General features: G+C 39.3%; 5 protein-coding genes, 1 long non-coding RNA gene and 2 other non-coding genes across 16 annotated transcripts; 7 read left to right on the plus strand and 1 right to left on the minus strand.

The window, feature by feature from the left end:
• Nucleotides 1-4,107: 4,107 nt before the first annotated feature.
• Nucleotides 4,108-4,569, plus strand: LOC112183863. The gene has a single exon (XM_024322179.1). The coding sequence runs from the start codon at nt 4,108-4,110 to the stop codon at nt 4,567-4,569; it is 462 nt and encodes a 153-aa protein (XP_024177947.1).
• Nucleotides 4,570-12,585: 8,016 nt separating this feature from the next.
• LOC112191105 lies at nt 12,586-12,700 on the plus strand. Its single transcript, XR_002932826.1, has one exon. It is a non-coding gene; the product is annotated as a small nucleolar RNA snoR126 (small nucleolar RNA).
• Nucleotides 12,701-12,785: 85 nt separating this feature from the next.
• LOC112191097 lies at nt 12,786-12,887 on the plus strand. The gene has a single exon (XR_002932817.1). It is a non-coding gene; the product is annotated as a small nucleolar RNA snoR8a (small nucleolar RNA).
• A 2,398-nt stretch (nt 12,888-15,285) lies between these two features.
• On the minus strand, nt 15,286-18,509 carry LOC112187112 (growth-regulating factor 1). Of its 2 annotated transcripts, none has more exons than XM_024325763.2 (4): nt 17,891-18,509; nt 17,241-17,450; nt 16,679-17,024; nt 15,286-16,342 (listed from the first exon to the last, which is right to left on the minus strand). In XM_024325763.2, exons 1-4 carry the CDS (start codon nt 18,294-18,296, stop codon nt 15,526-15,528), a joined length of 1,779 nt encoding a protein of 592 aa, XP_024181531.1. In that variant the 5' UTR covers nt 18,297-18,509; the 3' UTR covers nt 15,286-15,525. The 2 variants fall into 2 exon arrangements, with proteins under 2 accessions (XP_024181531.1, XP_024181530.1); XM_024325762.2 differs by having other exon boundaries at nt 16,679-17,027; nt 17,891-18,508.
• An 11,041-nt stretch (nt 18,510-29,550) lies between these two features.
• LOC112187227 (thioredoxin-like protein AAED1, chloroplastic) lies at nt 29,551-32,455 on the plus strand. Its single transcript, XM_024325928.2, has 7 exons — nt 29,551-29,932; nt 30,559-30,605; nt 30,698-30,812; nt 31,589-31,633; nt 31,727-31,786; nt 31,879-31,974; nt 32,084-32,455. The coding sequence occupies exons 1-7, from the start codon at nt 29,654-29,656 to the stop codon at nt 32,201-32,203; spliced, it is 762 nt and encodes a 253-aa protein (XP_024181696.1). The 5' UTR covers nt 29,551-29,653; the 3' UTR covers nt 32,204-32,455.
• A 1,437-nt stretch (nt 32,456-33,892) lies between these two features.
• On the plus strand, nt 33,893-36,284 carry LOC112187229. Its single transcript, XR_002931022.2, has 3 exons — nt 33,893-34,117; nt 34,700-35,254; nt 35,445-36,284. It is a non-coding gene; the product is annotated as an uncharacterized LOC112187229 (long non-coding RNA).
• Nucleotides 36,285-50,333: 14,049 nt separating this feature from the next.
• On the plus strand, nt 50,334-53,469 carry LOC112187226 (thioredoxin-like protein AAED1, chloroplastic). Of its 4 annotated transcripts, none has more exons than XM_024325924.2 (7): nt 50,334-50,811; nt 51,260-51,306; nt 51,403-51,496; nt 52,644-52,688; nt 52,778-52,837; nt 52,921-53,016; nt 53,128-53,469. In XM_024325924.2, the coding sequence occupies exons 1-7, from the start codon at nt 50,503-50,505 to the stop codon at nt 53,245-53,247; spliced, it is 771 nt and encodes a 256-aa protein (XP_024181692.1). In that variant the 5' UTR covers nt 50,334-50,502; the 3' UTR covers nt 53,248-53,469. The 4 variants fall into 4 exon arrangements, with proteins under 4 accessions (XP_024181692.1, XP_040370391.1, XP_040370392.1 ...); XM_040514458.1 differs by having other exon boundaries at nt 50,338-50,811; nt 51,403-51,517; nt 52,921-53,035; XM_024325921.2 differs by having other exon boundaries at nt 50,339-50,811; nt 51,403-51,517.
• A 2,347-nt stretch (nt 53,470-55,816) lies between these two features.
• Nucleotides 55,817-57,923, plus strand: LOC112187228. 5 transcript variants are annotated; one of them, XM_040514459.1, is made up of 7 exons: nt 55,817-56,100; nt 56,619-56,665; nt 56,777-56,891; nt 57,272-57,306; nt 57,398-57,460; nt 57,543-57,646; nt 57,782-57,834. In XM_040514459.1, the coding sequence occupies exons 1-6, from the start codon at nt 55,987-55,989 to the stop codon at nt 57,607-57,609; spliced, it is 441 nt and encodes a 146-aa protein (XP_040370393.1). In that variant the 5' UTR covers nt 55,817-55,986; the 3' UTR covers nt 57,610-57,646; nt 57,782-57,834. The 5 variants fall into 5 exon arrangements, with proteins under 5 accessions (XP_040370393.1, XP_024181697.1, XP_040370395.1 ...); XM_024325929.2 differs by having other exon boundaries at nt 57,551-57,646; nt 57,782-57,827; XM_040514461.1 differs by lacking the exon at nt 57,272-57,306 and having other exon boundaries at nt 57,551-57,646; nt 57,782-57,923.
• Nucleotides 57,924-70,953: the final 13,030 nt, after the last annotated feature.

A 70,953-nucleotide genomic window follows, 5' to 3' on the forward strand; every position in this document is an offset into this window, starting at 1 on the left:
AAAGAGATTACGGAAGGTTAGAGCGAGATAGATTACAAACTGTTATTCCTCTTTACAATAAAAGTTTTGTTATTTCAAATGTTTTATTTTCGACGATTTCTCTATAGGGTACTTCATTCGCTTTACAATTGCAGTGGTATACCAGAAAGATAACTCTATTTCAAAAAATCATCATTACAAATAGGGCTAAATACAAATTACTACCTTGTAGTTTGGGTCCAAAATCAATTCAGGCCCTAAATTTCTAATTTCATCAAAAACACCCCTGCACTTTCAATTTTGATTTAATAGGTCCAATTTGTTAGTTTTCCGACAATTGAGTTATTTAACTTGTTAATGTGGCTCATATATGGCCTATGTTTTATGATGTGGTGTTGAGGTGGCCTGCATAGTCAATTTAGGAGTGAGTCCTACTATTAAAAATAGATAGTTTTTTCAACAAATAATTCAACTATAATTTGAATCCATAACAGAATATTGACGAATTGGACCTATTAGATCAAAATTGAAAGTGCAGATGTGTTTTTGATGAAATTAGAAGTCCAGGGACTGAATTGATTTTGGACCTAAACCACAGGGTATTAACCAGTATTTAGCCCTTACAAATAACACAGCTTTCCTACTATGTTGCTACCAGAATATGCAACCGGTGACACTTAGTTTCACCTTGTCACTAGGCGACTGCGACCATTTGATCAAGAAAAGATCTAGCCACCTACCCCAGAGCAAACACATTTCCGCTACTAGGAGGTTGAGACCATTTGCCAATACAAGGAACTCACCGTCTACCTAGAACAGATAAGGCACACAAGATGCATAGACCAAGACCAAGCTCAACTCGTTCTACATAATATTGGTAGCAACTTATTAACTCAACTACTAACCAGTAAACATAATAATAAATAAAAAATTTAACATAAAAAAAAAAAAAAACCCTAATAGACCTAGAGTAAAACCCTAGGCCCGAGAACCTCTAGGCCTAGAACAAGCCCCACCATTGGATTAAGGCCAAAAGGGTCCAATTCTTGAACCCAGCCTAGAACGATTGCTGCACAGCAGCCCCGCCACCACTAATGCACCCCCCTGGCCGTCGCGCAGCCCTGATGGTCGCCGGTAGAGCATCAGCAAATTACAACCCTTACTACCACCGCCCCAATCCTCGAGAGCCCAACATGGAGAGCGAACCCAGCATTGTAACTCCCACTGCTGCCCTCTACTGCGTGATCCAAAACTAGCCACACCCAATCTCCACTAGATTTGCGACGAGATCTGAGTGGATCCACCATAAACCCACGATCCAGATCCCGTGCCCAATCTAGCCACACCACCGATCACCACCATTTGCCCTGAAACTGATACTTGTGCAACCACATCTGTAAGCTGAAAATGAGGCAAAAGAAAATCCCGCAACCCCAAAATCTTATCAGCTACACCAACATCCCGTACAGCCACCCTAGACATATGCCGACGAGGCCATAGGCCTCTACAGGCATGGCGGCACAGTTAGATAAGTAGATTTTATCTCTTAAGGTTTTTCTCTATTCTCTCTTAGCGATCTTTATGCTTAAATTGCTTATACAAACTAGAATCACCAAAGTTCGAAACAAAAATCATCAACTACACAACATTTTGCATATACTAACCACAAGCTTAGATTCTCTTGTGAACCTAGAATCATAATTGTACATTTCTACATTCATTCTTGTTTTACCCTAGCTGGTGGAGAGAAAACCAATTTTTGTGGGTTCGACGACGTTTCTTAATTCTTATTATACCTCTAGCACAGTAGTACTTAGAAATGCTAACAATGACCTCATTAAGACTGTGTTTGTTTCGCGGAATCTGGGTATTTGGAAAGGAAAATCTTTCATTTTCTGTGTTTGGGATGGCCAAGGAAGGGAAAATGATTCCCAAAGGAAAGGAAAAAGATGAGGAAACTGGCGCCCCCCCCCCGCGGCCCCACCCACTTGTAAAATTATATGACTAAATTGTCCCTGCTCAAAATTATTATTTGTTAATATAACCAACAGCACTTATTTTTTGTACGATTTTTACACTATCCCCTGCAATGGAAACTAAAATGTGTATTCTGACTACATTCCTAGTCTTTCCAAATACTGGAAAGGAAAATTGCTGGGAATTGCAATTTCCCATACTTATGAAAAGAGCAAGGAATTAATTTCCTTTCCGTGAACCAAACGCGGCCTAAAGGTATTGTTTAACTTCTTTTTTTGTCCTTTAATGAATCAATTCATCTATCGTCGAACCTTTTCAATGAAACAACATAAACTAATCGTTTTGGCAATGAGAACTATATTACCTGATCAAATGAAACCTAGTAGAGCACTGCTAGGCTACGAGAGCACCGCCCTTGGGCCTGGCGTCTCTTCACCTCCCTTCATCCTCAATGGCGGGCTATTGCGGCATCATCTTTGGTGGCGTATCATTTGAGGATGGCAGTGGCCGTCTCTTACCATTCTCTGAGTTTCTCGAAGCAATCATGGTTGGCGCATTCGTGTGTCGCGACCTTGGCCTTGCCTTCCCAATCAATCTCTGGTGGGACGACTTCTCCACTTTGCCAGGATGAGTGTGTGATGAATTCTATCGATGTGGAACATGGGAGGTTGAAGGCGTTCTTCGACGGTTAGTGTCTGGATCCGATCAGTGTCGATGGGCGGTTTGGTTTCGTGGTTTTCGGCGAATGCCTCTTGAGTGGAGCTCCGTCTCTTTATTCCGGCGAGCGACGGCGGTGCTGCGGTTTGATCCGGGTGCAGTTGGCATGGAGGTGCGGCGGTGGCACGGTGGTTTTTCAGCACTTGCCCCAAGGCAAAAAGAGTGCTTGGCTGCCCAAAGGACTTCACAGGTTTTGGCGTCTGCTTTTTCTGGTAGCCATCAAACAATATCTCCCGTGGACTGGTCATTTGGGATGTGCAGTGCCGGCGGTGGGATGTGGAAATTGGGTTGGGTGGCCTGGGTGCCCAAATCAAAATGGGTCTGGGCCTGGATATGTGTTGGTTTGGTATGGGACTTGGATCTAATACCAACTTTTGGGCCCGAATTTGGGACCCAGGTAGATGGAGAACTAAGTTTTTTTTTTTTTGGATATAGGAGAACTAAGTATTTTGGGTTCTCATTATATTGGTGATGGTTTTTGACTGTCTTCCAAGCTTCCTTGGTAGCATCATGTTACTTGGTTATTTGGAGCTTCACTCTAGAGTTGCATTATGTTAGATTGCTTTAGAGTTTTCTTTCATAGCTCATTTTTATCGAAACGAGAGTCTCCCGGTGGGTCATTTTATAATGTTTCCCTCATTTACATTAATGGATTAACGCCGACCACATGAAACTACTTCCATTCTTCCTCATTTACATTAATAGATGTATGACATTGTGCTTATAAAAAAACAAAACAAAACAAAAAAGTCGTTTTGGTAATGCATAGTATATACATGAACATAACATTGATCGTAGCCGACCATGTGAAACTACTTCATCCCTTCTTCCTCAGTTTGCCTATTTTTTTCTTCTAGTTTCCTTTACAGGCACAATGTCATACATCTATGGCATCTCAAATTATTGAGGGTGGAAAGGCTGATTTCACCCCTGGCTACAATTTTTGTGTGAACGCAATGAAATTGTTAGACTATTGTATAACCCTTTTTTTTGTCTTTTCTTTTTTTGGGTCTGAATGATATTTCTTTAAAGTCGAAACGGCAAGGAGGACCCAGGAGTGTATAACCCTAGAACACAAGAACAATTTAACATTAATTCTTCATTTTCAAATGTATTGAATGATAAAATAGAAATACAAGGCTTAACCGGTGACTCTTTTGATTTCTTCATGGATTTTGCAACAGATATTCTGCTAGGCCGCCTAGGCGTAAGAGCTTGAAAAGAAAGTTATTTAGGTGATGACTCTTTTTGACAACTCCACTTGAGCGAGTCATTGTGTATAAACTCGTTAAATTGTAAATAAAATTTTCTCAAAGCATAAATAAAATATCATTAAGAATATAAAAATTTTGAGAAGCAAAAAAAAAGTCTTGTGCATCTGCTTAAATTGATAAATAAAAAAAAAAAAAAAAAAAACTAAATATATTCTCTAAAATGAACTTTGATGGGGCTCATGATGAAAAAAATGGAGTTTGCGGACTGGGGGTTGTCTTCAGAGATACTCAAGGAAATTTGAAAGGTGCAATGGCTGTCCCACAAATTGGTAACATCGCCCCAAGATCCATAGAAGCTTTGGCATTGTTGCACGGACTCAGATTTGCGCTTCATGTTGGCTTCACAAGGATTGAAGTTGAAGGAGATGACCTCTCAGTTATCAACGCTTTGCAGGAAAGCTCAGAGGATTATAGTGCTGAGGGTCATTTAATTGACGAAGTTAAGTTTTTATTTCAGTCTTTTACCAGTTGTAGTAGCCATTTTGTCAAACGAGAAGGCAACAAGGTTGCTCATCGTTTGGCAAAGGAGGCGTTGAAAATTAGTCAACCGTTTCTTTGTCTGGAGTCGGGGCCTAGTTGGCTTCATCAGTGTGTCAGTATAGATTTCCAATGCGAAGTCTAATATGGTCAATTAGTTGTAACAACTACTAGTTGGTTGTTGCACGGTTGTTCCATCATTTCATGTATGCAGTTCATTATTATCAATGAAGTTTGATTTGATCAAAAAAAAAAAAAAAAAAAAAGAAACCAAAATAAAGAGTATGTTAAAGACAGTGGTGTTCACCTGGTCAGTTACTGACCAAAGAATTTATGCTCAATAACCCTTAAATTTACATCCAAGGGTGGAAAACAAAACACCTCAACTTAAAAATAATTCTCTCTATCATTGGATTTACATCCAAGGGTGGTTAAGCATTATTTTCTTAGTCAATAACTGACCAGGTGAACATTTTCGTACTATGTTAAAAATGTTCTAAATGACTTCTTTTGGGCCACAGTTGCCATTACATCAAGGCTTTTTCTTGACTCAAGTCGTGCCATTCTATTCTCATAAGGGTGTTATAGACAATTTTAGTTTGAGGCTTTTCACACCCTTGCGGCTGATCGAAGTACTCCATAAAGTCATAAACTCTTTCTTCTACAACAAATTATTTAGGGTTAAATATTGTTTACTCCCTGAACTTTTACCTAAAAAACACTTCAGTCCATGTCCTTCTAATTTCGCATGTTTACTCCTTGTACTCTCAATTTTGGAGCAATAGGTCCATTCCGTTACTATCCATCTAAAAATTCCGTTAAGTCGCTGCAAAATGTCTATTCTGTCCTCAAGTTTTTTTTTTTTCATATCTTCTTCTTCTTCCAGCTCTCTCTTCTTCTTCACCTCCTCAATCTTCTTCACTTCTTCTTCTTACGAACCCCTCTCCTCACACCAATTTGGCAATGTTAATTGAAAATACAACAAACTACACCACAAGAACAACAATTTCTGAAAACCAATCAGCAATTGAAATCAACAATCTCATATTTGAGCTACAATTCAGTTAATCAAACACTAGAGCTATTCTACCGCACACAAATGAAAAGCTAATTCATTTCCAGAATCAAATTGAGCCAAATCACTACACAAATTAGGTCAAGCAATCATGGTGATGACTAGGTAGATACTTGAGCAAGAATTGAGGAGATGAAGCAACTTCTCCACTTGAACTAGACAACTGCAAAAAATCAAGTAATTTGAGTATTCAACTTTCTCAACAAAATCAAAAAGCATTGAACTTTTGCAGGTACTTAATGCATAGGGATGAGAGAGAGAGAGGTACGATAAAGAATTGAACTTGGACCCGAACGACGACGTTTAAGCTAAACGAAAAAGTTGAATCGAAGTCCGTGGATGAAGACGAGTTTGCTGGAGAACTTCGACTCAATCTGGCGCCGGAGGCAGTCGAAGCACATTTGGTCCGCCATTTTGAGCTGCTTCTTCAGTTCTTCAATTTCAAGATTTCAATTTTTTGGGTTTCTTGATTTTCTTTTTTTCATTGTTGGCAAACCCATTACACATCTTGCTCAGTTCATCGAAAGCCAATACAGATCAAAAACCCTAAGTCCGAATCACCACAAATTCGGGTTCAAAGTCTTCCTAAATTGAATTGCACCGCCGAGCCAATGCAAAGAGAATTGCACAACCGCACCTCCCTCATGCTTTGGGACGCGCGACCTCAACCTGAACCTGACTTGCTTCACCTCCTTCCCCGTCCCCGATCTCGATCTCTCCCTCCGCCTCGAAACCCAGATCGTCCCATCATCAACGATTGAGTCGACTCGGCATTGACCTGCTTCACCTCCTTCCCCAACCTGGATCTCTCCCTCCACCTCGAAACCCAGATCGTCTCATCTGAGAGAAGAAGGAGTGGGAGTAATCTGAAGAAGAAGCTATGAGAAATGAGGAAGATCACAAGCCGTACAATGGGTCTGGTTTGGCCTTGGAGGTGTCGGTGTCGATCTCATGGGTATTGCAGCAGAGAGAGAAAGGAGTTCATTCTCCGAGAAAAAAAAGAGATGAGCAGGAAGAAAAAAAGGGTAAAATAGACATTTTGACGCAGAAGGATTGCCCACTTCATGGACTTAACGGAAATTTTGGACGGAGAGTAACGGAATAGACCTATTGGTCCAAAATTGAGAGTAAACGTGTGAAATTAGAAGAACATGGACTGAAGTATTTTTATCCAAAAAGTTCATAGAGTAAACAGTATTTAACCCAATTATTTAATACTCATCGATCTCAATGGGCGCCGACTTTTGTCTCTAGGAAGAACATCAACTCTTGAATTCTGGAACGAAAACTCCGAGTCGCTCCTCTTCAAAAATTCAGACCCAATTTCCCCAGCATCTTTCTTCTTCTCTTTTTTATTTCTGGTAAAAAAACCGGTAAACAAACGTTTGAAAGAACTACTACCTCTACTTTTGGTGCACTGCTTGTAAGCCAAAAGAAAAGGGTCCTGCTTAAGGCCTTTCACCGTTTTGCTTGTGTTCAGAACCTTCAATGATGGAGGAGGCAGAGGGAGCTGCTTCATCTCATTATTTTGGTTCAATGCCTTTTCCGGGTTTTCTTCAGAATCACATCTACGAGATTGTGGCAAGCTTTGGGACTGAAAATTAAGGGCAGGGCATCCAATTTTTGCAGGACACTCTTGGTTTGTGACCTTTGAAAATACTCGATGATTTTCGTCCCAGGCATAGCGTGAACTCAGGGTTCTTTGTAAAGCCATGATGCTTTTGCAGAACAATGAAAAGAGAAACTTGATGATCTTACTCTGTTTCGGGGTAATGTTTTTTTATTGGGGATGGTGGCTGATTCAGAGAATGGTGAATAAGAAGACGATGTTTCGGCTTTGAAAATTTTCAAGAAGCAATGAGCAAACTACAAACCGAACTGAAGGATTTAGTCTAGGCTAGTACTTTTATAGGCTACCAAGCTGATTATTCCAGTTCAAGCAAGGTTTCTGGACCAAGTTTTCTGTATACGGTGAGTACCTAATAGCACTAGGAAACAGCTAGCGATCCTAATTGACACAAGGAAATAGTTGCATTCTCCAAGCCCTTGGTGGTGATTTGCGGATTAGGAAACAGGGATCCTAATTGACTTATTTCCTCTTTTCCAAGCTTCTACATTGCAGACCAAACAAGACTGGTAATTTTCTTCTCCACTAGAGAGAAAGATAGATTGGAGCTCCAGCTCTTATAGCCGGAATCATTTTCTGGTAAGTAACAGTTTGGCACAATTTTGAGAGTGACCGCTATCTTTTAACTAATGTCATTTTTGAAAGTGAGGATGACACACATTGCCTAAATTTGGTGTCATATCGAACATCATTTGTTAAATAAGACTCTTATTTTTTCAAAAAAACAAGAGTCTTATTTAACTCTTGTTGTTACTTGAAATATACTCAAAAGAAGATTCATGCATTGGTTTACGGAGTTTAGACTCGATATACTTTGGGATTTCCACCCTTTGGGTTTTTTTTTTTCAATACATTATCGAACATCATTTGTTAAAGAAGACTCTTGTTTTTTTTTTTAAGAGTAAAGAAGACTCTTGTTGTTACTTGAAATATACTCAAAAGAAGATTCGTGCATTGGTTTACGAAGTTTAGACTCGATATACTTTGGGATTTCCACCCTTTGGGTTTTTTTTTTTTTTTTTGAGAATACACCCTTTGGGTTTGTATACTAGGCCCGTTTGAAAATAAAATTGATCACTACTAATTAGGCAATTGATTCATCTGTTCTGGAAATCTGGAAAACAAAAGAACAAAAGTGGACAACATTAAATATGATATAGCTGTTTCTGTTTGGTGCATCTAACTTTTTAAATCATGTCCCATGAAAAGAAAAAATAAGTCTCGTGCCCCATCAAATCTTGCCTAACTAGAAGGAGATGATATCCAACACCTACAGCTCCACAATCGTAAAACCTACTAGCTACCATTCTTGAAATTAATTTTGGCCACGAATCTGAACTGATCCTGATTATGAAAAGGCGTCAAGGGGAATTTAGATGGGAAATTCAATCAGATGAAAAAGATCAAAGAAGCAATTCAATCTATTATCTTCAGACTGATCAAAACCTAAGTTTCATCGTTACAGGTAAAATCCCGCCACCACATTATCATCACAAATTAGTGGCATATAATACTAATCAAGATGACATAAGGACTCCTAATTTTCTGTAAACAAAGAAATCAACACCAACCTTCATCTTTATAAGCGAATTCTGTCTCTTGGAACAGGAGGAAGCTTTACAAAACTACCATCCTTTACCTCACATGAATTCTTGCAAGAAAACACAGAGTATTTGCTCTTCAATTTCGACCCAATTAGCCCAACAGAGCCTCTCTTGTTTTTCTGAGCAACGAACTTGTTACCTGGAGAAGAATTCACAGCACTAGTAGTACTAGTGGTTCTGGTGCACACTTTGAAAGCCAAAAGAAAGGGATCCTCCTCTGCTGCCTGCCACTTAAGTCCTTTTCCAGAAGCGCTTCTGCTCGGAACCTTCAACAAACAAGGAGGCAGAGGGATCTTTATGTCATTCTGATCCAATCCCTTAACTGGTTTCTCTCCGGAATCTTCAGAAACGTCATTAGCTAGTGGTGGTTGTGACAGTTTTGAACTAAGGGCAGGAAACCCAGTTTCTGTAGGGAAGTCTGCTTTGTTTGTGACCTTGGAGACTCCGGGCTTGGCCTCCCAAGCAAAGGGTATGTTCCCTTGTGAATGAACCTTTCTGTGACTCATGGCTTCTGGAGAGGAAATGGAAAGAAAACGAATTGGATTTGTTTCTATATTTGAGAAGAAGCTAGGGTCTAATGTTAAACAGCCCTAGGTTTTCATGTAGTCTGCACTTTTTAACTGCCAGAGTAACCTGAAAGGGCAAAGCAAGCATAACGTGAACAAGAGAGAAGAAAGATGAGTCGGTTTTTGAAACGAACTTCAAGCTTCAAGAATTCCAAGAAGCAATGAACAGATTGTGAAGCGGTTTCCAATTCCTAGTCAATAAAAAAGCGTGTGTGGTACGAAAATTAAAGGATGAAATGGGTTTGACGAATTCAATGGGGGCATTATTTGAGTTGGTGTAGTGGGGATGTAGTGCTCATAAATAATGGGTATGGCGGTTTAGGAAAACAAACAGGGTTCTTTGTTTTACCCTAAAGAAGATAAAAGGGAAACGAATAGTGTTTGCTAGTTTGATACAATGACTCATAAAGGTTTCCATAACATTACGTGTGTGGTTCTTTTGACGTCTTCCAAAAAAAATAAAGGTTTCCATAACATTACGTGTGACACCATATCAATGCCCAATATCATGAAGTCTGTTAGAGACTTAGAGCTCTAGCTATAACCCTACGTGGCTATGTATTAGGGATTGGATCAAAATTAATGTCATGATTAATACATTATGGGGAAAAGAAATTGAGTAAACGTAATCGAATGGACTAAATATAACTATATTTGGGACGAATAGGAAGATTATTGAGTTTATAAATCAAATATTTCTCAAATTCTATTATATTTCAACAGTAGTGTTCACCTGGTCAGTTGTTGACCAAAGAATTTATACTCAATACCCCTTAGATTTACATCCAAGGGTGGAAAACAAAACACCTAAACTTAATAATAATTCTCTCTGCCATTGGATTTACAACATCACATACTTAAGAAATCAGAATAATTTTTTTTATAGAAAATATAGAACTTTGAAGGAGATCGAAGAGTCCAAAACTCCGAACGCATTATGTGGCTATGTATTAGGGATTAGATCAAAATTAAATATCATGATTAATACATTATGGGGAAAAGGAATTGAGTAAACGCAATCGAACATACCCAATTAAACTACAGTTTGGGACATGTCGGAAGGTTGTAGAGCTTATAAATCAAATCTTTAAAAAATTCTACCATATTCTCCTAAGCATCACATGCTTAAGAAATCAGAATAAAAGTTCTTATGAAAAAAAAAAAAATATATATATATATATATTTATAGAACTTGGAAGGAGGTTGAAGAGCTCGAACGCATCATGTTCTGTGTATTAGGGATTGAATCAAATTAAACGTCATGATTAATACATTATGGGAAAAAGGAATTGAGTAAAGGTAACCGAATGGACCAAATCTAACTACAATTGGGACATGTTGGAAGGTTGTTGAGTCTATAAATTAAATCTTTTTTTGAGAATTCTACCATATTTCCGAAACATTATATGCTTAGGAAATTAGAATAAAAGTTTTTACGAATAAAAAAAAATAGAAGTTCGAAGAGTCTTAACAAAAGATTTAAGGGAAAAAAAATTAAATTAATAAGAACATTTGGTATGTTCCTTGACGTCATTTGTTTAACAATCTGTAATGTACGGCCGATGTAATGGAAATGTTAGGTCGTTAGGACAAGAGAGAGGATATTAGTCGAGCAAATCTATCTAATTCTCGGAAGGTGGATAATAAAGGAGAGCCAAAAATGGGCAGATTGTTAACAGAATCTCAACGTAGTAACAAGAATCCGAAAAGAGATTTTGGCATTGGGATAAGATTTTGAAGGTTTTTAGCTCTATGAACTACATTTTGCCTTGGGCTGCTGGTGAAACTGTGAAACAAGAAACATTCTGCAGCAAATTCTACCCTTTTACTTCTCTTATTAAGAAGTTAACTTTCATCTTCAGGAGTCTATCTTTATGGCAGGTAGGGTAGTTGACCATGAAACTTACGCGAGCTTAGAAATCAAACCCTTCATTGATTGGGAACCATGAAAATGATCATTCTCTACTTTTCAAGCATAATCACTATTACTGATTTGATTTTCTTTGTTGAATTTTCTTCGTGCAGATAAAATTCAGGCTTTGATGCACGACCATATACATGGTCATCAATTGGGAAAATAATTAGAAATTGAGGATTGATGGGATACCAATATCAACAATTATTGTGGAGTCATGTGTAAGAATTGGACGCTGAAAAGACAAAAGAGAAGGAATTTGGCCAGGTGAGAAAATTCTGGGTATTTTATATCGTTGTTGTATAAACATAAGGGTCTTTGTTTAAAGAAGACAACATAGAATCCATGAATTCTGTTTTTTGGACCAGATGTAAGACAGAAAAATGACCAATCTTATTAGTCAATTACAAGTAATTAGTGACAGCGAAAGAAAATTGAATATTGTTTTTGGGCCAAGCAAACTAATTGAGGAATGATGTTTTTGACTAAAAGGGATTGATTTGAGACGAGCGACCCACTCAACGTAATTAAAAAGTCGGACCATGTAAGTCGAGTACATGTCTATTTACACATCAATATCTTTTACCATGTAACCAGATATTTGAATTCATTTGTGTTCAAGTGTCTCTGCAAGGATGATTAGGTGAAAATAACCAATTTCATCAAACAACTTATTACTTTTCTGCTTTTTACAAGTATTGCTGTAAAGTGACAAATTTATATAAAGACCGGTTGAACACCAAAAAAATTGAGAAAAAATAAAATAAAATAAATGCTAATGCTACACATATCATTAGAGGCCTGTTCACCTAACAGACAATTTTTATAAGACTGTAAGAGATAAGTAAATTTGACGGCTGAAAACAAATGTACAGTTTTAAGTTGTTATAATTGCAGTTTTTAAATTTAATACATGTAGTTGAGATGTATTTATCTCTTATAATATTTTAAAACTATTCCTTATGTGACCAACACTGCATTCCACCAATCCATTTGCACCTAAAAATAACGGATTATTTTTATTTTTGAGTTGCATTGCATCCTAGTTTTGGCGACTCGATAATGAAAAACAAAGGAAAACAAATAAGCCCAAATACTATGACAAGTGTGGTGGTTTGGGCCCAAAAAAAAACAGATTAGCTTGGAATTGGGTTTAGCTCCGTTAGTAGGTGTGGGGTTAGTATCGTCATTTTGAACTGCCTATATAATTCCATGCTCGCTTTTAGGTCTTCGATATGCAGAAATCCATCCGCCTCTCTTTTCTCTCTCTAGTCCTGCCGATCTGTTTATCGGCGGCGTTTCTTTTTCTCATTCTTCTTCATGATTTCAAATTGCGTTTTTCATAAATTGGTTTTGGAAATTGTAAATATTAGAGGGCGATGATGATGAAACGTTTCTCGATTCTGAGTTTATGTTATATATATTTATATATATACATGGACTAATGCTTTTGCTGCTTGATGACTGTATTTATGCGTGTCTGAGCCCTTAGTTTACTGATTTACGTTTAGTTGGGATTAGAAATTTTCCATTTTGATGTGAATTATGTGTTTCTGGAATGACAAGGTGAACTGGGTGTGGCTGTGATTACAAAGTAAATCTGAATGCTTGATTGTATTTATGCAATCGGGTATAAGCATGACAGACCCTTTTACACCCATAGAATATGAGCCACAGATTTTTCCCAGTTCCCTTTAAATTTCTCTTGCTTACCCAGTTTCTTTTGGGTTTTAATTTCTGAATTTGGATTTGGTATTGCACTGAATCTGAGAACTTATACCAAGTTTTAAGCTGATTTTGACCTCATTTCATGTGTGTGATAGAGAGAGAGAGAATTGGTAGGGTAAGTTTTAATGTGGTATCATATTCTGAATCTCTGACATTACCAGCTCTTAGAAACAGAAACAGGGCTCCCAGCCTGGTACAATTTTGGTGGCATTGCTGCCAATGCTGAGTGGAAATGTGGAATATCACTATAGTTGTCACTGGTGTTATGATAGACCAGTTGGGAAAGTGCAGCAGTCCAACAAATATGAACATTTTATGATATATGAAAAGGCATGGGAATTTCCTACAGGAAAGGAAAAGGAGAGACAATTGATGGGAAGTACAAGGGCTTGAATTTCCAGTTTTTATCATTACTGAAGAGTGGCCAAAACAGGGACAACCAGAAAGTGAATTTTGCACAGGATCAGTGGTGGTTGGGGTACTTTCCAGTTTTGACACTGTCGAGTTCATTTTTGGGGGGATTGAAATTGACAATATATGGATCCAATGTGATTCAGAGAGCTAGCATTATAGACCAAAATGGGCTTGATTTAACAAAAAAGCGATCCAACATTTTGAAAAAGAAGTTTGTCAGAACTGAGAGAGAATGATAATGAATATTTTTTTTTTTAAAAGAAAAAAAAGATTCGCGGTTTATTATCTAATTCACAAGTTGAATATTGATTTTAAGTCCCAAAAAATTTTCTGCAAGCCTGAATCCAACATTCCAACCAGATCAAAGTTGGCACATTAAACGAAAAAAAGGCCCAACAGTTAACAGTGTGAGCAGATTCATCAGAACATACCAACTCAAACTAAAGCAACTGACCAAAACTAGATCGAGGATAATATATCTCTGTTAGAATGCAGATGCTCTTAGTGAATACATTCAAGTAAAAAATTGGACATGCCAACTTTAGCCTCTTTTCATAAAAGTATTTGGTAGCGAGTTTTTACAACACAAATTCATCAAAGAAAATGTTTACAATCACTTTGTACATAGTGCATCTTTTACATATTAATTAATATATTAAGTAGACAAAATCGCCATAAAAATATACTGACCTCATGCACTAATAGGCTTGGTTGGTCTGATTTCGAGTTAAGCCACTAACTATAGAGAACTAATTCGCTATCATAGAGAATTCATATACCTTTAACGTGAATAGAGTATTCAATGCATCGATGTACACTTGTATCAACAGAAATGGATTGTTAGATAACATTAAAGAAATTTTTTTTTTTTTTTTTTTAAATGTTGCTTATAAATATATACGATTGAGGTGTGCAGCCTGGTGAATAAAAGAATTTTCCTTTAGTTCCTTTACATATATTCCCCCAAATTCCCAACTTGCCCTTGGTGACATTGTCTAACCTACCTCTTTTCTGAAAAGAAAATAAAAAATGATATAACGTAACCATATGGCTGATAGACAATTTTGATGATGATGAAATGGTAGAACCGTAGGAAAAAGCCTATAAAAATGTGGTCCCTCAAGGTCACGTTATTACCGTTGACACCACTAAAAGAACTAGCAGGTGATTCTACTCAATCTCCCCTACAATCTCAAATCCCACTTGCGTCTATAGGGGGGGTCCATTCTAGCCCTGGTCCCTTCTCCACATAAATTTAGATGAATCCCATGCCTTTTGGACTATGCTGGGGGGGGCCCAAGTAGGCCCACTACCAACTCCCCACACTGGGCCCATACCCAAAGTTTCACTCCAGCATAAACAATAGTGTTGCTTGTTGGGCAGACAGCCCACAAGTGTGCCTCTTGTCTGAAATTCAGGGAACTCTTCAACCTAGTTAGGTTTTCTGAATATGACGATCATGTAAACCCTGCAAAGTTGAAACCATCCAAACTAGAGGAGCTTGAAGAGGGTCTATCAATGGGAGGGAGGGCCCTATTGATAGAAGGTCAATTTGCCCTCAATGATCAATATGTGTTTTGGAAGTTTCACCTTCATGATTGATCTGCTCTGTCCCCACTGGTTTAGGGTCTGGACGGAGTCACAAGAATGTACATTATATTTTCCACAATTCTGCAGAAAGATGCACCCTCTTCCTACCCAATAATGCATTTTGTGCCAGTTTCCATGATCTGTTTGGACATAGATGGAAACCGAAAACAGTATTAGCACACAGCATTTAAGTTGGACTGAACTACAAAACCCGGATAATGTCCGGTCTAATACAGTATAGTATGGCGCAGTCGATCCGGTTCACGTTTGATATAAATGATGGAACCAGTTCACGTTTGATATAAATGATGGAAGAGAGATGAACTAAGATATTAACACAGCACAAATTAATTTAAATTGATAATGAACTTTGGATAACAAGAATTCCACACCAGCCAAACTGGCCAATACCCTATGCAAATTGGGATAAACCCATATGTCTGTAGTTTGTAACCAAGAAGAAAAGAAAAGAAAAGATGAGAAACAAGAAAAAGAGAGAAATAAACAAGATCACAGATAATTCACTCCTAGTCGCTCTCTGATCTCCTACACAGTTTGTAGTCTTCAACGCCTTTGTTTTTTTTACAGGGAGGGAACTGAGGAGCTTGCTAAAGTTGAACCGAGTACATCATCATATAGGCTTGCCCCATCCCGACTCTTCTTGTTATCAGCTCTTGGGCTGCTCCCTGAGCTACTGTTTGAAAGTGAACAGAATGTTGACTTTTGCAGGACACCGGTTGGGGAAGACTCTAACTGGCTGCTGCCATCCCAGCCTTCGTTCAAGAGGTTAATAGGTGATGTGTTCGACGATGATGAGTTCTTGGAGTTCACACAGCTACTGGTGTTGGTCAGGACTTCCCCTAAGGGACCCCCCATCGAACTTCTCCAAGAGATAGGTACCCAATTTGTTTGCTGATCTGTTGGTTCGCTTTGGTCATTGCTCACCCCCAAATTTTGTGTTGGCTCGAACTCACGAGAGAGCCTCAGCGGTGAGAGTCCAAGCTTGTCTTGTGTGGGTGAGGATGACGATGAGGAGAAGTCCGACGCCATAGGGATTGCCATTGAGAGCTGAGTCCAGTCTGATTTTAAATCCTCAGGCCAAGTAACAACTGATTGACTGGACTGGTCCTTGGGCCAATCATCGATGAACTGGTGAAGCAGATTTTGGTCTTGTGTTTCCTGATCAGTGAAATCAAGGAAAGAACCACCAAAATCTTTGGGAATGTAAGAGCTCCTATGTGAAGGGTTGAGAAGTGAATCAGTAGAAACAAGACCAAACTCTGATAGCGACGATTCTTCCATAGGGAAATCTCGTTTCGGGATGTTAAAACTCGAAGCATTAGATTCTGGCTTGATGCTAGAAGCAGACATCACAGAGAGACCCTGTGGATCTTGCATTCTGCAACACAATTTGCTGTTGATTAGAAAAAGCCTAAGAAAGGGTATAAAGTAAAGTAGAACAATGAAATAGAAATATTAACATAAGAAATATGCACAAACTTTATCATCACATATAGTTTCAACGATATAGGTCCAAAACTCCAAATTCAAGTATATAAACTAGTAAGACTAGTCACTCTCATGCATCAGTGTAAAAATGGAATTATGGGGTCTACAACAAAAGTAAAGGAAAAAGGTATTGTGCATAACTATTTTAAATCAAAGTCATATTATAAAGCCTAAAAGGCCTAATGAGAACTAAAACAGATTAAGCTTTAGTCCACATAATTTTCACCTGTTGGCAAAGGCATCAACAGAAGAATTGGCGGCGGCAGTATCAGCAGGAGGAGGCTCCAAGCTTTTGAACTGCGGCTGGGATGCACCACTGACCGACGTTGGCATTGATGAGGTTACTGGAGGCGCCACTTCCTTTGAATTTGCTCTCCTAGAGGCACCATGGCCTGTCTGGCCTTCCACAGGCTTTCTTGAACGATGGCGGCCCCTGTTAATGTGCCTCTCGCAGTACTTCTGGTCTGCTACAGCATCTCTTGAGCACCGCCACTTCTTCCCATCCGTTCGACGACACCTCCCAGGTTCAGGATCAGCATTGCCGGAATATCCCAGATGGAAAGACCCCCAACCTACTGTACGAATAACAATGCCACAACATTGAAGAAAAAGACAAATTAGACAAGTGAGGAAATAAGAACAACATGATTTCTGATTCAGAAAAACTATAACAGCATAAAATAGGAAATTCCATGATCTGAGAAGTAAAGCATCAAATGTACAATATTTAATTTCAAATTTCAAACACAGATTCATTTCTAATCAAGATATGATTATGCATAGCTTACATGAGTTGGGAGAGGGACCAGACAAGCCATAAGGGTAGAGGGCCTTCTTGAGAGGAATGAGCAAATTGGATGGCACAGGCGCATTTGCATTCAGGTACTTGTAGATCAAGGCCTGGTGCTCTAGCTCAATCCACTGTGAAGGAGTAAATGGTCCTTTAGCCGCTGCATAAAGCCCATGCATGTTTGCATTCAAGCTTCCAGACCCATAACCTACAACAACCACTTTGCTTAAGCATTTCTGGAAATAAACACATCATATCAATGTTTTAAAAAATTGACCCAATCACGTCTTATCTGGTACTCCCATTATTGTCCCCATCTGTTTCCATCAATCTTTGAGCTGTTGAAGACAGATTTTACCGAAAAAGAAAAAAAAACACCCAAGAGCAGAAAATGGGTAGTTGTTTTCTTTATTTCTTGACAAGACCTCTAATCTCCTCTAAATGCCTCTTTGAAAAGACTAACCAGTCACCAAACACATCACTAAAACCAATCTATTACCCAAAATGGGCCTAAAGATCTCTGCTTTACATGTACATTCCCCCAAACCCATCTCATTAAATCATTATCAACATTGACCAACCACCCAAAAAGGCCAAAACACACTCAAAACTCAAAGAAAAAAAAAGAGAGAAATAATTAATCAGTACCTGCATTTCTAGCGTAGGGAGAAGAGGGAGTAGGCATGCGCTGGTAGTATGCAAAATCTGAGCTTGCTCCTCCATCTTTGCTCAGAAAAGTGACCTCTGATTTATTGGAGGCAAAGCTCAGCATTTGCTCTTGTCTGGGAGGAGCCAGAGAACTAGATCTCATCAGGAGCTGAGGAGGAGGCCCCTGAGGCAATGGCATTGTCCTGGGAGACGACATGTCGTCGGGTTTGGAGACCCTCCAGTCATCCTCAACAGGCCATGATCTCTGTTGCTTGAAAGACAACCCAGATCCATGACCCGGTTTGGTCTCGGGTCCTGAGACATGAGAATGAGCTGTTGCTCCTTCTCCGGGTTCAGGACCCATCAGGCAATCCATGTCCATACCACCCACCACCCCAAAATCCATTTTGGACACCAATCTAGAACAGGGTCTCTGAGAAGCAGCATGATGAGTTCATTAGCAGCAAAGAAGAAGAAGAAGTTTCAAATGGTTTGGGGAGAGAGAGAATGAAGAAGCGCATCTTGGGTGGGTTTGTAATACTAGTTTTGGGTTTTGGGAGCTGAATATTTTGAAGGTGTGGTCTTTGAGAAGTTAAAAATAAATAATTGGAGAGAGAGAGAGAGAGAGAGAATGAAAGAGACAGTCTTTTTGGTCTGAGAGAGAGAGAGTTTGGAAACAGAAGCTTAAGCTTAGGCTTAAGATTAAGATGGTTGGGACTTTGGAAGTACCAAAAGACACACTAAGCTCTACTGTACTATTACTGCTTCTGAGAGACAATGCTTGCTTGATAGAACAGGTTTATCCAGTATTTATAGGAGGAAAATCCTTGTTTTTGAGCTACATAGAAAATCAAAATCTGCTAAATTTAAGAAAACTTTATCTGGAATTTAGAAGCAGTGGATTTTGTATTTATTAGCTAGTTTTAAGGGGATGCTCAGCAGGAATAAATTTACTAAAACCACCCCGTTTTGAGTTTTGGAATGCCAACTCAAATTTAAATAGGATTTGTCCTCCCTGAATTGTAACATCTTTCACATTTTGTTCTGTAAAAAAATTTAAAATAGTTGGATAGGAATAGTCTAATGATGTACAATTTGTAATGAGATATTCAGTAAGACAGTGACCTAGTAAATAATGCTTAGAAGAAATGAAGTGCAAATTAAATGGGTGATAAAATTTGGGAATGTATAACTATATATGAGACAAGAATCAACATGGTACTTCATGTTTGCAATTAAAGTTGATTGATACTTCTCCATCGCACTGTTCATGTGTATATGTTAGTAATAGAAAGATGACCTCCTTTCTGTGTGTTTGTTTTTGGGCAACAGTCGCATTTTCCAAAGTCCAATAGCATGTCACCTATAACAAACTTATGTAGCCATCAAATTAAAATATGAGTTGCAGTTCATTTATTCACCAACTCTCAAACATGGAGTAAAATATGGACAATGTATCTATATTGGAAAACATTTACATATGTTAGTTTACTTTCACTAAACATAGCGAATATGGTTTAAAACATAGTTGTACGCAAGTTTCACTAAAATTGTTATCTTTTGTTTTACAAATCTACTTAACCCTATTATTAAGCACCATTACACTTAAAAAAAAAACAGAGAAAAAAAAATATTGACCTAAATGGAAAAAAATTATTTGGCGCATGGCCGGCCAAACCCGGTTGTGATTTTTATTGTGAAATTTGGCTATCAAACACTGTGCCTAACCACATTGTGATAAATGATACACGATTCTACCTGAAAAGTTTGTTATACCATATAAAGATATATTAAATTTACAATTAAGCAAAATCGTGGTAGGTATGTTAGAATTTCACCTATGTATGCAATGTTCAATGCATCTACACGTGGTGTTTTGTTGTTATGAACTTGTAAACATGATTTTAATTATTTTAATTATCAATTATGCTTGTCAAATATTGAATGTTTACCATAATATGATGACCGATACACGTTCATACCTAAAGTGTTTTACCATATAAAGATATATTTAATAGAATGGTTAGATAAGATTATGTGGTAAGTATGTTAGATTTCAACATGCGCATACATATATCTCTGAACGATAATATAAATAAGAGTGTTGCTCCACTTGGTAGCCTGTTATTGTTTAATCGTCCTCAATATGTTTTTGTTGCTAATTGAGGTTATCCGGCCAACATCCTATCTTACCAAATTGTGGCAATTGGTACGCATATCTACCGATGTTTAATTATCGTTTCATGTGAGCATACTATAGGCTTAGATCAGTCATTGTATTTTACAACATTGTGGCAAGCAAATCGACACATGTTTACGTTTAAATACTTTGGTGTACCATTTAAAGAAATTCCCACCCAAATAGCTAAGTAAGATTACAATACTTATAGTTCAACAAATGCACATAAATATGACTGCATACTTAAAACAATGACGTCATATTAGGTTAAAGTTGAATATAATTAAAAATCTGTCACTATAAATAGACACCATTACGCATTCAACTCTACATATTGAATAGACAAAACTATAGTCAGTAGGTACTAATTTCATGTACTAATTACTATGAGTAAAAGAACAAGCTCTTGTTCAAAATAAAATGGAAAGAGTTTTGATTGAAAGTTTAAGTTGGGAAGAAAGAGGAAAATGTTATCTTGTGATTCGCATTACCTAAAAATCAACTGTAACCAAAAAGTTTCTCTTCATTATCATGCAAATCTTAAGTTCTTAACTGAAATGACAAATCAGTTCTAAGTATTTGTAAAAGTAGCTTTCTTCCATTTCACTATTCAATGTTGCAAGAACAAATCTCTATGATAGGGACTCACTCTCTCTCCAAATCTCTCTCTTTATTACAAAATCTCAATCATGAATACCTAAATATCACAACATTCTTTTTTTTTTCTCCTTCTTCTTTTTTTCACTTTAGTTAAAAACCCTTTTCCATCTTTTTTTTTTTCACATCTATTTTTACTGTGAGTTTTTGTATGGAGAAATACTAGTTGTTAAATATTTCAAACTGAAAATTCTAGAAGGGCATTCATGTCACTTCAAAATAATTGTTGGAACCCATGTATGACGTCGTGCTTCCCGTCGTTTTGTGCAACGCATCCGATCGAGGGCATTATGGGGTATTCACAAAATAGTCCGCTAGCGGTTTAACACTTCACGTTGGGAACTATCTGCCACGGAGGGTGGCGTGTGGCCGCACGTAGAAGACATGTTTACCACGTGACCTCTCAACCAAATCCTAATCCTTCTTCAAACTCATCCCCTTTGCCATCTTTTTAATGTCTATCCTAACTTGTTGAGTTCATTGCGGCTTTTTCTCAAGAAGTAATTACATGTGCTTCCAAAAACCCATGGCACTCACTTGGCTAGTTTGTTTTGTTGTAACAATTGTTAACTCGGATCGTTGTCCATATATATGTGAATGACTACAAGTTGTTTAAGTAAAATGAGTTTAATAGTGTGAACTTGACAAGTAACTTCCGACTTACTGATTAATACATGTGAATAGCTATAAACTATTTCAACGAGCGTTTAAGGCTAATCAACAAATCCCAACTCATTAACGGCATTTACACCTACCTTCAAATTAAATGATTATTTTTTTAAGTACGAAGCTCACCAAGTAATATATATGAACTATAAACTATTAAGTTAAATAAGATTGAATAACTACTCATCCACATCTTTGTGAACGTACACTATGATCAACAACCCTCTTACAATATTTAGATATCCTTTAACCTTAATCTTAAATGGCTATATCCCACGATAGTGAGCTATTCATGGATATAAGTTTGAATCCCGAGTTCGGTTTTTGGTCATATTCTCTTGTCCAAGTCAAGCCCCTTTGGAGTTTGGAGTTTCTATCCAAATGCAAGAAAATGCTTCGAGGTAGGAAACTGCATGCAATTCATGAGGTCATCCTCACTAACTCGTAAGACACTGTTATGTTTGCGTTATACCCACTCACTGGAAACGAAGCCAAACCGAAACCCCGCAAATGCCCAAAGCATGCCCTGGTTTTGGCATCTACTTCATTAGCGTTTGTATTAGCTAGCTAGTGATTTTCACTATGAACTCACCAAAAGACAAATAGCCTTTGCGAGTTTCATGCCCGATAAAACAAACCAAATTAAAGCTACGTTATTTCTTGCTTCTGGCATTTCAGTTTTGGAGTACAGATGGTGTGCATGCAACATAATAGAACCAAACTTCGTGGTTAGCATCTTCAATGCGAAATTAACAAATCGAAACCCGGATTAATTAGACACGTACAGACAATGGAAACGTCTAGCTAGATCGGTTTTATATTAAAGCCAAGTAGGTGAAATAATTCAATTTGGGAGGCTCAGCTAAGCATATAGAGGGATGTAGGGGACTTGTATAAAGTGATTACTTAGATGAATAGATAGACAGATACATGTAGCATTAATGTAGCTATACGTTTAGGGATATATCTATGTTTTGGTTTCCAAGTCCATAGTCAATTTGTCCTAAAGCTGTTCTGTAGATTAGTAGGTGTTTGATGGATCATAATTTCAAGCATGTGGCCTAGCTAGGTCTAAACAATGGGTTTTCTCTACGTAATTGCATAATTGAGTGGTCCTGCAATCCTAATATGAATTTTACTAGAATATGGTTGATCTGCCATTACTAAATTGAATCATATGCACAGTGCTAGATTTAGAATTAACTCAAGGAGGCTAGCTAGCTAGTCTTCCTCCTAATTATCAAGGGCTCAAGGCACAAGGAATGTGTTCACTAATAGAAATGTTAGGGTTTTGACTTGGACTGGGTCTCAAACTCTCAATGCCCTATTTATGAATAGTAAGGTTGAAAATGTCTCCTTTTTAAATTTTCCGACTAGTGGACGATATTAACAATGTAGAAAAAGAGTGTTTGGTTTTTCTTATAATACATTATTTTGAGTTCTATCTAATTTTTATCCTTCTTTTATAAAAGCCACTCAGTTTTCTCTCCAAGACAAACAAGAAGATATTTTAGGAAAAGAGGATTGAACTTGGAACTCATCTAAAATTGTAGATAAGACTAAAAATATTTAGTTATTGCTTGTTAACCGTGGTGTCATGAACTTCACTGAATATAATCAATCAGGATTCTTAAATCAAATGATTAACCAACCAAAATTTAAAATAGAAATTATTTTATAGATGGATATTATTACTAATATAGTAATACATGCCTACTTAAAGATCACATATAAGTAAAGAAATTACCTTACATTTTCTATTTTCGCTTCCTTTTATCTTTATTTTATAGTGTGGTTCTATAATCGAAACCATCCATCTTTTAGGTCTTCCTTCAAAGCATTATCACTGCAACAACAAGAAAAAGAACAAAAACATCAACCAAATAAAAAAGAGGTAGTTATCTAACTATCATTAAATCAATTAAGTACCGTTTGGTTCAGTGGCGTAAGTCTCTCTTTTGTAGAAGATCCTGAGATCAACTCATGAACAATTAGTTGTTGTGTTTTCTCAATTGTTATGTGTTAATAATAAATAAATAAATAAAGTATCATCAAATCAATATAAAAAACACTATAATTGATTTTGTTTAACATCTATTTCTTAACCCAAAAATGAACTATTTCGATCAGCAAAGACCATATTACCATATATAAAGGGAAAAATAAGATGTTATAAAGGGAAAAATAGCTCACATATATATATATATATATATTCAAACATAAAATTTAATTTGCATTATTTGAAGAAACAAAAATTAAATTTTTTTCTTTGAAGAAACAAAAATTAACTTTTATATTCATTAATAATCAATGCATTATTTGATCTAATTTGCAGTTGAAATTGGAGTTCAAATTACGTTTACCTCTAAACTCAAACTAAAAGTGAGTATATTAATGCAACCGAGAAATAAGAAAAGTTTGAGAAAGAGTCATAACTCTGGGAATCAAAGAGGCAGAGACACCGAAAAGAAAAGAAATATAAAGAGATGCTGGTATGAGAATCGGAGAGAAATGAAGAAAGAGATGGGTTTTTATAATTTAAGCGCTTTAAAAGTGATTTTGGAGACACCGAAAGGATATTTCAAAGAGATGCTGGTATGAGAGTCGGAGAGAAACGAAGAAAGAGAGGGTTTTTATAAAGTTAAGCACTTTAAAAGTGATTTTGGAGACACCGAAAGAACAATAAATATTTCAACGAGATGCTGGTATGAGAGTCATAACTTTGCGAATGAAAGAGGGAGAGACACCGAAAGAAAAAGAAATATTTCAAAGACATGCTGTTATGAGAGTCGGAAAGAAATGAAGAAAGAGGGGGTTTTATAAAGTTAAGTGCTCTAGAAGTGATTTTAGAATTTTACTTTCTATAAAATGTAAAATTTTTGGTTTTGTTTATCCTCTTAATGCATAAAAAATAGTTTTAGACAACCCAAAGTTAAAAAAAAAAAAAAAAAAAAAAAAAAAACCTAGCAGATTTTCTCTCATCCTAGTTTTCCTCCCCCAAAACCCTAGCACGACAACTTTGCCGCTTTCCCATACCAGATTAGATCTATTACCTTTCTTCCTCATCCATGGCTACCATTGATGCTGTCACTGCTAGCTTTGCTGCCTCCTTGGCTCTTGCTGAGGGTGGTAAAGCACCGGACATTGGAAAGATGGGTGGAGGCCCTGTGCGCAAATCCTCCCAATCTTTTCTCCTTGGAAAACCTCTTACTCGCAAACCTGTAGACTCTGTTGCCTTCAAATCTCACTTCCTCCAAACATGGATGGTGGAAAGGGACTTTAGAGTCCAGGAAAGGGAGGATAATCTTTTCTTGTTCTCTTTTGAATCAATCCAAGACCGGAATAAGGTTCTTAAAGGAGGAGTTTAGTGTTTTGATCGGGCTCCGGTCTGCCTGAAGGAGTATGATGGAGTCCTACCTATTGCTAAGGTTTCGATGAAACATGTTCGTATCTGGGTTAGGGTTTCGGGCATTCCGCCGCTGTATGAGGAACCTGATAATTTTACTCTCATTGGGAACCTTCTGGGAGGTTTTATGAATTATGACAAGAAAGAATTCCAGAAAGGAATTATTCGCATATTCTTTTTGCATGATATCTCCAAACCATTCTCCTTGAACGCAGGATTTTCTTGGCGACAGGAAATGAGCCTTTGTTGAAATTTCAATTTGAACAAGCTTGATTACTCATTCTGGGGCCAAGTGTGAGGACCATAATGCGGCAATCTCTACTCCTAGGGTATTGCACTTCGGCGGCCCCTGTACTACTGATGGTTCTTTCTCCTTCTCGGCCCAAGCTAGTCGTGAGTTACCTGTCTCTTCTCTTGCTTTAATAAAGAAAAAGAAGCATGTCATTAGAAGAAAGGAAGGATCAGTTTCTGGGTTAGATTCTTCTGCTGGTACTGTGCAAACTATGGCAGAGGAGGAGATATTACAGCCAAAGACGAATATGAATGAGGTGGTGGTCTTGGGATCGGCCTCCATGGAGGGTGTTCTGAAATCCATTCCTCCTACTAAAGATGTGCAGGTGGAACCTAAGGTTTACATGAAGAGAAGCAGGAATGGAGGCTGTACCCCTTCCCCGAAGAAGTTTAAAACTATCCTGAGGGGTAAGCTTCTTACTCTTCAAGTAGATGCTTTGGGTTTGGTGGAAACTGACAAAGAGAGTGAGCAAGGCATCCTGAAGAAGAAGGTTGGCAGGCCTCTGGGGAGCAAGAATAAGAATCCTCGTCCTCAGAAGATGGTGGGTAGGACCCCTCTGCGTCTTACTTACCCTTATATTGAAACTGGTCAAGAGAGTAGCCCTATAGAGAAGGGCAAAGGTAATCTCTAAGCTTCCTCGTCCTCGGAAGATGGTGGGTAGGACCCATCTGCGTCTTACTTACCCTTCTATTGAAACTGGTCAAGAGAGTAGCCCTATAGAGAAGGGCAAAGGTAATATCTAAGCTTCCTTTATTCGGTACCTAGCAGTTGAAGCTTCAAGTCTGTTGCTATTTAAGTTTAGTTGCTCTAATTGTTTACCAATTGAGGTCTTAGGCGATTAGAGTTACTCTAGCAAGGATTTAGGTAGTGTTGGATTTGCCTTCATTGGCTAGGTTAAAAGTGTGCTTATTTTGTTCAACAGTGAGGGTTACCTGTCATGTGTTTGGTAGCTTAGACCATGTAGTTCTTTTGGTATGAGACAACATATGATGTACGTGTCTTCTGGCCATGGATAAATGAATGAAATTATCCCTTTCTCTAAAAAAAAAAAAATAGTTTTAGACAAAATTTATAAGGGCTCATGTCCTCGAGGTTCTTGTGTTCCTTTGCTCCTAACCGTTTAAACAATAATCATTTTATAAACACCGTTTTAAATATTAGTTTTTTTATATATTATTTACCTTATCTTGAATGAGAAATGATTGCTACTTTGAAGACAATAATAATGTCCTCCCCCTCAATTTATTAATGAGAGAGAAAAAAAGAAATATAAGCAAGGATGGGTTATGATATTTTGTTGCTCCTAAGAGATCAAAGCCAAGAAATTTTGGGGTTGTGTGGCTTTATACAAGCCAAACGCGTGCAGAGGGAAAGTCTCACATCAAAAAGAAGACACAATAATATAAAGAATATAAGTAGTTGAACTAATACTCCCAACAGTTCTAAGGTCTTTACTCTTTTGAGATAAAACTTCTTCCTCATTTGCCACTGAGTGGCTAAAGTGGAGACAATGTTGGTACTATGTCTAGTTTAAGACAGAGCGACACATATTTTGTTGCTCAACAATTGCTATCATAGTCGAAGGTTCGATCGAGATAGATCATTTAAGGTGGAGTGAGGGGGACGGTCAAAGTGACAACTCAAATGTGCAACGAGTGTTGTCAGCTTGAATAAAATTCATGTCAAGGTAAAGTTAGGTTGTGCACTCAAAGAACATCCTGACCGAAGTGACTTGATAGATGAAGTAGTGACTCGAAGCATGTATGAAAATTACTAGCAAGGTGGAGTCGGGTTGGAAATTCAAGGAAATCTTGATCGAAAAGTGGATCGAGCACGCACTCAAGTAAAATTCTGATCGAATGTGGAGTTGCAAGAGAGCATTATATGACTCAAGAGAATGATGGTTGCTGAGAGAACTTGTTTCTCACCAAGATTGGACTTATGTGGCTTGATACAAGCCAATGATGTATAGAGGAAACAACTCGCATTAGAAATGAGACACAATGATATAAAGAATATAAGTGGTTGGATTACTCGTAATAGTATTGAGACATTTTGATATAAATCCCTTAACATTTGCATCTGAGTAGCTTAAGTGGGTACAAACAATGTCAATATTTCCTTTTTCTGAACAATATCAGTATTTATCATCTGGCGGCAACATAGTAGGAAAGCTGTGCTAAAGCTGGCAATTATGCTACGTTGTAATCGTGTTACATATCGAGTTATCTTTCCGTTATGTCACTGCTATTTCAAAGCAAATAGAGCAGCCAATAGAGCGCTCTTTGCTAGTTGGTGCTTGTTAGAATACAAGTATTGTGTCGAGATTCCTGATATGATTTCGGGACATACTCTAGTTGCTTATTGTATTCAGGGGTTTAGGCTCAATGTCCCCCCTTGTATTCAACAGTTTCATTTTAATCAAGGCTTGAGGGCAGCTGCACCAGCCCTTCTTTCAAAAAAAAAAAAAAAAAGAACAATATCAGTATTTCCTTTTTTGATCAGATAAACAACTCAAATGCTACAACTAGTCTTTCATGAGTCAAACTCATAACCTCTTACTTACAAAGGGAAGACTATGCGACTAGACCAAATGATATTGGAGAATATCAGTATTTCCTAAGCATATGACAAAGTGATATTTCTAGATGACTTTTTATTTTAATTTTTAACCGTATAACTCTTACATATAAAGAACGAGGAAAATACTTTCTTTCTTTTTTTGTTGAGTAAAACCCACCAATAGGGTCAAAACTTTTCTTCACCGGACAAAATGATACTCAACTTTCAAAAGTGATCAAAATGATACCTAAATTTTTAAAAGTGATCAAAATGATACCTAAATTTTTAAAAACAAATCAACTTGATACCCAACTTTCAAAAGTGATCAAAATGATACCTAAAGTTTTAAAAACAAATCAATTTGATACCTCAGTTTAATTTTTTGTAACTTTTTGTTAAAATTGATCACGTGTGGTGCAGTATTTTATGAGGTTATAATAATATTTTACACAAAAAACTATTTTTCAATTATTTTTTATTTTACTTTGTTAATTCTCTTCTTCTTCTTCTATCTCTGCCTCTCTCTCTCTTCCCATTTTTCTTTGTTTCTTTAGAAGTTGGGAAACATCCGGACTTTATTTGTTTTTACGATTGATGGTAGAATTGAAATTGAATGGAAGATATATTTTTTTAATTCTATAGAAGAAGAAGATTGGGTTATAGATGATTGATGGCCCTCTGACCACAAATCACTTCAATTTTTGTGCTTGATTTTGCATTTGATTTAACAAAGAAGTTAAAAAAAAAGGGCTAAATACTGACTACTACGTAGTTTGGGTCCAAAATCAATTCAATCTCTAAACTTCTAATTTCATCAAGAACACCCCTGCACTTTCAATTTTGAACTAATAGGTTCAATTTGTTAGTCTTCAGACAATTGAGTCATTTAACTTATTGACGTGGCTCATATATGGCCTATGTTTTATGATGTGGTGTTGAGGTGGCCTGCATAGTCAATTTTGGAGTGAGTCCTACTATTAGAAATCTATTAAATAAATAGTTTTTCAACAAGTAATCCAACTATAACTTGAACTCATAACAGAATATTAATGAATTGGACCTATTAGATCAAAATTGAAAATACAGGGGTGTTTTTATTGAAATTAGAAGTCCAGAGACTGAATTGATTTTGGACTTAAACCACAGAGTAGTAACTAGTATTTAGCCCTAAAAAATAAACTGAGGTATCAAATTAATTTGTTTTTAAAACTTTAGGTATCATTTTGATCACTTTTGAAAGTTGGGTATCAAGTTGATTTGTTTTTAAAAATTTAGGTATCATTTTGATCACTTTTAAAAATTTAGGTATCATTTTGATCACTTTTGAAAGTTGGGTATCATTTTGTCCGGTGAAGAAAAGTTTTGACCCTAGTGGTGGGTTTTACTCTTTTTTGTTACAAAAATGCTCTTAACTATTTTAATAAAATAGAGTCAGTGAGTCGTGGTTTGTTGGTTAGCTTGCAAAAAAATCATGAATTCAATTCTCGCTGTCAATTGTAATGAGTGACATTTAGGGTGGGGGTTTAAAAAATACTAGAAATTGCCAACACACCATTTCAAATGGTGTGTGAGTTATGAATTACGGCCGAAATTATGTGCATATATTTGTAGTGGGTGATGGATTTTGAAGGAGAAGCAAAAAAGTAAAATAACACACATATTACTGTTCAGTATTGAAAGTTGAATGGCATAGTCGTAATAAAACAACAAAACCAATATGAACGTTACTGTTTAGTATAGGTAATATATATATAAAAAAAAAAACGAAATTGAAAACATTTAGTTAGTTTTAAAATATAGTTTTATGAAGATGATGAGCAATCGCTTTTAGCTACGAAGACATGCTTTTTGTAGCGAAGTCGCTCTAAAGCAAACATAAAAATCTCTTGATCTTATAATTAACCAGAAAATCTTCCCGCCACACAAAAAAGCGGTTGCACCTTGGTAGTTGATACTCTCCAGTTGTCAAATCTCTCAGCTTCTTCTAAGGGTCTCAAAGCCATGGCCCTAATCTCCACACAAACCCTAACCCTGAAATCCCCTCTTAACCTTTCTCTTCCTTCTCATCCATCTTCCCAATCTTTCTCACTCTCACCATCCACTCCTCACTCCTCACCACCAACAGCACGGTTTAGTGCTAGACGACTTGGCCTTTCCAGAGCCACCACATCCTCTGCTTTGGATTTCAGCCCCAGCATCGGTGAGGTCCTCGGTGAAGTTGGTATCTTCACCGCTGCTGGTGATCCCGTCCGGTTCAACGATCTATTGGATCAAAACGAGGTCTATCACTGTAAAATTCTACGATTTACTTTTTTTTTTCTTCTATAAATTTATGGTTAATTTCCATTCTCTGCAATTTTGATTCTTGTGGAGTAAACTTGTTGCCAGTAATCATCAACTTTGTGTTAGAAAGCTCAAAGCTCTAGGCTTTAATTTTATTAATTGTTTCATTTTGCTCTAACTTAATGAAATTACCAGATGCATTTTAAATTTGAGGGAGAATGAAACTGAACAATCCTCAATTTGTTAAAAATTGATAATTTCTTAAGCTTGAGGTAACGAAGTGAAGAAAAGAGTCGGAAGGGGTAATCTATAACCACCATCTGTCAATTTCCATAGATCAGTTTTAGTTTATGGTCTTCAGTTATATAGAGATTATCAGGATTCTGATTTTGATAAGGGGGCATAGATTTCATATGTATGTCGGGTATGAATGATCATATACTATGATATTATTATGGAGAACCTTTGCATTTCTATTTAGCAAAGAAAGATAATGGAAGTTGTATGATTTGATAAGCAGTGCAGTTCTGATGGTATAAACTATAATGTGTGCCATAGTAATGAGAAATTGTATATTTGCTTGACTTGATCGGTGCATTTTTTGTGAAATGGTTTTGTTAAAGGGGATAGTTGTTGTTGCGCTATTGAGGCACTTTGGATGCGTTTGCTGGTAAAGTATCTCCTTAGCTAGTAACGTTGGATGAGTTTTGTATGAGTTTGTGGAGATTGTTACGATTAGTTTCTTCTTGTGCTTTCTTTTAGTTGGGAACTTGCTTCAGCTCTAAAAGAATCAAAAGCTAGATTTGACTCAGCTGGTGTGAAACTAATCGCGGTCGGTGTTGGCACTCCTGATAAAGCTCGCATCCTTGCAGAACGGGTATTTTTACTTTCCTTTTCGTATAATATTTCTGAAGTTGCATTTCTAAAGTATATTCCTATAATCTTTTAGGTGCATATATCTATATAGAATTTGGTTGTGGAGGGTAGGAGACTTAGCATGACAGTCTAGTACAACGATGATGACCCCATGCATTGTTTCCTCGACAATCTTGGTCACAATGTATGCAATCACATATGGCCAGGCACTGTCATGTCATATGACTTGTTTATCTGAGAAATAGTTCTGTTGATGAGATTGAATTGATCACTTTACTTTTCTTCATCTGTTTCAAAGGCTCAAAATATTAGTCTTTGGACAGAGAATAATTTTGTGAAGTCTCATTTCAAACATCCGAAATAAGCTGTCATTTGACATGATAATGGTTGATGCTACTTGGTTATATGCTTTCTAACTGCAGGAAGACATTTCCAGTTACTAATAGCAAAGTTGCCGGACAAGTCTTTTTAAGTACTAGGTACTATGAGTCCCATGGGCCATTCAAGTACTGGGGTTTGACTTGAGTATCTAATGACATTTCCTTTCTGAGAAATTTGGGCTGGATTTTAGCAAAATATGGGATCATGCTGTTCTTTCTCTTTTAAATAAAGTAGGTCGAAGACTTCATAACCTTTGAATTATAGAAATCTTGTAAAATACTTTTCAATGTCCAAAGTTGTTTTTGCAATTTCCTAGTTATATATTTGTATCCTAATACCATGGACTTATTGATTTCTGGAGCTCTTATTCTATTCCCTGTGATGTTGTCAATCCAGTTACCATTTCCCATGGATTCCCTTTATGCCGATCCTGATCGTAAGGTACTAATATGTGCTACCTATTTGTATCCAATTCATGAGTATTCTATTCTGGTGAGTGGTGATTGCAACTCTAACTTCACATTTCTATGACAGGCATATGATGTTTTGGGCTTATACTTTGGATTGGGTCGAACATTCTTCAATCCAGCTAGTGTAAACTCTTATCCTGCTCTCTGCTTCATCTTAGAATTTCTATTTCTATTAATGGTGTTTTCATGCCTCTTTGTGAAATTTTGATATGACAGGCAAAGGTGTTCTCAAGAATTGAGGCCCTGCAGAAAGCTTTAAAGAACTATACGATTAAAGCCACTCCAGATGATATAAATAGTGTGTTACAACAGGTTTGATCGTTCATATCTCTCCAGTATTTGAGGAGTTGGATTAGATGTACATACATCCTGGTCATGGATTTAGCTAAAATTCAACTTTTCTGAAATAATCTCTTGTCAGGGTGGGATGTTCGTCTTCAAAGGGAAGCAGTTATTGTATGCTCGGAAAGACGAAGGGACAGGTGATCATGCCCCATTAGATGATATCTTTGATGTTTGTTGCAAAGTTCCTGTCTCTTGAAACTGTATCATCGATCTATAGATTTTTCAGGGGTTTGATATTGAAATTTGACCCAACCTTTCATTATTGTAGTAAGAAAACCTATATGTATAGCTGATCTTCATTGTATGTTTGAATGTATATACAGCATGTTTATTTATTTGCATTGGCAAGCTTGAAAGAGAAAATTCTTCATACGAAATGGAGTATATTAGTGCCAGGATGATTTGTACATTTGAGCAAATAATAGAAGTATATAGCTGAATTTACCGATTTTTTTCCTAGTAGTGTACTATTGTGTTTTTCCTTCCCTAAGGTACGTCCTTATTGAAGTTTATCATTCAACGATGATGACCAAATTGAAGAAAATGTTTGAGGTGTTACCAGCGACTTCTAGGCCAGAGAAGTCGAGTTCACGAAATCATGCAACACATGCAGGGGTTTTGCACGAGTAGTAGACTCTGTGTGGTCTGCTACAGAAAAGTCTTGCACACCAACATAGGAAGTGGAGAAAATGAGATAAAATATGAAGAAGATGGGGGAAATCATCATGAAATGTAAAAGTTAGGGAGTCTGAGTTGGAGAATTATTGCTTACCAACGAAAGGAATATTATGTATCAAAAACGAAGGATTGCATTCATGATTGCTTACCAAACAGGAGAATATTGTTTACCAAATTAACGATTTTAATAAAGACGACTTTCCAAAACTGGATTTATTCAAGATTACTTACAAAACTCCAAAAGAGATTGTATTTCAAAAATGCTATCTGTTTTTGTTTTAATAAAATCAATTCTTTAGTACATCAATGCATCAATACAATGTACCAACTCAACGTAGTACTGGTAGACTAGTAGCTAGCAAATAGTGGATACGCTAGCCTTTCATTACAAATGCTAGTCAACCAGAATATGAAACCGGTCTACATTTTTATATCAATGCGTTACTTCATTGACACACCCTTGTAACATATTGTTTTTTCCTATTAGTAGTAAGCTATCAGTCTTACTAAAGACTTGTTGTTAAGACCGAATGTAAAAAGCTGAGAAAGGTGGGAAAACGAGTTATGATTAGCATAGATTAAAAATTTAATCTCTGCAATTTAACCTTCGAAAAAATAAAGGATCACGAATAAATATTATAAGTGAAGTAAATTGTAATCACCTTTGCAAAGTTCATGTGGATGTACATACAGGAGTAAATGAACATTATTTTAAATTTAGCGTTTAACTATCGAGTTCAAGCGTTTACCTAATTTTAGACTAAACATCATTTCAAAATATTTAATGAACAAAACAATAAAGGGACTTTGTTTAGTGATTAGGGATCTTGCATGTGGGTTTACGGTAGGGTAATTGATAGCGATAGCTTATTTTTGAATAGTAGACGTTCCGCATGGTAATCTAAAGATCTCTTTTAAGATTAATGCATATTCTAAGTTAATTTTACAAGTTACATTTATTCATCGATATGTTATATTTTAACGAGTATGATCGGAAATCCTAAAAGATGATAAACCTAAAAAGGAATTAGCTTTTCTTTTTGGTTACAACTAAAAAGGAAGTTGGTAATAGCATTTCCAAAAGCATACAAATGTGAAATGCCATGGAGGAGTGTTGGGAATAATTGTGGAGGTGCCTATATCATTTCACTTCCGATATAATGGCACTCCTTTCATCAACCTAAACACACCAAACAAAACAGCTAGAATCAGCAGTGAGACGCCTCCTCCCGAGAAGGTGAGGAGGCGTCTCAAAATCTTGGAGCCCTCAGGCCTCATCATATCTCTATAACTGCTGCTACAAAACCCTCTTAGCTTTAGTCTAGATCTCCTACAGCTTTATAAACAATCCCCACCTACGTGATGATAATTCCTCATGGTCTTCTATACAGACCACAACGCCATTGACCCATCGTTTCATCTCTGAGTTATGGTATGGACCTCTTCTGCTTATTATACATAATATATATATTCTTGTTGTTGTGCATGCATGCCTTGCATCCAATTGTATTTCAATACAAATTTCATCCCAAAGGAAAGGACCCAATTGCACAGGCAAATTACGCAAAAATAAATTGAATTCAGCAACGAATATAACAAAAGAGAAAACAGAACATGCAAACAAGGTATTGTAATTTGTATTATGAGCTCCTTTTCCAAAATTTTATTGTACCAAAAGAGCACAAAAGGTGTGATAAAGGAACGGTAAATTCATTGTTGTTCCGTTATTTTCTGAAGCATAAGTAGAAAACTTCCCCATTATTTTTGTGTTTGTGACTTGGGTTGGTTTTGGCCAAGTTTTATGTGTAGAATCCTGAATCTGTCAAAGTGGTCAGGCACTGTGCTGCAATGCACAGTTGGAGCATTTCACATGCGCCGAAGGGGTTTATCTTGGGCCTAGGAAGCCTTTGGATTCCCTTGACAAAGTCAAAAAAAAAAAAAAGTTTTATGTGTAGAAATGTCTCTGTGTTGTTCAATTCGTTCAGTTTGCTCACTTATGGTTAATGCATATTAGGGCCAATAGAAGAAGTGCCCCCAAGCTGGATCAGTTCCAGAGAGATCAGACGATTTGCCCGAGTACTCGTCTGAGGATGAAGGAGACTGAGCTCGAAGCTCCTTGTCTTACAGGAGAACTTGTCCTTCACTGACACCATCTCTCTCTCTAACCTGTACTTACAGCGCATGTGCGAAGTGGAGGATAATAGGTGCTTCACTAAAGCAATTACAGCGTCCTCTCGTCTGCTGAGTTTCTCTACTCCCATTGTCCTCAGTTCCTTCAACTTTTCAAGCATATCTGAGTACTATTTTAAGATCATTCAGAACAGGCTCTCAATCAGCCTCATGTGAGCATCTGGCTTCCGAAAATGGCCAAACCTGTTTGTTACAGAGTGTACACAAGGCAGGGATGAACAGAAGAAAGGATCATTTCCTTCTGGATCGAGAAGATGGCGTAGGCAGTCTAATAAGCTTAAAAAGTTCGTTAGCCATCTTGAAGAAATTAGATTGACTTTTTGAGAATAATGAAACTTGGCGAGCATCTTCCCCGTGAATCATTTTGATTTAAGTCGAGGTATGACCGAGAATTCAATTCGTTTACTTGAAAAACTCTCCTTAGTACGCGATCTAATTAATTAGCTAGGACGCTTCAGCATTTAATGGCCTGTTAATGCAAGATAATAATTGTGTACTATACTACTATTCATTATCAATTCATATTGTATCTTCTGTTGATTACGTTTAATTTATTTTTTCATGAACAGATTGACATGGATGTGATGACAATTTAAGAAAAAGATGTGAGCACAAGAATTCGGAAGAATTTGTGAAACCTTTTGCATTGTCTAGAAGTTGCAAGTCTTCAACAGCATAGGCATATCTTTCGTAGTTCCTTCTATTCTTGAGGAACATGAGTTGTCAGTAGACCAAAATAATGATGATTCACGAGGCAAATGCTATCCATGCTTCCTCTCAAAAAGCCTATCTGGCTTCTTCAAGATGGCCAGAGAACTTCTCTGCTCTTCAGACTGATGCCATCACCTTCTCCTCCAAGGCAATCCCAATTCTTTTGACCGATCTCATTTTCCCTCGCTGATAAACAGATTTGACTTCTCGGAATCCAGAGGATGATACATTCAAACTGAGCTAGGCAGGAGGCTGTCTTGCAGGCATCTTAACTTTTGATCTACTTTTTTTTTTTGACAATGAGTATTTTGATCTGCTTGAACTGTTTGGATGTTGAGAATAAACAAGAGGCTAGCTAGGAGAGACTACTGAAGCAGAGGACTAGAGGAGTATGGCCGGATTTGTATGAGTTAAAGGGGGCGATGGAGCAAGTGAAGGACAAGTACTCGTGCGAGAGGAGGAGCTTCCAGCCCTGCCGCTTCATCCTTGGACGAGTACTCGTCCAAAATCTTCAGTTCTCCCTGTAACTGACGCAGCTGGGTGTATGTTGGTCTTTATCAGTTGTGAATGTCTACTTATTTTGTTTGGGGTATAGTGATTTTTCATGAATTTTGCTGTTGTGTTGAATAGTATGGTATGATGTGATGATTGTAACTAGTGAAAAGGGAATAATAAAATTCGTTCTCTATTTTCGATTCTTTTTTCTGTTCATGCTATCTATGCCCTTCATCATGCACATATATTAGTGAAGTGTTACTTCATAAAAAAGTTGACAAGAAAATTAATAACTAAATTCTAATTATTGTTTTAGAGAACGGGAATTGAGAGAAAGTTGTTGTGTATTCTCATTGATAATAGGAGCCCTTTATATAGAGGATTACAATGCATAAAATCCGAATCATAGCAGGAAAGGTAATCATACATTGAATATGAATATCTAGATCCTTCTAATTTAACCATATTACCATTAGGTCAAGTAACCTAGGGTTTGAGCCAGACACACAAACAGGGATTTACTTGAACACTCCCCCTTGCGTCGCCCAAACGCGTGTGTCGTCCAAACGTGGTGCTTCTTTCGTTACCTCGCTAAAAACCTTGCCGAGTAACAAAAACTCAGTGGGACAAAAATAACCTCGGTCGAAGGGGAAAAATAGCACAATACACCCTTCACGTTTCGAGACCATACATGTAGACATCTCCCCCTAATGTCTGCATCTCTCCCTGATGACAATGGTCATGGGAGTTTGGATATCTTCCGCAAACGATGCTACCAACATGTTTCTTGAAAGTGAAATTTAGGCAATGACTTAGTGAGCAAGTCTGCCATACTGTCCTCAGATCGAACCTAGTTCACTTTGATCTTGAGGAGAGTCTACTGTTGCTGATTATGCTTGGTGTTGTCGCTTTTGATGTAGTCCTGCTTCATTTGTTCAAAGCAAGTAGCATTATCCTAAATGCTTGTAGGCTCATCTATGGTAGACTTCAAACCACAATTGTTCGAACATGCGTAATTATGGATCCAATCCATATACATTCACGAACCACTTCATGAAGAGAAATAATCTCTGCATTGTTCGAAGATATAACGACTATGGTCTATTCTGTAGACCTCCAAGATATCACGGTCTTTACCCATAGTGAACACATAACCCATTTGGGAACGACCTTTGTGAGGGTCAGAGAGGTACTCAGCATCAGCAAAACCTTCCAAAATGCTAACGTTGTTTTGGGATGGGGAGAGGGGACACAAGCCAGTGTTGGCGGCGTTCCTGGTGTGTGATGGGTCCGAACCCATCATCTCCCTGTAGGGATAGAACAAGCCCATATCAATTGTACATCTCAAGTACCGAAAGATATCTTTTACACAAATCCAATGGTGTCGCGTTGGCGAAAAGTTATATCTAGCTAACAAGTTCATTGCAAATGAGATGTCCGGTCTTGTGCATTGAGCTAAGTACAATAATGCGCCTATTGTACTTAAGTAAGGCACTCTTGCCTCTAGCATATCTTCGTCATCATCCTTTGGGCGAAGAAGATCATTTTCAGGATCAAGACTACAGACGATCATGGGGGTGCTTGAAGGCTTGACCTTGTCAAAATGCCTAAGCGTATATCAACACGATGCTCAAGTTCCAAACCGAGACGTAATCGTATTCTCCCAAAATCCTTCATCTCAAACTCGGATTTCAATTGTTCAGCGGTTTCCCTTATCTCTTTAAGGGCTTCTAATGAAGATCATGTCCAACATGAACCGCGATAGAATCCGAAACTTGTTATTGAAACGCGTGGGCATATCCTTTCCCAATCAAGTAGTCACTTTAGTGAGCGTTTTAACCTCTTTGTAAAATGCGCTCCGTGGTCTAGAGCCACTTGACTTGGGTAAATGAAGTTCACCATGAACCTTCATGTATATTCCTTATCTAGATCCCCATAGAGATACGTAGTGACCACATTCGTAAGCTGCATGATCAGTTATTTGGAAACTACCAAACTGAAAGGGTAGTGGAGTGCAATGACATCCATTACGAGAGAATATGTCTCATCGTAGTCGATTCCAAAACGTTTTGTGAGAAGCCTTGCGCCATAAGGCGAGATTGCCATCTCTTTTTCTCATCACGCTCTCTAACGAAGACCCATTAGTCAATAGGTTTTATGTTAGGAGGTGTTGGCATCACTAGCTCGAAAACCTTCCTCTTCATTAGAGAATTCAACTTAACCTGGATCACATCTTTCCATTTAGGCCAAATTTCTCTACGTTGGTATTCATTCATCAACGGAGCATGGTTCGATATTATATGACTCAACAAACTCATGCGCAATGAAATGCGCGACTACATCATCAATGATGATGGAGTTTCTACCCCACGTCTCATGTACACTAGTGTAATTTTCATAGAACTCTATATTCTCATGAATAGGTTCTGATGTTGAGGTGTCCCCCAACGATAACCATAACCTGGAAGATTCTCATGAGACGAATTTTTGAGTCTTGATGATTAAAGGATTGGAATGTGCCAAAGTATCCTTCGAACCCACGGGCCTCTCACGCCTCCTAGCTAGGGGCATGACCTATAATGCCAGAGTGCCACTCTCTTTAGCGTTGGCACCATGCCTACCTCCGTGTAGGGTGGCGCTACGTCCTCTCGTAGGGATGTCCATCCTTGCAGGCATGGTTGCAGCATATTTGTGTGATCTCGTCACTTTAATGGGGATCGAGATGATACATAGTGGGGACAGGCCACGACAATTCCTGTCGTTCCTGCTGAACATCCGTGTTCTTATCTCCCCCTAACGATGGGAAGACTGTCTCATCAAAGTGACAACCCGCAAATCTAGCGGTAAGGAGATCGCCTTGCAAGGGTATGAAGTGGCGGATGATTGTTGGAGTCTTCAATCCAATGTAGTTACCCATTTGTCTGTAAAGACCTATCACAGAGCGCTGTGGCGGCGCAATTGGCACATAAATGGCACACTCAAATATGCGTAAGTATGATTCTTGTACCCAATCACTAGCTGTAATGCAATGGTAGATTGAGTAGCGGTGGGTCGTAGACGAATTAGCATAGTTGCATGCGATATTACATCACCCCAAGCGGATATAAGGAGGTTGGTGCGCATTACCAATAACCTAACGATCATCGTAGTCGTTTCCACTAGACCATTTGGGTGTGTACATGAGAATATGATGTCCAACATCAATCCCAATGCAATAACCATCGAAAGTCTTCAATGTAAACTCACTAGCATAGTCAAATCCAATTGACTGAATATGATGATTCGGGGAGTGAGCCCGTTGTCATATGATATGTGCTAGGAGTTTAGCATAAGCACCATTATAAGTGGACAATGGCACAACACGTGACCAGTGTGTTTGCGTGTCAACCAATATCATGAGATATTTAAACGTCCGCAAGTTGGTTGAACTAGTCCACAGAATCCCCACGGATTCTATGTAAGAACATAATGAGTATTTTCATATCCTTTGCATAGGACTATCTCAGTCCTAATTTCCCTAAGGAACGGGCTTTGTAAAACGAGCGAGAGGCTTTAGAAGCAACCAATGAGAATTTTGGTTAGGCATGAGCGTCTGAAACGCTATTTTGAAGCAAGTTGGTGATTACAGCATCACCTGGGGAGCTATCACCATGATGGATGCCATCCATGGCGTCATGGATAGGGACTACGCCAGCCCTAGGCTGGTGGTGGAAGGAGGCGGTTCCCTAGGCAACAACGTCGGTCACACTTAGTCCAGGAATCAACTTTTGATTCATGCTTCATTTCGCTCGATAGAAAAGATGTCCATGTGAAGTCTTTAGTTGACGGATCATCATATCATGACCAGGATGACCTATCATGTCGTGACAAAGCCAATACGTATCTAAATCCAAGAGATCTTCTCTCATAAGTTTATTGGATTTAATAGCTCGAATAGTGACATAGAGTCCATTAGAGAGACATATAAACTTCTCTAAGATGCGCTTTTGTTCGCAATCGTTAGAGGCACTGCAAAGGAACTCATTTCCGTTCTCTACATGCTTTTCGCATGGAATCCGTTGGCTATTCATAGGTGTGATTTGCCTTAGGAGTGTAGAGAGTTACTGTGACAGTAATCAAGGTGCCATTGGGCAAGGGGAACTTGGGCTATTCCATGTCCTTGAATTAATACTGATGGCCCAGCCATAATAATCACAAAGTCAATACTCAGAATCAAAATAGAGTCATAATGAAAAGAACTCAAAATTTTATTTATAAGCCAACGGAGTCACATCATTGTCTCTTTGACCAAAGAAAATCTAATCCAAAATGCTAGCTAATGCAAAACAATGGTAATCGTCTAACTTCTTTCGGTAATTCCAAAATAAATGTGACCAGGTGAGTAGAGAGATGTCGGTGGACCAAGGCTCGCTTAAGTACCACTAATCTCAGAACCTTCCTAGACATCACATGTACTTTGGGTGAGCCTACTTTGAAGAAAGACTAAAACATTGGCATTTACTACAAAAATATATGGCAATTGCCTATTACATCTCTTGGAAAAATAAAGACTTAAATAGAATTGACGATCTATTGATCCCAGCCAGATTTGTAGTCTTCAACCCTTCACTCTAGATCATCTTCTTGATCTTATTGTTCCACATAGTGACCTTATCTTGCTTCACAATATGCTTTGTAGGCGGTGACAAGTTCTTCACGAGCTCTACAAATGTGTGCCCAATGATCAGACACTCCACATCGAGAACATACATCTCTTTGCTCAAACTCCGTTGATTGAGCCGCTCTGAAAGCGTCATTTAGATGGTTCTTAGTGTTGGTGGCGCCGGCCAGAGGCGTTGCCTCCCTCTTTCTTTCCACGTTGACCTCTTCGGTTCCTTGTTCACCTATTTTGGCGGTTACCTTCCTTAGTAGAGCGATTATATGGACCAGAACGTTCAAATGTATCCCTAAGATTAGGGTTTCGCTCTTGGCGCCCTTTCTTTGGGGCGCGACTATAATTGGATTCTGGAATATGCTTTGTTCCCACGAATCTCGAATTATAGTTCTTCACAAGGATGTTGTCATGCTTTTCAGTGACATTCATAGCTCCAATGAGCTCATGAAACCTTGTGATCTATCTTGCAATAACATCGTTTTGATAGTTCTTAGCAACCACAATGCAGAGACAGGGAAGGTAGAGAGAGTCTTCTCAATCAACATCGCATTTTTGATCTCTTTACCATAGAATTCCATTAAGGGTTTAATGCGAAGTCTTCAGAGTTGTAGTCAAGAACTGACTTGAAATCACAGAAGCGGAGGCTATGCCATCTCACTTCTAGGTCAGGAAGTAGGGAGTCACGGACGTTGCCAAATCTTTCTTCGAGTGAGACCCACAGCCTTCTAGGGTCTTCTTCATTCATACACTCGTACTGGAGCGAATCATCCATATGACGAGTCATTAGGATAATGGCTTTCGCCTTATTTGCCTCTAAGGCTGCTCTATTTGCTTCCAAAACTTGAGCTTGCTCAGCAGTTAGCACGTCCTGGCTAGGCTCGAGAATCATATCTAGGATTCCATCGGCCTTGAGATGCTGGCAGACATCACGAACCCACCTGTGATATCCAGAGCCAGTTGTTCCCAATGGAGCAAAGTCCAATCTGTTCAGGTTACTCATCCTGAAAGAGAATAAGAAATTAGAGTTAGTTTCGGAGCGTAAAAGGCTACCACGAAATTATATAAAATTTCTGAGCGTAGTCGCTTCCAAGAAATTTGATTCCAAGAGGGGTTAGATTATATCAAAACAATGATGTTTGTGGTCAATCGTTTTATCTCAACAAACTCTAGGTTTGGGGGACTCTACAAGCTCTGTGCTTGGAGTGAGCACGAACCCCCACAGTTCGGCTTAATTAGGTCTCCCCTATGATGAAGAAAGGGGGGTAGAAGAAGGGAGTTTGCAAGTCCCCGAGAAAAAGAAGAGAAAAAGGAGGAAAAACTCAAAAACGGGAACTTTTAGTAAAACATACCTCTTAGGATTGCAAAACGTATTTGATCCTTGTCGTAGGATTGGAGACGAGCTTCAGTCCTAGTGCAAGCAACCAGACTTGTAGGATTGCAGCGTGGTCGTGGAGTCGCGGGGGTTGCAGAATGGGGGAGTCGCGGCGTCACGGGGTCGCGAGGTCTAGTTGTTGTGGGGTCGCAGGCGAGCGAGCATGAGGGTAGGCGAGCGTTCGCGGGCGCTGCAGGGGCAGTGGGACTAACCTGGTAGGGTTAGCGTTGAGTTGTGACGCGGGGGCTGCTGCGGGCGGTAGTTGCTAAGGTTTTGAAGGCTACGATTTTAGGATTTCAGGGTTAGGGCTTCGTGCTGATAACGTGTTTTAGAGAAACGGGAATTGAGAGAAAGTTGCTGTGTATTCTCATTGATAATAGGGGTCTCTTTATATAGAGGATTACAATGCATAGAATCCGAATCATACAAGGAAAGGTAATCATACATTAAATAGGAATATCTAGATCCTTCTAATTTAACCCTATTACCATTAGGTCAAGTAACCTAGGATTTGGGCCAGACACATAAATAAGGATTTACTTGAACAATTATGAGTATTTGTGATATTTAATTAAAACATTGTAATTCATTAATTAAGTTGATATTAGTGAGTGTTACCTCATAAAAAAGTTGACAAGAAAATTAATAACTAAATTTTAGCGATACGTATTTGTAATATCTAGTTAAAACATTGTAATTCATTAATTAAATTAATACGAAATGAACAAATAGCTTTTAATAGAATCGAGTTTTTTGAATTCAACTACTACACCTAGAGTTAATAGTTACATTTCATGTTTCATCTCTAGTATTTTTTTTAATCAATTTAGAGACCTAGCCGCTCCTTTGCTCTGCTAAGGTTTACGAAGATTGCCTTTGAAAAACCTTGTTCCTTCAATCATGACGGATCCAATCTCCAGCCTTGTGGCTGCTTTTGCTCTCAACGACAACGCTCATGTCGATCTCGGTTTAGCTGGGGAAGCAGCGTTGCAGGACTCTCACCATTACATGGTGGGACAGTTGCTTACTCGGAAGCCAAATCTGGCAAGATTCATTGGACTGATGCCCATAATATGGCGCATGAAGGGGGGGTCTTTCCATCAGAGCGGTGAGGAATCAGTTTGTTTTCCAGTTGATCAGGAAGAAGATAGAAACCGTTATCTGCACAGAGGCCCATGGTTTTAGTAGAAAACAAGGATTCGATGTGTTTGGAATATTTTCAATATTATTCATCTCCAAATAGGAGGGTTATAAAGAGATACAAGAATAATCCTAATAGGAAAGCATCTCCTACAATTATACAGAATACATAATCTATACATACAAGGAAAGTAAATATTTACAAAATATTCTACATTCCCCCTCAAGTTGGTGCATAGATGTCGATCATGCCCAACTTGCCAATTAAGTTGTCAAACACTTTCCTTGACACTCATTTCATAAGAATATCTGCTAATTGATCTTCTGTATGCACGAAGGGAAAACGGATAATCTTTCTGTCCAGGTTTTCCTTAATGAAGTGTCGATCTACCTCCACATGCTTAGTCTGATCATGCTGAACAGGATTATGAGCAATCTCAATAGCAGACGTGCTATCACAATGCAAGTCCATAGGTTTCTTGAGTTTAAAACCCAAATCTTTCAACACATTACAAATCCATAATATCTCACAAACTCCATGTGCCATACCTCAAAACTCAGCTTCAGCACTTGATCTAGCAACAACCTTCTGTTTCTTGCTGCGCCAAGTCACTAGGTTTCCTCCAACAAATGTAAAATACCCAGATGTGGATCTCCTATCCGTCTTATCACCAGCCCAGTCTGCATCCGTGTACCCCACAACTTCCAATTCACCCTTTTTTTTTTCAAACAACAATCCTCTTCTAGGTGCTATCTTAAGATATCTCAAAATACGATACACTGCATCCATATGCTCTTCACTGGGACAATGCATAAATTGACTAACCACACTTACAACATAAGCAATATCAGGCCTAGTATGAGAAAGATAAATAAGTCTCCCTACTAGACGTTGGTACCTTCCTTTATCAGTTGGAACTTGACCCGGATAGATGGCAAGGTTATGGTTCATCTCGATCGGTGTCTCAATGGCACTGTAGTCAAGCATCCTGGTCTCAGCTAACAAATCAAGTACATACTTACGCTGGGACAAAGAAATTCCCTTCTTCGACCTTGCAACTTCAATTCCAAGAAAGTACTTCAATTGCCCCAGATCCTTCATCTCAAACTCCTTAGAAATATAATTCTGTAGAGCCTCCATCTCTTTTAGATCATTCTCTGTGACAATCATATCATTAACATATACTATCAGAGCGGTAATCTTACCCTGACTATGCTTGATGAACAAAGTGTGATCTGAGTTGCTTTGTTTATATCCAAACATCCTCATGGACTTGGAGAATCTTCTAAACCAAGCTCTCAGAGACTGCTTCAAACCATACATAGACTTCTTCAACTTACAAACCTTGCTAGTATTGTAAGGCAAATTTTTGACTCCTGGCGGCATGTCCATATACACTTCTTCCTCCAAGGTTCCATTGAGGAAAGCATTCTTCACGTCAAATTGATGTAGAGGCCAATCTTTAGTTGCAACAAGTGAAATCAAGATTCGAACAATATTGATCTTTGCTACAAGGGCAAATGTCTCTCTTCATAATCAATTCCATAGCGCTGAGTGTAACCTTTGGCAACTAATCTAGCTTTGTACCTGTCAATTCTCCCATCAGCTTTAAGTTTTACTGTAAACACCCATCGACATCTAACAGTCTTCTTTCCAGCAGACACTATCACAATATCCCAAGTCGAGTTTTTCTGCAACGCCTCTAGTTCTTCATTCATTTCTTGGGTCCACTTAGGATCCGTCAAAGCATCATGTACACTGCTAGGAATAGATACAGTGGATAATTGATCAACAACAAGTGCATGTGACCCAGACAACCTATGGTTAGACATGTAATTAGCTATAGGATACTTAGCTTAATTTGGTTTTGATGTCTGGTTTATATTGTTTTTTAGGAATACCCTTGGTAGCCCTCTGTGATTTCCTAGACTCAATATTACCAATCCCAGATGACTCGTTCAAAATTAAAGATACTTGAGGAGGAACATTCGCAGCGGATTCTTCAGTTGACGATGTAGAGAGGGGGAAGAACTCTGATAGATGAGGACTCTGAATTATATTTTCTTCGTTGGGTTTATCACAGCTTGGCTGACCAATGAGTAATTCATCCGTTTGTGATGTTTCATATATTCCAGGATGCATTGATGTATCACTATCACCCTCAAGCTGTGTGGGGTCTTTGTTTGATAGGTCAAGACTACTTTGGCGTGCTGCATCTTTCTTCTTTGACCGATCATAACGTGGGTTGGCAATATCAACACTATGATCATAAAGTGGGCTTGCAGCATCAACATTGTTTAGCTTGTCAAGCTTGTCAGGCTGTCGGCAAGGGCCAAAAAGCTGTCCATTTGAGGGCCCCACGGGTCCACTGACATGTCCATTTCCCATTAGTCCATCGTCTCCATCTGAGGACCCCACGATTAGTCCATCGTCTCCATCTGAGGACCCCACGATTAGTTCACCATCACTATCTGAGGACCCCACGGGTCTACCAACTGGTCCAGTGCCCAGTTCTACAACCAGTCCAGAGTTTTTTTCGTTGCCTACAGCCCCATGGTCTATGTCCTTTTCAACTGATGTTGGAGAATTCCCAACGTCTTATTCAACTGATGTTGGAGAATCCCCAACTTCAAACTGCGACTCCAAAGCCTCTAATTCTTGGAATTCTTCAAATGTAAATAAATCCCGAGGATTTCCTTCACAATCTCTCTCCCCATGAAGGGAAGACTCTGAAACTCCCCCTGAATAATAAGGCTCGGATTCGTGAAACGCCACATCAAGAAAGACATACATAGTGCCAGTAAGAGGATCATAACATCGATAACCCTTTTGGAATTCCGCATAACCAACAAATATACACTTACGGGCACGAGGATCAAGCTTGTTGCTTTGAGGCTTGGGAATATGAACATAAGCTACGCACCCAAACACACGAGGCTCAAGATTTGGTAGCGACGGAAGTGACAGAAGTTTCTGCTGAGGATTTTGAAATTCAATTACCGGAGAAGAGGTTCGATTAATGAGGTAGGTGGCAGACTTCACAGCTTCTCCCCAATATTCACGAGGTACATTCATGCCAAACAAAGAGGCACGAACAACTTCAAGTAACTGTCAATTTTTCCTTTCTACCAATCCATTCTGTTGAGGAGTATATGAGTTTGAAGTCTGATGTCAAATTCCATGTGATTGCATAAACTCCTGCATAGGACCATTAACATATTTGCCACCATTGTCAGATTGGAAAACTTGAATAGACTGTTGGTACTATGTGGACACCATTTTATGAAAATCTTGGAACATAGAACACACATCACTCTTGTTCTTTAATAGAGAGACCCAAGTCATACGGGTACAATCATCAATAAAAGTCACATAATACCGAGCTCCAGAAAAAGAAGAGATCTTGGCAGGACCCCAGACATCAGAATGAATCTTCATAAATGGAATAAGACTTTTATTAAGACTAGGTGAATACGAAATTCTATGACTCTTAGCCAATTCACATACATCACAACGAAAATCTGAATCATTGACAACCAAAAACAAATGAGGTTGTAGTTTCTTAAGATAACTAAAAGATAGAAGACCCAAACGACGATGCCATAGCCACACTGTTTCCTTAGCATTCTCTATTGTACTGACCTGATTCACTTGTCCTAACAACTGTTGCTCTCCACTCTCTGTCAGATCCAAGTAGTAGAGTTTCCCCCTTCTAACACCATAACCAAGAATCCGCCGAGTCAAAATGTCCTGAAACACACAGAAAGAGGGATAAAAGGTCACAATACATGCTAGTGCTAGAATAATTTGGCCAACAGATAAGAGATTATATGTCAAAGAAGGAACGACCAACAGAGAATCAAGGGTTAATGTATTAGATAAGACAACAGAACCTTCTTCGGTAACCGGAGTTGGAGTACCATCAGCAGTAGAAACAATATTTTGAGAGAAGGGTTTCAGCTTTTCTAAGAGACTAGGATCATTGGTCGTATGGTCAGATGCACCAGTATCAATTATCCAAGAACTATTCATAGAAACCTTACCCTTCATACCTGACTAGGCTACATTAGCGGAGGCACTAGATGGTTGCGTTTCCTCTGTAGTAGCCACGACAGCTTTTCCAAGGTTCTTTCGCGGTTTCTTAGTGAAATCCCACCAATCAGGATAGCCAATCACTTCATAGCATCGTTGCTAGCTATGACCCAAATCTCCACAGACCAGACACTTTGTATTTGTATATGGATTTGTTTTGCCTGGAGGGTGATGTTGTGGAGGAGTTGAGAAGCCTAAGGAGGGACCATGTTTGCGTTGGACAACCATGGCAGAGGATTCAGAGTCATGTCCTATTGCCTGTCTCTCAAAATGCACCTTTCAAACATACGCATAGCTTTGCTCTAAGTTCAATTTCGGGTCTTTGCGCAAGATCTCATCACGGACTTGATCATACTCTAAATTGAGTCCACTCAGAAACATATGAACTCACATTCGTGCCATGGCATTGGTCTCTAGAACAACTGCAGCCACTGTGTTATTTTGAGAAGCCATATGCTGATCAATTTCCTGAAACATTCCCACCAATTCATTATAGTAGGTAGGAAGAGTCCGACCATTCTGTTTTGCTCCAAAGCACTTCTTGTTTAATTCAAAGATCCTGGTTTTATCAGAATCATCATAAAAAGTCTTTTCAACTGCTTCCCAAACATCTTTGGCTGTTGGGAGTCAGATATACCGATTCATGAGTGATGGCTCCATGGAATTAAGTAGTCAACTTTTCACTTTTTCATTCTCTGTGGTCCAAACTTCAAATTCAGCAGAGTCTACATTTGGTGCAGCTCTGGCTTCAGTGAGGTAGCCAACCTTTCCTCGTGCTCCAATCCTCATTTTCATAAGAGGTGCCCATATGGTGTAGTTAGATTCATTCAAAGCAATGCTGGTTGGAAACACTGAGTTATCTTGAACGGTGGTATGGTAATGATTAATGATTGGTGGCATGTTATGGAGTGCAAGAGTGGCAGCGTCGTCCTCCATTTAGCAAAAGTAGAAGCCTGCACATGACAAACAAAGGAGCTGTAGAAGTGCCGCAGTGCTTGTAGGCTGCGGAAGGGCTTGTCCCTTGAGCTTGTAGGCTGCAGCAGGGCTTGTCCCCCAAGTTATGCTGCTATGCTACTGATTTCAATGCTGGCGGTGATACCAACAAATTGAGAACAGTGCAGGGAAAAAACTTGTGATGTGATGGACAGATTGAGAACAAATTAAAAAGAATAAATTTGTTTTGGGTGGTTTGTGAAGTTCTTCGAGATTCGGTTTTCGGGTTTCAGAGGAATACAGTGCAAGAATTGAACCTGCTCTGATACCAAGTAGAAAACAAGGATTCGATGTGTTTGGAATATTTTCAATATTATTCATCTCCAAATAGGAGGGTTATAAAGAGATACAAGAATAATCCTAATAGGAAAGCATCTCCTACAATTATACAAAATACTACATACAAGGAAAGTAAATATTTACAAAATATTCTACAGTTTTACCGTAACACTATGCTACTCTTAGCCTCGTATGATGGGATCGCTAATGTGGATTCAATCCCTCTTCATTCTCTGGAGTTGTGGATCACTGTTCGAGGGCTTCCTCCTACGCTTCGGAACAAGCTGTCCCTATCCATGATCAGATCTGTTATTAGTAGGGTTTTGAGGCTTGCTACGGTAGCCTTGAAGTGAAAGGATGAGGAACAGAGGATCATGATGGTTATTGACACCAGGAGAAGGTTTAGGGTTTTCAGAAGTTTTTCTTTATCCTCCTCGGTTGAAGTGGATGTCACAATCCAATATGAGAAAGTCCAGGGGCTTTGTCGTGACTGTGGGTTGTTTGATCACCCAATGGAAGGTTGTGATCTTCTGTTCATCAAGGAGGAGGAAGCTCGCAAATCTGCTGCAGCTGTGGATGCGGTGGCGGGGCTGACTTTCTTCAATTCTGCTGGGACTTCTAGGGCTCGGACTGATATGGTGCAAAGAGATACGTATGTTAAGGCTGGGTTCCTGTCTCTAGAGGTGGCTGAATGTGCGGCACAGCATAGTGGTCAAACATCTTTCTTCTCGGAACACCTCAATTCTGGACTCAAGGCTGCGGGTCTGCTTCAAACTTTGGTGAAACCGGGCCCATCGGTGGAACCGAAACGTAGTCTGGTTAGTTGTATGCTTAATGGATCACCTGGGGATCGGTTCTTACAAGCGTGCAAACAAGGAGGCTTTCAGCTGCCAGCGTTTGAGACTACTAAGACACATGAAGCTTCTGTTGTTATTAGTGGCCACAAGTGTGGTGCTGATTTTTCTCTTGTGCATCCTGGCAAGAAGTTACTAGCCCTACCTTCTCCTGCTATGGATGGGATTGGGAATCTGTCCCTGGCTTTAACTCAGAAGGATGATCGCCTGATCATTTCGCCACAAAAGAAGAAGGTAGGTCGCCCCAAGGGATCAAAGAATAAGATTAAAGGGTCTGCGGAGAAGGATGCTCGAGTAAAAGTGAAAGGACGGAAGCGTTTTCTGAAGCTTCTTGAGGAGGTGATGACTTCAATTGCTGTGATGGGGAAGCCTGAAGGTGAGTAGGTTTCGATGGAGGAGACGGAGGTGACTCCGGCTATTAGAGAGGACCAACTTCCAGTTGAGGAGGTGAAAACCTCAACTGTGGGAAGTGTGGCGACTTTATCATCTGCTTGAGTGGAAGGAATTGGCAAACAACAAGTGATTTCGTAGGTAATTTTATTTAAATTTGTAGTTTATTTGTTATTTGTTTTTGTGCTTCATGGTTAAAAGGTGAGTGTGTTAGGGGTGTACTTAGTGGTATACCTCTTGTTGGGTGTACTCTGTGCAATGGTTTTTTCTGACGGCCCTATAGATAGGCCATTATTGTACTGCTTGCTGAATTGCGTAATGAGATTGAACTCTTCCACTCAAAAAAAAAAAAAAAAAAAAAGTTACATTTCATATGTCAATTACAAAGTGATTTGTTTTGGCCTACCCGATTTTTATTAATAGTTAATTGTTTCAATTAGTAAATCAACTCATGATTTCTTATTTACGAAGAGAAAACATATGTTGCTGTATCATACAACGCTAGTCGCTCTACCTCCGAGTAGATCTGTTTTTACGAGGACCAGCCAAAAGAAAGAAGAAGAACACAAAATTCTGTTTGGTACTTTCCGGTTGCAACCCGCTACCCGCCACCCGCCACTTTCTCTGAGCTCAATTCCTAAAAGCCATGGCCCTAATCCCCGCACAAACCCTAACCCTAAAATCCCCTCCTACCCTTTCTCCTCCTTCTCATCCATCTACCTTTCCCACTTCCCAATCTCTCTGCCTCTCACCTCCCACTTCTCACTCTCTCTCCCTTTTTTCCACCCCTAATTCAACACCACGGTTCAGCGCTAGACGACATGTCGTCTCCAGAGCCACCGCGACCTCCGCCTCGGATTTCAGCCCCGCCATCGGTGAGATCCTCGGCGACGTCAGAATTTTCACCGCTGCTGGAGACTCCGTCCAGTTCAAGGACCTCTGGGACCAGAATGAGGTCTCCAATTTACTTTCACCCTCTCAAATTTTTCTTAATTTTTCAAAATTTTTAGCGTTTTTTAGAAATTTTCTGTGATTTAATTCCTTATGGACCGACCCTTTTGCCAGTAGTCATTTTCTGGGTTGGAAAGCTTCAGTCTTTGCTTGTATGAGATTTGATTTGTTGCCTTTTGCTGTTAATTTCCATGTCCGAATGAACATGCATTTTTGAAATCGAATGCAGAGTAAAATTAGAGAAGAAATTTGAAACATATTGATTATAGTTAACAACCACTCAGAGTTTGATGCAGAATTATTGAGTTTTCATATAACAAAGAAAGGTTGTATGCTGTTACAAGCAATGCAGTTTATATGATGTGTGCCATAATTGCGAAAGAGTTGATTATTGCCTTGATGTGGTGTGGTGTGTTCTTCTTGAAATAGTTACCCAATGCCTTTTGTTCCAGGGGGTGGCTGTTGTTGCACTACTGAGGCACTTTGGATGCCCTTGCTGGTAAATCATCTACTTAACTAGTGATCTAGGATGAGTTTTACCTGAATTGGTGGACATTGTGATGACTTGGTACTTCTTGTGCTCTGTTCTTCTTAGTTGGGAACTTGCTTCAGCTCTAAAAGAATCGAAAGAAAGATTTGAATCAGCTGGTGTGAAGCTAATTGCTGTTGGTGTTGGTAGTCCTGATAAAGCGCGTATCCTTGCAGAACGGGTATTTCTATTTTCCTGTTCATGTCACCACAATGATTGATGTTATAATGCTTTAGGGTAGATAGCTATACTTAAATGTTTGTTATGTAAACAAAATCAGATATGACATGACAAAAAATGGGGAAATCTGTTGTGAACGCATGCAAGTGGAAATGCATATAGGGCAAATCTTGGATTAAGAAATAGCTGCTAAATTTGTTAGATAATATGTTCTGATCCTTATCGCTGGATACATAAACATCTTTAAATGAGCTGGTGGACGTTTATGTTACACTCAGCATCTGTCATTTAAACTGGTTCAGAAAATTGTAACTTTGTAAAATGGAGCTATGCATTTGTCTAATATTGAGTGGATTGGGAACAGAAAAATTAGACAGGGTATAAGCCATCAATAGCTTTAAGATGTATCAAGTCATGGAGACTTACCTTGATAGTCCAGTATAACAATAATGAACAAATGCATTTTTTCCTTGATGCTTGATGGAATGCACAAAATATGGCCAGGCACTCATGTTATGTGGCTTCTCTATCTGAGTTCAATTTATGATTAACATGGTTGAATGACTTAATCACTTGGTTATCTTCATTTGCTCGAAAGGTTCCAATTTTTGGTAATGATCGGTCAAAGGGAATATATTTTGGTGAACTCTAATTCAAACATGCTATCATATCTACGGGTCTAATTGCTTTAAACAAGCATGTCATGTGACATGATAGTGGCTACTCATACTTGATTATTTGCTTTCCAATTGAAGGAAGCTGTTTCCAGCTACTGTTATGAAATTGTGTCATTACTGGTTTTCTTAAGCAGGTTTATTTGTGTCATTATCTATTTAAGTAGTGGGTACTAGGAGCCCCATGGGCCATGTCAAGTACTGGGATATGACTTTAGTAATAAGAAACTTGGCCTGGACTTTAGCAGAATATGTAATCACTATCATTTTTCTTTAGAAGAAAGTTATTTGGTTAAAAACATCACAACCTTTGAATTACAGAAATCTTGTAATCACTTTTGAATGTCCAAAGCAATTCTGCAATTTCCTTGTCATATACTTGATACTGATTCCATGAACTGCTTACTGATTCCTGGAGCTCTTATTATTTTCCTTTTGATGTTCTATATACAGTTACCATTTCCCATGGATTCCCTCTATGCCGATACTGATCGTAAGGTTACAATATGTGCTACATTAATATGTCCAATTAGTGAAAGAATCTCTTATTCTGGTGATTGTAACAAGACTTGAAACTTCTATGATAGGCGTATGATGTTTTGGGCTTATACTATGGATTGGGTCGAACATTCTTCAATCCAGCTAGTGTAAGTTCTTTTCCTGCTTCTGCTTATTTGTTGATTTGTTAAAGAGAACTTTCACACAACTTTTTGAGATTATAATATGACAGGCAAAGGTGTTGTCAAGATTTGATGCTCTGCAGAAAGCTGTCAAAAACTATACCATTGAAGCCACTCCAGATGATAGAAGTAGTGTGTTACAACAGGTTTGATTTATTCTCTACAGTAAGGAGTTATATTGAAAATACATTTTGGTCATGGATTTAGTTCAAACTTGATGACAATCTTACTTCTCTAATTTTTTTTCTGTTAATCAGGGAGGGATGTTTGTCTTCAAAGGTAAGCAGCTATTGTATGCTCGGAAAGACGAAGGGACAGGTGATCATGCTCCCTTGGATGATATCTTAAATGTTTGCTGCAAAGTTCCTGTCTCTTGAAACTGTATCATATGGATTCTTCAGTCATGGGGCATGATATTCATATTTGGCCCAATCTTTCATTAATATTTCATGCAGCAGTTGTAGAAAATTACATACGGTCAATACGTACATATATTGAATATATTGCATTGTTTAGGTGGGAATTCATACAATATGAAGTATAATAGTAACGTGTTTTGTACACGTTTGAGCCAATGATAGAAGTACTTGAGTGTAAAACAGCTGGGTTTGCTCATCTCTTTTCTCTAATCCTATGCTTCATATATATTTGCTCCCCATTGTTCTAAAGTCTAGGACTGACCGAAATTTAAGAGAGTTTTCCTCTGACTTAAAATAAAGCATAGGATGACGGTGTTTTAATGATTGAAAACTTTTTATCAGTGCTTGTTTATACATATTGGGTCGGCGAAAAATCCCAAAGCAATCAGAAAAAAAAAATTGTTAACTGAATGTACAAACCTTTTCCTGTTCTTCAGTGCATTGCAATTGAATATGTTGTATTAACTAGTATTGATCAAACAAAAGCAGCAAACCAAATGGAACGGAAAGTAAAAGGGTAAAGAAACATTGAGAAAAAAAAGGAGAGTCGACTCACAGGGTTTCATCCAATATTTCAGGAGCTTCATCTCCGATCCGACCTAAATGTTTTGACACAAACATGGAAGCTGAAAACCTTCTTCTCGATCTCCAAAAGATTCTTCAATGAACCAACCATCATAACCGATGTAACCCTAAATCGTAACATATGTTACTCCAGTTACTTCAGTTACCATGGTTGACTAACTGAAGAATCCTTCTATAGGCCAGAGGATAATGCGTGCCATGAATCTAGCACTTCAAATGAGACCTCCATGATGTTTTTATAGGATGATTCATATATTTTACAGCTACACACAGCCAGGCTGCCCTTACGAGAAAATTCGTAGAAAGGACTATATCAGTGCCAACATTGTGGTAAGTGTTATCACAACAACCACGTTGCCTAGTTTCTGCAAATTGGTTATGAGAATTCAGTGGAAGCCACACAAGCAGATCAATGATCAGCTCTTATGAGAATTCGTACAAATGACTATCAGTGCCAAAAATGGGGAAAGTGTAGTCACAACAACCACGCAAAGAGCATCTGTCACTCCCAAAGACTGAAATATTGAAATTTTCGCCGAAATTGCGGTGATAATTTTTTTTTTTTTCCAAAATTTCCTAAGCATATCGAACTATCAATTGATTTTCGTTAGATATTTTCAAAATTTCATTCCATTTTAAAAAGCCAAATAGTAGTCACTAGGGTTTGAACCTGGACTCCTCAACCAACTATGCTATGCTTGCATTTGTTAGTTGTTTGTAACTTTGTAATATATATTGTTCTCTATGAATCGAACAACATAATGTCTAATAACTAACATACAACTATTATTTTTTACCTACATTTCTATTTAACAACAGTTCAAAATTTTTATAACAACCTTTCAAAAATTACTCTTATAAATTGAGCCAAATTTACTTGTTGCACCTTTCATGTTTCACGACTTCCATTTAAAAAAAGAAGAAGAGATGTTTAAAGTAAATTTTAAATAACTATCAGCAATCTTCCTGCTATCAACATCCTCGCCACCACACCAACCAGCTTTACCACCACAACGATGGCCAACAAGTTGATCTGTCTCCACGTCGCCCACTGGTTTCCAGTGGCCTTAACTAACGGTCAAGATTTGTGCAATTGAACCCGAATCCTTATGGGTCGTTGTGGCTTCACTTTGTTCACTTTTCTAAAACAAATTTATTGGGTAAGTTTTACCATTTGGAAGTTGATCATCATGCGAAATAACCTTTCTCTGCTAGCGATGCAATTCTCTGGTAAAACAATTATTGCTTAACATTATCAAAGAAGGAATAAGCAAATTTTTAAACTTGCTCTTCTTCATATGTAGTTTACAGACGCTGGGAACTGATCAATGTATTTCTTTTGATGTAATGAATATTTTGGTGGGAGTATATTTAAACACGTTGAAGTATTATGTCAAGTATTCAAAGTTCTTGAACATTGGATTGGAGATACAGAGTAACGGAAGTGTTTTTTCTTTTCGTTTTTTTGGTTGAGGGGTATAACTGTATTTTAAAAAGTTCAAAAACTAAAAGAGGTCTAAGTGCTAATTTAAGAGATATGAATAGAAGTACTCATAGAAAAAATAGAAATTTATTTAAAAAATAGAAAAAATAAAAAATTATTAGGGCTTGATTGGGCGGGCTTAAAGGGTCAGGTCAGGCTTCATTTGCATGGCCTATATCCTACCCTATTTGAGAAAAGGTAGGGTCAGGCGGGCTTGGGGCAGACTTATGGTCGAAGGGCCAAATGATGACCCCTAGTCCGGACAAAGGATCACAATCCCCCGACAGTGAGCTAACCAAAAACTTATCCTCAGCTCGGATAGTGGACTACAATACAGAATTTAAATCTTAATTAGCATTGTCATATTCAGTAGATAAAATCTAGAGACTTCCAGAGAAATTTCTAAACTAAAAGAAAAAATATAAAAAAGAAATTCTTCCCGCCACGCAGAAAAGTGGTTGCACCTTGGCGGTTGGTACATTAATTCCTTTTGCTACCGATCGACAATCTCTCAGCTTTGTTGTCATCGATCACTTTCTTTATCTCTGCACAATCTCTCTCACTCTCTATTCACCCCAAAATCAACAGCATAATTTAGCAGTAGACGACTTGTCGTTTCCAGAGCCACCATGACCTCCGCTTTGGATTTCAGCCCCAGCATCAGTGAGTCCCTCGGCGACGTTACCATTTTCACCGCTGCTGGAGACGCCGTCCAGTTCAAGGACCTCTGGGACCAGAACGAGGTCTTTTATTTAAGTTCACCGTCTTTCACTCTGCAAATTGTTATTGACCTATACTTTTGTTTTAGCTTCTATTAGAAATTATCTGTGATTTGATTCCTTGTGGATTGAAAGCTTTAGTCTTAATTAATTTGCTTGTGTTAGATTTGCTTTCTCTCATTTTTCTGTTAGTTGCCGTACAAAATGCAAATGCATTTAGAAGGTAAAGTGAATTTCATTTTAGAATTGAGGGCAGATTGGAAGGAACAAGCCTGAAGTGGTGAAATGACAAAGGAAAACTTTTTCTGTCATGATTTTAGTAGGTCAATATTACTTTATGATCTTGAAATTGGAGAAGAAATTTGAAGGGTTATGACCACTTATAGTGTCATACTCATAAAAGTACATACCCCAGATACTGTGTTTATGCAATTGTAATAACACATGCTATAATGTGTGCCGTGATTATGAAAGAGTTGTATATTGGCTTGAATCCTTGATGTGTTATTCTCGAACTAGTTTCTCAATGCATTTTGTTTCAGGGGGTGGTTGTTGTTGCACTATTGAGGCACTTTGGATGCCCTGGCAGGTAAATCATGTTCTTAATTAACTGGTAGTCTAGAATGGGTTTTACCTGAATTGGTGGATATAAATTGTTAATTTGTTATAACTCGGTACATCTTGTGCTCGTACTTTTTAGTTGGGAACTTGCTGCAACTCTAAAAGAATCAAAAGCGAAATTTGACTCAGCTGGTGTGAAACTAATTGCTGTTGGTGTTGGTAGTCCTGATAAAGCTTGTGTCCTTGCAGAACGGGTATTATTCTTTCCCTGTTTGGGTCACCATAACGTTTCTAAAGCTGCAGATTTTGAACATACTTACTTTTGATGCCAAAGTCTTTTAGGGTGGATATCTATAATTTAAATGTTCGTTAATAAACAAAATCCGCTGTGGCATGACAATAATAGGCTAACAACTTGTCATGCCATAGCGGAATGAATTCGCTAGGAGAAATGTGCTCGGAATGAATCCAGTAAGCATGCTGGATTAAGAAATAGCTGATAACTTGTTAGATAACATTCAAGTACTCTTAAATGTCCAAAGCGATCATCCTATACTAATGGTCTAATACTATGCACTGCATACTGATTCTTCGAGCTCTCTTTCTTTTTTTCCCTGTGATATTTTATATACAGTTACCATTTCCCTTTATGCTGATCCTGATCGTAAGGTACTAAGATGTGCTACATTAGTATCTCCAATTAGTGAGAGAATCATATATTTGATCTGGTCATTGTAACTAACTTGAAACTCTATGGTAGGCGTATAATATCTTGGGTTTATACTATGGATGGGGTCCAACATTCTTCAATCCAGCCATTATTGTAAGATGTTTTCCCGCTCTCTGCTTTATCTTTTGAAGAGAATATATGGAGTTTGCATGTATGTTTCTTTGTGAAATTTTAATATGACAGGTAAAGATGTAGTCAAGATTTGGTGCTCTGCGGAAAGCTGTAAAAAACTATACGATTAAAGCCACTCCAGATGATAGAAGTGGTGTGTTGCAACAGGTAATTAGATCTAATTCTCTCCAGTATTTGGAGGAGTTGCGCGCTTTAGACAGACAGACATCCTGGTCATGGGATTTAGTTCATATTCAACTTTTCTGAAATGATCTCTTACTTTTATCAGCCTTATTATTTTAGGGAGGGATGTTTGTCTTCAAAGGGAAGCAGTTATTGTATGCTCGGAAAGACAAAGAGACAAGTGATCATGCCCCATTAGATGATATTTTGGATGTTTGCTGCAAAGTTCCAGTCTCTTGAAACTGTAGTATCATTAGATTTTTCAGTTACTGGAATTCAATCTTCAATTCACATTTCATGTATCAGTAATAAGGAAATCATATATGTATGAATAACACACACGTACATGCGTGTGTATTTGCATTATACACTTTGCAAGCTTTAAAGAGAAAATTCTTCATTCGAAATGGAGTCCAATAGTAACACTATATTTCATTATTTGTACACGTTTGAACAAATGATAGAAGTATATAGCTGAAGTGTAAGACAGCTGAGTTTGCTGATCTCTTTGCAAGAAGTGAGTTATTGGAAAATTACACAGAAACTTTTCTTCCTGAGTTCAAGAAAAAAATGTAAAATTGATTGTTCCCTTAGAGGAGGAAAAAATATCCAGTGACAAGGTTTTGAGCTTGTTTACCAACTACTTTCCTGAAAGTGTGCGCCATTACTACACCACTGTGCACCTCTTTTCTGTTTGGATTGCTAATATTGCTGTAGTAAATCTCTATTCCTTCTTTATTTAGGCTTCGGTTCGAGTTATATATAAACTCTACTTAGTTCATAGACTTTGTTTCATTATCTACCAATAGAGTTACAGACAAACTGTCTTTTACTCTAAACAACTCCTACTCTCTGTTTTTTTTTTTTGTTAGCGAGCATTTTAGGTTTGTAAGATTTGATTGTAATGGACGCAGAGCAGCGAAAAAGTTATTCGTGGGTGGAATACCAAGATAGATTAACAAAATGATCTTGGAAGAATACTTCAGCCAGTATGGTCAAGTAGAAAAATGCATGATCCCCCTAGATTAAATCACTGGTCAACCTAGAGCGTTTGGTTATGTTACCTTCACTGAGCAATTGGTGGCTGAGAGAATCTTGGAAGAAGACCCACTTCATATTTGGCAAAAGTGTTAGTTCTAAACTTCAAAATAGGTTTTATTATTTTTGTAGAAAGCAGTGGTGTTCACCTGGTTAGTTGGTGATAAAAAAATCATGCTCAATAACCCTTAGATTTATTTTTGAGTCTTTTGTGCTCTTAGTTTATGATAAGTCGTTGTTGGGAATTATTAAGTCTTTTCTCAGTATGACATTTCGAATTTTGGTCATACAGATCGATGTGAATCCCTCGAAACCAAGACATGATAGGAACCAAAATAACCTTGGAGATCAAGATGCTCAACGTCAAGGATCCTATCACCCCAAACAGATTGTTGTGGGAGGTTTACTAGACCATCTGACAGAAAAAGACTTCATCAACTACTTTGCTAAATTTGGTGCAATTGATGATGGGGCCATTATGTGTGACAACGAAACCAACACACCGAGAGGCTTCGGATTCATCAATTTTGAATCAGATGAGGCTGTAAAAGATGCTTGCAAACAAGTTTTCATGAACTGAAAAATAAGATGGTTGAAGTCCAAAGCACTCGTCCTTGAGTTAGGAATCACAAACAATGGGAGAACTAGTATGACTGTGAGCGAGTGTGGTTGGAGTTTAGAGGAGGGCTTCAGATTGATGATCTTGCTTTTGGGTTTGATCGCCTTTTTTGCGATGATTGTGGAGCTGCTTATGGCTTTGAGCACTATGTTGGTATATGTACCTCCCAGGCACAAATATCGGAAACACAAGGCTCATCTAGCCACCAAAGATAGCAAAGATACTTCCAGGAGGGATCCCGATACCCCCTTGGGCGGTATCGGGAACTTAACCATCCCACATTGAAGGCAAAGAAACCACATCTCCACAAATCCCCTACAAATGGGTCATCTCCAACATCCTAACGAGGTAACTGTTTACTATCACTTTCATTATCTTTATCTTATAATGATATTGACTTAGGCATCAGAATGTTAAAGGCAAGTACACCCGGTCTTCCCCTTTGACCTTTGTTTGTCTTGCAGATAAACGAGATCGATAGTGATAGTAGCAGAACACCCTGTGATTCTGTTGGACTAGACTACCCATCTATCTGACTAAAACATTTGGCGCTAGAAGGAGTCCCCTCGGACCCTTGCTGGCAAGATAACACACACTACCAATGACTACCGGCACTCCTGATACATACAACAATGACCACTTGGGCGAGGACGCAACTTGAGGTCCAGCGTACCCTCAATTTCCTCAGCCCTAGCGGTGAGACCCCCACTGTTGTAACAACAGACTCCACCACTGCATTCGAAATCGCCAAGCGCGACCTCATAGAGTCTCGTGCATGAGCTGAGACTGAGCAGCTAGCAGCTATGGGAGCCCGTAGGCAAGTGGAAAACATGGGCAATCAGAACTGCATTCTTCGCGATGCAATACAGCCCAGAATTGCGAACAACGATGCACTAGACAGGGCCCGTCAACAAGAAACTCCAATGCCTACCATCAGCGGTGTCAACACACCAGGGACCTGCCTGACGACAGACCCGAACACAGGTCTCGCAGGAACCTTTGTCCTTCTAACAGCTGACGCGACACCTGGGACTCTCGCAGGCCTAACAACAGGGACCGCGAGCACAGGCCTGCAGATCATCTATGTCAACTCACCTCTATTCCTCAATTCCCTCAGTGCAGCATCGTTGCCACCACCACCTCAGCCTATACTCGACATGGCCAGTGTTTCAATGTCACGCCCCTGATTTTAAACACATGAAAATCGATATATATAACCCCATAATTATATATGCGTGAACGTCCAGTCATCAATACAAAATACCTGGAATCTTTTTCCCTTTAACTTACACAGATATTGATGCCCTGAACCCTCAAAGTTAATATAAACTCGCTCCATAGAGTTATATATTACAATGCTTATGAAATAAATTGTCAACAACAAAATAAAACGTAAATGCAACTCAGAGTAACTATACAACGGAAGTCCTCAACAACGGTAAAGTCACAAAGATAGCTTCCTACCATAAAGCTGCACAGGCGTCACCTCAGCTTCAGCCACGATCTCCTCGACCTGCAGGATTAACCCCTACACCATTCCATTGAATAGTGCACCGGGTTCCACACAACAAACCCGGTAAGCTTATGAAGCTCGTATGAGTAACTCAAAACCAATTACACAAATTTCACAAAAGCCTTCTGCTCATAACCTCAATCCTAGCATCCAATTACACAAATTTCGGTCAAACAAGACTTCCTCAAGAAATGTTTAACGCCATCCTAACGCACTACGGCGAATTCCAACATCACACTCATTTCCCATTTCCCCCCCTAGGAGTTTTTGTCATCAACATGACATCAAAGGTGAAGAACAATGAATCACCTTCCTATCCTCACTACAGAGTACAGTTCATAACCGCTATGGCTCTTAATGTAAATCAAACCATCAATCAATACAATCAAGGAGAAATCAAGGCAATCACATATCAAAACAAGCAAAACAATTCATAGTAACCCCTGCATATAATTTAGTTCAGGAGGTCACATTAAGTCAAACAATTCAAGACAAAGTAGTCATCGAAGTCCCACACTCTGACGTCTGTAGGTAGCCCCAACCATCACAGCAGTCCTCTCGATCTTTGTTAACTTAATAACAATTCAGCTCCGCTACCGAGCAGTCATCACACTGATCATCGCACAAATTTCCACCGATCATCACCTAGATTTGCATCATCCTACTAATCATCACTTAGATTTCAAGGATCATCACATAGATTCACAAAGATATCGCCAATCATCACACAGATAGCGATCATCACAGAGATTCTGCCGGTCATCACATAGATAGCGATCATCACATAGATTTCGCTGGTCATCACATAGATAGCTATCATCACATAGATTTCGCTGGTCATCACATAGATAGCGATCATCACAGAGATTTCGCTGGTCATCACATAGATAGCGATCATCACAGAGATTTCGCTGGTCATCACATAGATAGCGATCATCACAGAGATTTCGCTGGTCATCACATAGATAGCGATCATCACAGAGATTTCGCTGGTCATCACATAGATAGCGATCATCACAGAGATTTACAACGAAGCCACTAATACATGAATATATATATGTATATATATACATCCCATAATATATATATACACACACATAGTCATCCATCCACACAGAAAACCACTAATACCAACTATAGTCATAGTTAACCTAATAACTCCAAGACGATAGGGTAATCATGCTCATAACAAATATCAACCATATTCATAACAATTATCGATCCTACTCATAACAAATATCGATCCTGATCATAACAAATATCGATCCTGCTCATAACAAATATCGTGAGATTTACTCACCAAACGATAAAGGTATTCCATTCATTATTGAACCTTGTGAGATTACTCACCTTGAATCTCCCGCTGCGTCTTCAATACAGAACAAGACAGCCAATCCACAAAATAGCCGTCCGAGGAGTACTACGTCACGTACCTAAGGAATTACAGCTCTCATTCAGTCAACGAATCACAAGGGATAACGTTCGAAACCCTAAATCGAACCAAAATTCCCAAGGTGACGCCAAATGAGGCGAAACCACATCCGAGACCTCCCAAAGTCCTCGGAATACGTCCACGATCGATGTGACCAAACCACAAGTCGATCGGACGCTCAAATCCTCAAGGATCGAATAAATCGATCGGTATGAAACTGCAAAAATCATAACAATTCCATACGAACTCCAAAATTTGCATATTATATATCGAAACGCTCGTATCAACGAGTAGAACATATATAATACCAAAACCAATTCCTTAAGTGGCCGGAACACCGCCGGAACACCGCCACAGACGGTGGTGCACCGCCGCTACCACCGAGAATCGGCGCTAGAGAACACCACAGGGACCACCAGACGGCGGAGACGATCCTGTCTGGAAAATTTCGTCGCCGGAGATGGCCGGAGCTCGCCGGAAACGTCGGGTCGGATCGACCGGGTCCGGGTCGGGTCAGTCGAAAAACTTCGACTCTGAAGACGCGGACGAGAGAGAAGAGAGAGAGAGTGTGGTTTCCGGAAAAGGAAAGTGGAAAAATGAATATATTTTTCTGATTTTTCCTATATATACTAAAATGGAAACTTCTTCCGCTAGCCATAACTTTCTCATACGAACTCCGATTCTCGCGTTCCACATGTCCACGAACTCGTAACGACGCGCTCTACAACTTTTGTGAAGGAAGTTTTCGGAGAATCCCAACGTATAAAAAGTCAACCTTTGGCAACCCCCTAAAACCATACTTTTCAAATAATTATTCGCCCGAAACACTTCCGCTCCATCCACGAGCCACGAAACGTCCAAAAATCACAATTTAGATTCCGGAAAATCCTCGGAAAATAAATACGAATTTCTGGGGCATCACATTCAAGCACCCCCACAGTGACACCCAACACCACTAAACCTCCGCCTGATCCCAACACAAGGCCGCTGATCCAGATGAGTGAGACCATCGCTGCCTTACATGGCGGTGCATCTTGTGCCGAGACCCTTCATCTGCCCAAGCCCCAATACCCTCGTAGGCAAGAAGTCCTGGGACTCAGCTATAGCTGCAACTCTCCACAAGTGGAATGGGACTTGATCACCTTCAACACCAGGAAGATACCATAACGAAACACCATAACGACCCCTTCCTGATCACTATGGTCATAGACAACTATTGATGCCACAGGGGTTTGGTCGATAGCAGCGTCGCGGTAAGCATCATGTTTAGCAGTTGCTACGAAGGTTTAAAGCGAGACAAGAAGAAACTTACTAGGACCACGAGCCCTTGATAAGCTTTGCAGGAGAGATCACACAACCCCTAGGTCAGACAACCTACGCATTACACTCGGCGGAGGTAACACTATCGCTACAATGACAACACACTTCATTGTTGTCGACTGCCCTTCATCTTACAACGTCATCTTAGGGAGAGACGCCATTTGGGGACTCTAATGCTTTGTGGCAGGACACATGTTGATGATGAAGATACCTACTCCAGGAGGTATTCTCACAATCAGGGGCGACCAAGAGGTAGCGAGACAGTGTAACTCGCGAGGGCACGATAGACATGAGGTACTTTAGGCCACAGACCTTTCCTCCCCATCCGAAAAACCTGATGAACCCAGGGAAGATCCCGAGAACTAGGAAAATGGCTATACTCGTAGCAAAAAGAAAGAAGACAAGAGGAAGCTTAAGCACCCAAGGCCAGACACCTTGGAAGACCTGATATCTGTCTCCATCTCCGATACACTCCCAGAGAAAAAAGTCAAAATGGGGCCCAAAACGAACCCACATTTTCAAGCAGAATTGACTGCATTCCTTAAATCTAGACATGAAGTGTTCGCATGGTCGTATGCCGACATGCCAGGCATATCGCCTAATCTACTCACTCACAAACTCACCATCTCGCTAAACGCTGCACCTGTCAGACAAAAGAGAAGAGCTTTCACAGAAGAAAAATACAAGGCCATACAGGCAGAAGTCAAGAAGCTCCAAGATATTAGGTTTGTCAGGGAAGTATCCTGCCTGACATAGCTTTCCAATGTAGTAATGGTAAAGAAATCTAATGGCAAATGGAGTATATATGTTGATCACACCAACCTGAACAAGGCATGCCCCAAAGACAGTTTCCCTCTGCCACGAATTGATCAACTTGTCGATTCCACCGCAGAACACAAGCTATTGAGCTTCATGGATGCCTTCTCGGGATGCAACCAAATTTCCATGGAACCCTGCGACCAAGAGCACACATCGTTTACCACTGACAAGGGTCTGTACTGGTACAAGGTAATGCCATTTGGATTAAAAAATGTAGGGGCGACATACTAAAGGTTAGTAAATACTATGTTTGTAGATCACATTGGGAAAATTATAGAAGTCTATGTCGACGATATGCTGGTAAAAAGTGTCACCATCGAGTACCACATCAAGAATCTGGGCATCGTCTTTGACATCCTACTCCAGTATGGCATGAGACTTAATCCTGACAAATGTATATTTGGCATCCTTGGAGGAAAATTCTTAGGCTTTGTGGTTAGTGAGAGGGGCATTGAGGCAAACCCTTAGAAAGTCCAAGCCATTCTCGATATGACCCCACCAAAAATAAGAAACGAAGTCCAGTCCTTCACAGGTAAGGTCGTAGCTCTTGCCCGATTCATATCTCGCCTAAACGACAAGTGTGCGCCATTCTTCAAGCTCTTCAAGACTCACCACACTGAAAATATAACATGGAGGCTAGAACATGAAAAAGCATTCAATGGAATCTACGACTATCTTGCATCAGTACCCATCCTTTCCAAACCTATCCCAGGGGAGATTCTGTACATATAACTTGCAGTATCAGTCACATCGGTCAATGTAGCCCTTGTCAGGCAAGAAAACACCAACGAGTTGCTAGTATACTACATTGGCAAAGGCTTTAACGATGTAGAGTCCAGGTACTCTGACATCAAAAAGTCGACATTAGCACTTCTCATCGCCGCCAGGCAGTAGAGGCAATACTTCCAAGCGCACACTAAACCAGCCCTTGAAGCAAGTCCTCCATAAACCAGAATCCTCAAGCAGGCTGGTAAAATGGTCCATCGAGTTAGGTGAGTTCGATATCTAATACATGCCGAGAACCGATATCAAAGGACCAGCTGCTGCAGACCTCATTGCAGAATTCATTCCTCTAGAAGATAGTGAACCTCCAAGCGAGACAGAGTCGAAACCCAGCTCTACCTCGATATGGACACTCCATGTCAATGGCTTCTCCAATAATAAGCTTAGTGGGGCAGGCATGATTCACAGATCCTGAGGGGCATACATACGAGCACGCCTTGAAATTCAAGTTTAAAGCTTCTAATAATGCAGCCGAATACGAGGCATTAATAGCTGGAATTCAACTGGCAAAAGAACTCAGGGTAAAAAACTTGAAGATCTTCAGTGACTCGCAACTCGTAGTGAATCAGGTCGGCAACGATTTCCAAGCCAAAGAACATCATTTATCCTGCTACCAATCCCTCACCACAACCCTGCTTAAACAATGCTTCACTTCCAACACAATTACCCTGATCCCAAGGGCACAAAATATAAAGGCAGATGCTATCGCCAGGTTGGCAACCTCGCCACCCGCACAGACATCGGAGGCCTCAAGGTGGAGATCTTGGACAAGCCAAGTATTGATAGACCGTTCTCAGAAATATTCACCACAGAAGGCCAAAGGCCACCCTCATGGATACCCATTCATTGACTACCTCTCAAAAGGCATCGAGCCAACATACAGGACAATCACTACCAGACCACGCATGAGAGCGGCACGGTACACCATCCGAGAGGGCAAACTATACAGAAAAGGTACTACTGGCCAGGGTACTACTGGCCCACAATCGAACATGACGCAAAACGTCGCCAGCGCCTGCCTAAAGTGCCACCAATTCGCCAACTCCCCAATTGCACCATCAGTCCCATTGTCCATCATTATTGCTCCCAGGGCATACTGCTAATGAGGACTGGACTTCATCGACAAATTTCCCATAGCACCAGGACAGCTGAAATTTGCTATCGTCGTCGTGGACTACAACACTAAGTGGGTGGAAACAGAGGTCCTCGCCACCATCACGGCTGCCAAGTTCATCAATTTCTTATGAAAGAATATCTTCTGCCGGTTCGGAATCCCTGAAACAATCATCACCGGTAACAGTGCACAGTTCGACAACGACACACTCAAGGAGTTCGTAGGCCAATATTGCACCAAGAGCCGATATGCTTCACCCTCTCACCCTCATAAAAATGGCCAAGTGGAGGCAGTCAATAGAATCATTAAGCCGAACTTGAAGAAACGGCTCAAGGACGCCAAGGGCCTTTGGGCAGCAAAGTTACCTGAAGTCCTTTGGGCCATCAGGACAACACCAACCAAGGCCAATGGCGAGTCCCCATTTTGCATGTCTTTTGGTACTGAAGCGGTTGTTCCTGTGGAGCAGGAAGTCCAGAGCGATAGGGTGGCATGCTTTGACACGTTAGCCAACTCGGAAGACCTGAATCTCAATCACGATCTCCTGGAGGAGCGTCGAGAGCAAGCATACTTACACAATGTAAACAACAAGCAGCGCATCGCCGCTACTATAACTCTAGGGTCATGCCTCGCCCCCTCACTATCGAAAATTTGGTAATGAAGGAAACCATGCCAACTCCAACAAAGTTAAAGGCTCACTGGGAAGGACCCTACGAGATTGTTGAAGCTGTTGGGCCAGCCATTTTCTATCTGAGAGGAGGCGATGGCAACATACTGTCACATCCATGGAATGCTCAATACCTTCACTATTACCCCAAATAGGGATGGAACGGCCAAACCCAAACTCCAGAACTCCTTCTCGCCACCCAAGTTCCATGTATACATCATTTACTTCACCAAGGTCATCAGTTATCTAATGTATTTCTTTTTTTGCTTGCCTTCAGCGCAGCACTTAAGGCAACTCCTCTACTAGCACTACATATGGTAATCTCCAAAAGCATTTCATCACCAAAGTGATACACTTGCCAACCGATCCTTAATATGGCCAGAACGATTCCTCGTAAATTTTATATTGCTTATCGCGATCAAGCCACAACAAGGCCCAAAAAAAAAAAATTCAGAGAGGCTAAAGGCCCACAATCGAACATGACGCAATCCCAAAACACTGCCCACGCGTTGCTAACGATACACCCAATAAATATCGCCCACGGCCGGTTCTGCTGACATAGCCAAAGTGCTATCCCTCGCAAACCCTTGTGTTGCCTATTGCGATCAACAAGTTATCGGCCTTGACTAATAATGTCGCCCACAATTGGTTACCAACGCAACCAGGGGCTGTCACTCGCTAATCACCGATTCAATGATTAATGTACAAGTCTAAAATGTGTATCGCCAACATTGCATACGCCAACGTTATACCAATGTGAACAACCGATTCAATGATCAATGCCCTAAAACCTCATGCGTTCACCAACATTTCATATCGCCAATGATGTATATCAATGAGAGCCACCAATTCAATAACGATCAGCCCCAACTTAGGAACACATCATCAACACTTCATATCGCTAATGTCAATATTTCAAATGCATAATCGCTAATGTTCATTCAAAATGCGCTCTCGCCAATAGTCAGTAATCACCAATGTATTAAAAATGCGCTCTCTCCAATAGTCAGTAGTCGCCAATGTTCATTCAAAATGCGCTCTCGCCAATGGTCAGTAATCACCAATGTATTAAAAATGTGCTCTCGCCAATAGTCAGTAGTCGCCAATGTTCATTCAAAATACATTCTCGCCAATAGTCAGTAATCACCAATGTTCACTAAAACAAGGACTATCGCCAAGTCAAGAATCGCCAATGTTTGTTAAAAATGCACTATCACCAACGGACCGTAATCACAAATGTCTAATGCATTACCAACAATCGATAATCGCCAACAGCTCCCACAATTCAACAATATTAAACAAGCACAGCGTTTAAAAAAAAACAACGAGTTCATTCACTACAAAGGCTTTGCGGCCAATAGCAATACACCAAAATTCATGTCACAGAATATAATACATAAATATCTACTTTAGTTAAAGTGAGATCATCCCTCTAATAAGCCTGATGCTTTGGAATTTGAGGAGCCCCGGAAGAAGATCATTCTCGCCAACACCGAAGGTGCTAGCTTGGCGGGCAAGTCAAGTACCGGTGGGAAAGACTGGGGGACAGAACCACTCTCTACCCCTTCGCCGCCAGATTTCCATCGTTGTAGCTGCGTCGTACCACCAGCAATTGGTGCCCTTGGGTTTCTCACTTGAACAGAGATTCAGTTCCCCAAGAGCATCGATTGCTCAACTCCTCAAGTGATGGAGGGGCTGAGCCTGCCTGAGATTAGGCTATAAAGCCGATAACCCAGGCACGAGATTAAGCTATAAAGCCCAAAAATGCAAATGCTACAAATAATTTCCTGAAGAATTGATTTCAGAAGAAGAAGCAAAAAAAAAAAAAAGGGAAGAAGACATGTTTCTCATTGTCTCAGTCTAAACTCACCACACCTATTTATAGGGGAAGAGTGGCCACCAAACCGCCTTAGGACGCCCAAAAGTCGCATCATCTTAATGACCTGCAATAATGATGACATTAAAAACACAAAGGACAGTTAATGCATTCAACACATGGGGGACTATCAGCCATCGAGGTAACCATTCCTAACAAAAGACTTTCCAAATTTCCAAAGACAATAAAGATCTAGAATCTGGTCAGACAACCAATGTTCCAACAAAATTCAAAGTATATACACATAAGCAAATCTATCGCGGACTAAAAACAAAAACAATTGAAATTAAAGAAAATTAAGTCTTGCCCTCGACACTACGCGCTCGCCCAGATTCTGCATAAAGCCCTTCAGCCTTATCGCCCTCAGCATTGCGGCTTCTGTACCAAGTCCAACACCATCACCTCCCTTTGTCGCCTCCATATCCACGACTCGAACCTTGCCACCCTCACCTACATGAGCACCGACATCTCCAGCTCCCCAATTCTTGCTTCGGCCCACACTCGGCTCTCGAACACTTGATTGTTCACGAATCACGATACCTCCACTACGACCACCACTCCCAGCACTAGCCTGCGACCTAGCCGCTTTTTTCGCCTGCATATCGCGAACCATTTTATCATGATTAAGCCAACCCCTAGCAGAACCCTCGTGAATCCAATGAAGGGCTCCCTCCGAGAACGCTTGATCTACCTTTGCCTGGAAGTTGGGTGACAGAAGATAATCATCCAAAGAGCAAAATGCACATCCCTTTTGGCTTTCTTAAGTTTGTCCACATGGGCCTCCGCTTGTGTGCGCAGACGAAGGCAATCCTCAACAAAAGTATAGCCCCAGACTGTTCCTCAGCCACCTCCTTTCGCAAGTGCTCTAGCTCTGCATCCTTCTCTACTACTTGATGCTGAACAACCCTTAAGCGGTCAACCTCTCCCGGCAAGCCCCTAAGTTACCCCTCCAACCCATTAACACGATCTAGATAAGGGGCTAAACTTTGCAGCGTCGCATTGCAGAGCTCTAACTAGGCATCCCGATCTCGGAGTTGCCTCTCCAATTCTTGTAATTGCCCTTCAACAAAGCGGTATTGCTCCCTAATCTCCTCCAAAGCCTGTGCCCCCAGCTCAGCTTGCTGCAACCTCCTAGTGAGATCCAAGTTAGCATCCCTCAGGGGACCAAGAGCCTCCTCGGCCTCTCGCCACCGGGCCTTCTCTATAGCCAACGACTACTCTAACTCTATTCTTCTAGCAATGCCTTCATCAATCGCTAGCCTCATGTTCTCACGATCAACCTTATCGCGATCCAGCAAGTCTTGGAGCTCTTGGGTCCTCTGTCTTTCAGTCGCTAACTCGTCTTTGAGTCGGGCAATCTCCTGATCAAAATGTTCCAGCAGCTCAGCTGACGCTTGATAATTCATATTCACAACTTGCACGCAGCGACCACATAAACAAAACAAAACAATGATAAAACCACTAACAACACAAAAGGATTCTTACCCTCGTTAGCCTCTCCTAAGCATCCCGATACCCAGCTTGATGGTCCTCAGTATTGATTTGACCCTAATCACGATAACAGTTGCGCAGGTCCACCACCATGTGCAGGATAGTGCCATTGAAAATGCCAATCTCGCTAAGGGTGTGAGCAAGGCCTCCATCTAGGCCTCATCAAAAAACCCGCGGATCAAGTGGGCCTATGGAGGCCCGCCGACCCTGAGGGCTAAAAGCCCGACCCGGCTAGTTGAAAAGCCCGCAAAAGCCCGCCTCGGTGGGTAGTGGGCCGGCCCCCCAAAAGCCCGCAAAAACCCTGCCCGGCCAGCCAAAGGCCCGCTAGGCCCGGCAGTAAAAGCTCGTAAAATATATATATATATATATATAGATATTTGTGTGTGTGTTTATAAATACACACACACACACACACACAAATAGATTTATATTTGTGTGTGTGTTTAAATCTATTTGTGTGTGTGTGTGTTTATACACACACACACACATATAGATATATATTTGTGTGTGTGTTTATATATATATATATGTGTGTGTGTGTGTGTGTGTGTGGAAGTTCTTATACTTCTATATAGAATAAGTGCATTAGTGCATATATATATATATATATATATATTCTACAT

The sequence above is a fragment of the Rosa chinensis genome, chromosome 2 (genome assembly GCF_002994745.2).
Source record: "Rosa chinensis cultivar Old Blush chromosome 2, RchiOBHm-V2, whole genome shotgun sequence".
Lineage (NCBI taxonomy): Eukaryota > Viridiplantae > Streptophyta > Magnoliopsida > Rosales > Rosaceae > Rosa > Rosa chinensis.

Excerpts from the sequence above, each read along its gene's own strand:
- LOC112187227 (XM_024325928.2), top strand. The coding sequence starts at position 29,654 with ATGGCCCTAATCTCCACACAAACCCTAACCCTGAAATCCCCTCTTAAC. Across the intron at positions 30,606-30,697 it reads CACTTTGGATGCGTTTGCTG|TTGGGAACTTGCTTCAGCTC; the intron begins GTAAAGTATCTC and ends GCTTTCTTTTAG. Across the intron at positions 31,787-31,878 it reads CATTCTTCAATCCAGCTAGT|GCAAAGGTGTTCTCAAGAAT; the intron begins GTAAACTCTTAT and ends TTGATATGACAG.
- LOC112187228 (XM_040514459.1), top strand. The coding sequence starts at position 55,987 with ATGACCTCCGCTTTGGATTTCAGCCCCAGCATCAGTGAGTCCCTCGGC. Across the intron at positions 56,892-57,271 it reads CTTGTGTCCTTGCAGAACGG|TTACCATTTCCCTTTATGCT; the intron begins GTATTATTCTTT and ends TTTTATATACAG. Across the intron at positions 57,307-57,397 it reads ATGCTGATCCTGATCGTAAG|GCGTATAATATCTTGGGTTT; the intron begins GTACTAAGATGT and ends ACTCTATGGTAG.
- LOC112187112 (XM_024325762.2), bottom strand. The coding sequence starts at position 18,296 with ATGGATTTTGGGGTGGTGGGTGGTATGGACATGGATTGCCTGATGGGT. Across the intron at positions 17,451-17,890 it reads TCCCTACGCTAGAAATGCAG|GTTATGGGTCTGGAAGCTTG; the intron begins GTACTGATTAAT and ends TGGTTGTTGTAG. Across the intron at positions 16,343-16,678 it reads GTTGATGCCTTTGCCAACAG|AATGCAAGATCCACAGGGTC; the intron begins GTGAAAATTATG and ends ATTGTGTTGCAG.
- LOC112183863 (XM_024322179.1), top strand. The coding sequence starts at position 4,108 with ATGAACTTTGATGGGGCTCATGATGAAAAAAATGGAGTTTGCGGACTG.
- LOC112187226 (XM_024325921.2), top strand. The coding sequence starts at position 50,503 with ATGGCCCTAATCCCCGCACAAACCCTAACCCTAAAATCCCCTCCTACC. Across the intron at positions 51,518-52,643 it reads CGCGTATCCTTGCAGAACGG|TTACCATTTCCCATGGATTC; the intron begins GTATTTCTATTT and ends TTCTATATACAG. Across the intron at positions 53,017-53,127 it reads GAAGTAGTGTGTTACAACAG|GGAGGGATGTTTGTCTTCAA; the intron begins GTTTGATTTATT and ends TCTGTTAATCAG.